Raw genomic sequence first — 60,948 nt, 5'->3', positions numbered from 1 at the left:
TTTACTCAGCGGTAAAAAACAATGACATCTTGAATTTTGCATGCAAATGGATGGAAATAGAAAACGCTTTATTGAGTGAGGTAACCCAGACCCGAAAAGAAGAATATGTTATGTACTCACTCATAAGTAGACTCTAGCCATAGTTAAAGGTCTTTGAGCCTATAATTCGTGATCTTAGAGAAGTTAAATAAGAAGGTGAACCTGAAGAAAATCATATAGTTATCCTCCTGGATATTGGAAGTAGACGAGATTGCCAGGCAAACTTGGGTGCATGGGGGGGGGTAGGGGCTGGAAGTAAGGGGAGATGGTTAGAGGGAAGGGAGAAAGGGAGAATGGGGGATAGCTTGGGGGAATGGGATGGGAGGAAGGGAGGAAAGATGGATATGGGAGCAGGGAAGAATATATCTCAACTAAGGGAGCCATTTTAGGGTTTGCAAGAGACTTGATTCTAGAGGGGTTCCCATGTTCAAGGAGAGTTCCCCAGATAGTTTCCTGGGAAGCAGAGGAGTGGGTGCCTAAACTGGCCTTGGCCCATAACCATACTGATGAATATTTTTGCATATCACCATAGAACCTTCATCTGGCGATGAATGGGGATAGAGACAGAGACCCACATTGGAACACAGGACTTAACTCCCTAGGTCCAAATGAGAAGCAGAAGGAGAGAGAACCCGTGAGTAATGAAGTAAGAATCAGAGGAAACCTTCATCCGATGATGGATGGAGATAGAGACAGAGACCCACATTAGAACACTGGACTTAACTCCCTAGGTCCAAATGAAAAGCAGAAGGAGAGAGAACGTGAGCAAGGAAGTCAGGATCAGAGGGAACCTTCATCTGACGAAGGATGGAGATAGAGACAGAGACCCACACTGGAGCACTGGACTGAGCCCCCAAGGTGCAAATGAGGAGCAGAAAGAGGGAGAACATGAAGAAGTAAGTCAGGACTGCGAGGGGGGCATTCACCCACTGATACAAGGGGACTGATCTAATGAGAGCTCACCAAGGCTGGCTGGACTGGAACTGAAAGAGCATTTGATCAAACCGGATTCTCTGAATGTAGTTGACATGGGGGCTGACTGAGAAGCCATTGATAATGGCACTGGGACTTGTTTCATCTGCATGTACTGGCCTTTTGGGATCCTAGTCTGTTTGGATGCTCACCTTCCTAGACCTGGAGGGAAGGGGGAGGAACTTGAATTTCCCACAGGGCAGTAAACCCTGACTGCTCTTAGGACTGGAAAGGGAGGAGGAGAGGGAGTGGGGGGAGTGGGAGGGTATTGGGAGGAGGGGAGAAAGTGGAAATTTTTATAAATTAATAATAACAAAAAAATAAAATAAAATAAAAAAATATGGTATCTTCAACAAATGGTGCTGGCCTTACCAGATATCTACATATAGAAGAAAATAAATAGATGCATACTGATCATCCTGCACAAAACTCAAGCCCAGATTTATCAAAGACCTTAGTATAAAACCAGATACATGCCATTTTTCCCTGGCTGGGTGCAAGGGAGCATGCCTGTGTTTACTTTCGTCAGCTAAGAGCTCAGGCGAGGGCTGTGGAGCTGCCTTCCTCTTGGCAGCATGCTCCCCTAACCTGCTAGGTGGCTTGGCACCCTGTGGTAGGGTAGGGTATGTCCCAGAGCTCTGGCCCAGGACCCGTGGTCCCAAGCGTCTGTCAGTGAAAGATGCTTTGCTCTTTCTGACCTCTTTTTTCCCTTCTGACCAGCACCATGGGATTTAATATGTGTGTGGTCCAGGAACCGGAGGAGCAGTATAAAGTGATGCTTCAGGAGGTGGAGCGGTGTAAAAACAGTCACCAAGACAAGCTGGGCCTGATGGTGGCTACCGCACAGATGATGAGGAGGACCTGGGCATCTCCGTTGGAGAGATTAATGGAATGGATGTCCAGAACCAAGAGGAGGCAGTGGCCATCCTGAGCCAGGAAGAAAACATCAACATCTCCCTGCTTGTGGCCCAGCCTGAGAGCCAGCTAGCAAAATCGTGGAAAGACAGTGACAGAGATGACTTCTAGATGACATTGGGTCTGAGAATGAAGGGGACCTTTGTGTCAGGAAGCTGAAGTCACCCCCTTCCCAGCAGACTGGAAATGATGACAAGGGTGGTCCTGATGGGGGCCCAGGCTTGAGCAAGAGCCAGGAGCTGGACAGCGGGGTTGGCCGTTCTGATGAGAGTATCTGGAATGAAGAAAGCTCAGAACAGGACCTGCTGGGGAATGAGCCCCCCAGCACCACCAGCACCCCAGGATGCCAGCTCAAGTTTGGCTTGCAAGGGGAAGCCCTGCAGAGCAGGGACATCCACTTCATCATGGATTCTCTGCTGGTTGAGGGGTCAGGACTGGGAGGGGCTGACCTGCCTGGACTCACTGATGAGGAATATGAACACTAACGGGAGCTGCTGGAGATCAAGTGCCACCTGGAGAATGGTAACCAGCTAGGCTTCTTCTTCTCCCCGGCCTCCAGTGGCAACTAGGCCATGAGATGTCCATGCTGGAGGAGAAGCTTCGGCACCTAGAGTTCAAATGCCATAACGTTTTGCGGGCCCAGAAGATGCAGCAGTTGTGGGAATGCTGTATGAAGGCTTGGCTGCTAGAGGAAGTGAGTCTCTATGTCCTGGCAGCCAGTGAGCCCAAAAAGCATGAGCTGATATCTTTGAACTGCCAGAGAGATCAGACGAGGATAGCACAACACTGGGGAGAGCTGCCGGAGCACTTGGCTGCTTATGAAGCCTTTGCCCGAGATCCCCCTGAAGAGATCTGCTGCTGGCAATTCCAATTTGATCCTGACCCTTTCTGGTCCTCCTGTCACCACCCACCCCAAAGGACTCCTTCACCTGGAAGCCCTGCCAAGTTCTGATCACTCCCTCGGATCCGGAGGTGGGCCGGAGACAGTACACAGAGGAGCATGTCTGACTCAGCACCACAAAAGGTGTTACTCTGGAGCGTGTAGGCCCCGAAAGCAGTCCTTACCTTTCCAGAGCTGTGTGCAGTTGACCCCGCCACATACCCTGGAGGATCTGAGCCATGGCTCCTTGAGCTTTGCTAGTGGTCCTCAGATGGGTGGGGTGGTGGTAGCAGCTGTTGAAGTACCCCATATGGAATGGAAAGTGAAGGTGTGAAGTGGGGGAGCCTGTTATGTGGCCAAGCGGCCTGTGCAAGATTGGCTGCTGAAGGCTAGGGCCCTGACCATCTGGGAAGAGAGCAGCAGAGTGAGCACTGATGATGATGCAGTGAGTGAGATGAAGATGGGCCACTATTGGACCAAGGAAGAGAGGAAGCAGCACCTGATCTCAGAACTGGAACAATGGAAGAGGCGTGAGTTCATGATGCAGAGCAGCCTGAAGTGTCTGAGGGGGCATCACAATGGCAACAGCAAGCCTGAGTTCAACATTATTGCTCTGAGCATATAATATAATAAGACCATGAAGAAGCAAAACAAGAAGATCCTGGACGACAGTATCACCCTCCAAGAGATGCTGGCTGACAGTGCCCACTCAGCTGATGGAAAAAGTATCTACAAGCTTCTTCTCTATGTCACCAATGTCTGAGCTGCTCCAGCAAAAGCCTAGTACAGGCCTAGAGATCCTGAACCTCATCCTCCCTTAGAATCTACCGTGTGTCTATGTGTGTGCTTGCACGCTGTGCTCATGCACATGCATGTATTTGTATGTGTGCACAAGACTTTGGAAATAGAAAGAGCCCTAGAACAGACACTACTCTTCCACCACCTATTTCCTTCTCCCCAAGAGGCTATGTCAACAGCCAACAGAGGGCATACCCATAAAGACTACCTGTGTGTGCCTGCATGTTTGTGTACATACGCAGTGCTCTTGTTATGTTCTTGAAGACAGGTGAGTTCATGCATAGAGAAATGAGGTGGAGTATCTTAAGCACAAGAGAATGTCCAGCTTCTGGCTGAGCAGGGCTTCTCCCCACCCCTGGAAGCCGCAGTTACTTGTAGACAAAGGCAACCCTGAATTTTGAGGTTTTCTTATTTTCGGTGCTGGCCAATAGTTGTTTTCTTTTTTGTGGACCTGCTCTGGGGGTTGGCAGATCCTTCAGGCTACCTGATAAAAGTGGAGCCCACTGAATGCTGGCTGGAAAGGAGGTTGGGGGGAGGAAAAAAGGGAGGGTTGGTTGGGAGGGAAAGGAAGAGGATAGGGAATAATAGGAAACAACTGTCCTGGTGGTCTCTACTCTGAGGAATAGCAGGGAGGATCTGAGTTGGCTTTCAGGGAGCACCCATGGGCCCACCTCTTTCCCAGTGAGTGAGATTGAAATCACAGGAATTGTGGGCACAGTATCCATCCAAAAAGAATTTGTTGACACATGGCTTATGCCACCTGGAGCAGAGACACTTTTAGTGACATGAGCAAGGAGCTTAGATGTTCAGGGTTTTGTGAAGCCAAACCCAATGGGCAGCAGGGTAGACCTCACCTAGAGATCTGGTAGGAGTTGGGAGGCCTGGACCCAGTGAGAAAGGAAGATGGGCTTGGTGAGAGATGCCTAGACTCTCTTTCAGTGATGCAACTTTCAAAATGTGCCACTTGTATGGTTTCTCAGTCTTGGAGAAGCTCACACAGGGAGGCTACAGGAAATCCCTGTTCCCCACCTACATTCCAAGAATAAAGCAAGCTGCCTGTTTATTACGTTGAATAAAAAAACCCAGATACACTTATCATAGTAGTATAAAAGTGGAAAAGATTCTCAAAATCATTGGACTGGGAGAAAAATTTCTGAAAAGAATATTGGAAGTGTACAGACTAAGACTGACAATTAATAAATAGAGACTCACAATATGGAAAAGCTGCAATAAGGCAGACTAAAGAATGAGAAATTGTTTTTCCCAACTGCAAATGTGACAGAGGAAAAATATCCAAAACAATATGAAGAAACCAAGAGACTATGTATCAAGAAACAAATAATACAATTATAAAATTTGGCCAAGAAATAAACTTAGAATCCTCTAAAGGAAAATTTCAAATGACTGAGAAACACTTAATGAGATGTCCTATTTCCTTGTCTCACTCTATAATTTTCTCTGTGTGCTGGTTGTCTCTTGGAGACCTGCACTTTTCTAAAGGGAAATAGGAGCATTACCTCTATTACTTGGGAGAAAGTGTAGTGATGGAGCATTTGAGTCTTTAATCTCAGCACTCAATGGCTGACAATGTCACACATTCACTCTGATATCAATTAAAGGATTATGAGTTTATTTCAAACCTTATTGTATATTAGAGAAAGAAAAAGTATTGACTTGGCAGTAATGTCCAATAGCCAGGAGTTGAACTTAATTGGTTGAGTAGAAGTTTACAAGAGAAGTTTACAAGGTACATAAAAGTAGTGTATATGTCACTTCTAGGCATCCTTATTAGAAGAAACAGTGAAAGTCACTAGTTCATGAATACATCTCTCAATGCATCATAACAGGTGGTTTTGAACCAAAACTACAGCTGTCACTTTTAACTTCAGAAACGGTACTTCAGTAAGATGTTTTCTTATTTAACTTTTGAATAGAATTTCTCTCTGGTCTTAACAAAATTATGTAGCACTTGGGGATAAAGATACAGCCCAGCAAGCCTGCACTGGAGGCCAAGATGGAGAAGACCTCCACAGCCACCATGACCTTGCCCTTGGTGCTATGGTAGACAGGAAGAAAGGTGACCCAGACACTGCAGAACACCAGCATGCTGAATGTCAAAAACTTGGCTTCATTGAATGTGTCAGGGAGATTCCTGGCCAAAAAAGCCACAATGAAGCTCCCTAATGCAAGGGAGCAATGGTATCCCAAGACACAGTAGAATGCAGTAATTGAGCCCTTGTCACACACAACAATTATGTGGCCATGGTAATTCTTGTCATCGAGGTCAATTGATGGAGGAGCAACTCCCAGCCAAATTGCACAGAGGATAATTTGGATGAGGGTGCAGATGGCAATGATGAAGTTGGGTGCCCCTGAAATCAGATAGTATCTCATCCTTCTTCCAGGTGTTGTGACTTTGAAAGCCATAAGGACAGTAACTGTTTTGGCCAACACAGTGGAAACAGCCACAGTGAATACCACTCCAAATGTGATTTGCTGCAGGATGCACATAGCTGTGTTTGGATAGCCAATAAAAAGAAAGGGACAAAGAAAACAAAAAATGAGTGAGACGAGCAAGGTGTAGCTGAGATTCCGGTTATTGGCCTTCACAAGTGGTGTGTCATGGTTCTTCATGAAGACCCCAAGAACCACAGATGTGAGTGCAGAGAAGCCCAATGCTATCAAGGTCAGAGCCATCCCCAAGGGGTCTTCATAGCTCAAAAAGCTCACAGTTTTGTCAATGCAATGGATCTGTTCTGCATTGGCATACTGGTCCTCTGGACACTTTACACACTGATCCACATCTGATGGAGAAAAAGGGTATGATTAGTGCAGCTTGAGAATTTTCTTGACTGGAAATTTTAAATATGCTTGTTGAGAAACATTGCAATGACTGCACCTTTCCCCAGGAGGTAGTTGAAAGATATTGCTGCGTTGGAATGCTTCCATTCCATAGTATGCATTCATTGCTCTTAGTGGAATGAAACCAGACAACCATTATATTGTCTAATAAATGCTTGTTAATGATGTCATATTTTATGTTTCAAGGAAAGCACAGACATTTCTAGAAGAAATTTAGGAGATAGAGGATGTGGGAGAAGAGAAAGGAACAAAGGAGAGGAGCACGGGATATTTGTGCAATTGTGCAGGGAGGGTTGAGATCTTCCTATTGACAGAATAGAAACAGACACAAAGTGTATTAAAATGGCAATTTATAAATGTAAAAGGGTTACCCCATTTTATGATGAAGTGTTTAATTTTATTATTAGTTAAACTGGGATGGTCACAAGGTAATTTTTGCTAGTTTGACTTCATTCATTGATAGCTGGACAATGATAATCCATCTCAGGAGAGCGATGTGACTGAATAAGGCAATGGAACTCAGTGGCTAGCTTTAGCAATGTCATGGTCTTAGGTCTTATACTGCTTTGAAGAGAAATGATAGCCATGGCAACTTTTCAATGCAAATCATCTAATTGAGTATCTTATAACTAAGATGTTCAATTCATTATCATTATGGTGGGATGTGGTTGAATGCAGTTGTACCTGGTGCTCTAGAAGGAGATTTGAATTCATATTTTTTGAACCATAGTCAACAGGAAGTAAACAGATACTGCATGTGGTTTGAATATATGAGACCTCAAACTCTCTCCACATGGGCCTTCTTCAGGCAACAAGATGACACCATTTCCAACAAGGCCAATTCTCCTAAGAAGACCACTCCCCATGAACTTATGGTGGCAAATTATAGTCAAGACACCTTAGTAATCTAATGGTTTATATCAAGGCAAGAGAAGGACAGGGTTTGCTAGGAACATGTTTGCCACGCTTGGACTGGCTAGAGTCCCTTCAGAATCCTTAAGTTTTATGTGTGTACAAGTAACCTACTAAAAGAGCTCATGAATATGGGGGTAATATAGTTTTTATGGGGTAAGTTAGAGGGGAAAATTAGGAATGAAAGCTAGATAAAGATAATTTTGATGTTTGAAAATGTAAAGCAATTAATTAAATATGCCTTGGTTTTGTCATCATTGACAGTATTGTTGTTGCTCCCCTGAGTATTATTCAACGAAGCAGAAACCTGGCAGTCCTCAAGACCTGACAAGCAGGTGAGAGACCTGCCTCCAGGCTACATCACCACTCCTGCCACACACTGAGTCCTTTCCCTCCAAGACACACTTCATTACCAAACCCTAAGCACCTGACCATCCTCCCCATATGCAGGCATTTCTCTTAATGCCAGTGGTCTGCTGTGGGACAATAGTGTCGTACCCTGTAAAGACTCGTGTCTTCTATTGGTTTAATAAAATGTTGATTGGCCAATCGCCAGACAGGAAGTATAAGCAGGGTGACCAAAATAGGAGAATTCTGGCAGGAGGATATGCTCAGTCTGTAGTCATCACCCAGCAGAGGGTGCACAGGGAGAATATCTCACTTATAAATGGTAAGAAGCCATGTGGCTAACACAAATAAGAAGTATGGGTTAATATAATTTGGAAGAATTAGCTAATAAGACATTCTGAGTTATTAGGCTAATCAGTTTATAATTCAGGTATATTTCTGTGTGCCTCTTTGGGACCGAACAGCTGTGGGATCAGGCATGACACAAAACCTATGTCAACAACAGTCTACATCAACCTATTTGCAAACCACACCCATCAAAAATAAACAGGTAAGTGACCAGTCTCCAAGTTGGACCATCTCAAAATTCAGAGCCTAATTAAAACTCCAGGCATATATCATGCTTCTCCAAATCCCATTCCAGCACCAGCAAGGCACCTTGGCAATGCTCTAACCACTGGTGGAACTCCACTGCTTTGGTGCCTCCCTACCAGTTGAAAAGCAGATGAGAGACCAGACCCCAGGCTGCACCAAAACTACTGCTACACATTAGATTCTGTCCTTCCAAGACCCACTCCACCACAAAACCCCACATCCCTGAACATCCTCCTTGTGGTCAGCCCTCCTCTGCAAGGCCAGAACATTATATAGGCACAGCTAAAAGCCATATCATTTGGAAAAAACATCAGCAAGATAGCTGGACCCTGTCCCTAACACTGGTGGAGTTTCACTGCTGTGGTGCAGTCCCCATCAGTTGACAAGCAGGTATTTGAACATCTCCTCAATGGCCAGTAGTGTCCTGTATATCTAGAAGACAATAGAGAATCAAATGCAAACCACAGCATCTGGAAGAAGAGTCAGAGACACAAACTATACCAGTTAGAAGCACAGACTATTTAGGCACAGACATAACCCACACATGTTGGAAGAAGAGATGAGCAAATGCCAGAACAAGAATTCATTCAACAACTAAAAAAGCAATATTGGATCACTGGTGATCCTACAACATTAAGACCTGAAAATGTCAGTACAGCTGAAACACTAGAAAACAGCCTTAATATAACACTATGAAGTTGATAAAGGCTCTCAAAGAGAAAATGAAAATTCCCTTTAGAATTTGAAGAAAAGACAAACAAAAAATTAGGAGAAGTCAATAAATTCTAAAAGAGACAAAAATAAAGAAAAAAGCAAATAAACAGGTGAAGGAAACCATTCAAGACTTTAAAATTGAAATAGAAACAATAAAGAAAATACAGAGAAAGGGAATTCAGGAAATGGAAAATCTGGATAAGTGAACAGAAACTACTGATTTAATAATCACCTACAGCATACAAGGAATAGAAGAGAATCACAGACTTAAAGACCCAATAGAAGAAATGGATTCAGAAGTCAAAGAAAATGTAAAATCCAATAAATTCCTAACACAAAATATCCAGGAAATCAGAGACAACATGAAAAGATCAGCCCTAAGAAGAAGGAGAAGAATCACAGCTCAAAGACAGAGAAACATATTCATAGAAATATGGAGAATAAAATTATAGGAGAAAACATTCCCAAACTAAACATGGGCATGACCATAAAAGTACAAGAAGCTTACAGAACATGAAATGAACTAGACCAAGAAAGTCCCCTAACCACATAATAACCAAACAGTACACAAAATAAAGAAGGAATTTTAAACAATGGAAATAAAAAAGGCCAAGAAATATATGAATACAGATCAATCAGAATTACACCTGACTTCTCAATAGAAGCCCTAAAAGCCAGAGGTCCTAAACAGATGTTTAATGGAAATTAATAGACCACAAATTCCAGCCCAAACAGTTAAACCCAGGAAAAATTTCAATCTCCAAAGATGAAGAAAGCAAGATATTTCTTAAGAAAACCAGATTTAAATAATACCTATTTACAACTCCAACACTTCAGAAAGTGCTAGAAGAGAAACTCCAACCCATGAAAGTTAGCTACAAGAAAACACAGGCAATATATATCTCACAATTAATAAAGCTCAAAGAAGGGAAATACACACTCTACCTCCACTACTGCCACCACCAAAGCCAAAATAAAGCAAGAATTAATAAGCACTGGTCATCAACATCTTTTAATATCAATGGACTCAAATTGACAATAAAAAGAAACAGGCTAAGAGAACGGATTTAAAAGTAGGATCCATCCTTTTGCTCCATTCATGAAACACACCTAAACTCCAAAGATAGACATTACCTTGATGTAAAGGGTTAGGGAAAGTTTTTCCAATTAAATGGATGTGAGAAGCAAGCTGATATAAATATCCTAATATCTAACAAAATAGAATTCAAACTAAAATTAATCAAAAGATATGAAGAAGAACATTTCATATTTAATCACAGGAAAAATCTATCATGATGAAGTGTCAAATCTGAACATCTATCCCCTAAATACTAGGGCACAGATATTTGAAAAAGAAACATTCTTAAATCTTAAATCACACATCACATCCCACATGTTAATATTAGAAGACCTAAACACCCCATTCTCACCAATGGACTGTCACACAGAATCTTAACAGGGAAAGAAGGGAACTAACAGATGTTTTGACTCTAAATAACTTAGTAAACTACTATGAAATATTTCACCAAAACACAAAAGAATATCCTTCTCAGAACCCCATGAAATCTTTTCTAAAATTTACACATTGTTGGTTGTGATAAAATCTCAACAGCTACAAAGAAAGTGGAATAAACCTTGTATTATATCATACCACTGTGGGGTAAAGTGAGAATTCAACAGACACACAAACTGAAAAATATATGTAGACACATGGAAATTGAACTACTCTCAACTGAACCACTGCTGGGTCAAGGAAGAAATAAAAAAGTTAAAGACTTTCTAGAATTCAATGAAAATGAATCCACAACATACTCAAACTTATGGAACACTAAGAATGCAGTGCTAAGAGGAAACCTCAGAGCACTTAGTGGCTACATAAAAACTTAAAATAATCCTACACTATTAAATTAATAGTACACCTGAAAATTATAAAACAAAATGAAGCAAACTCAAGCAGAAGGAGTAGATGACAGAAAATAATCAAATGTGGGGCTGAAATCAATAAAATTGAAACAAAGAGAACCATATAAAGAATCCATGAAACAAAGAGTATTTTCTTTGAGAAAATCCACAAGATAGACAAACCCTAATCCATACCAACCAAAAGGTAGAGATAGAATATCTACATTAACAAAGTCAGAAATGAAAATGGAGAATCATTAGATTATACTTCAAAAACCTTTATTGCAAAATAAAGGAAAATCTAAAAGAAATAAAAAACCTTAGTTGATAGGTACCACATACCAAAATTAAATCAAGACCGTAAGAAAATAGCAACAGACATTATAAATCTCCCATAACAAAACACCCCAAGGACAGATGATTTCTATGCACAATTCTTTAAGAAACTCACCAAAGAGCTAATACAAATATTCTTTAAATTGTTATGCACAATACAAACAGAAGGACTTTTGCAAATTCTTTTTTTTTTGCCATAGTTACCCTCATAACCAACCAAAGAAAGAGGCAACAAAGATATTAAATTAGAGATCATGCTTCCTTGTCAATACTGATGCAAAAATACTTAAAAAATTACTGGCAAAATGAGTCCAAGAACACGCAAAAACTCATCCACTGTGATCAAGTAGCCTTCATTCCAGAGATGTAGAGGTGGTTCAACATATGAAACTCTGAGTCGAGCAGTGGTGGTGCACGCCTTTAATCCCAGCACTTGGGAAGCAGAGACAGGCAGATCTTTGTGAGTTTGAGACCAGCCTGGTCTACAAGAGCTAGTTCCAGGACAGGCTCCTAAGCCACAGAGAAACCCTGTCTCAAAAAACCCAAAAAAAAATCCATATGAAAATTTGTCAAAGTAATCTACCATACAAACAGATGTAAAGAAAAAAACCACATTATCACCTCGTTAGATACTAAAAAAGCCCTGTAATGAAATTCAATACTCTGTCATGATACATGATCTGGAGAGATCAGGTGTAGATATGTTTCTGTCCTTCCTGGTTCCACAGGGATTTAAAACACACAGAGGCTTATATGAATATAAATTGGTTGGCGTAGTAACTCATGTTTATTATTAAGTGGCTCTTACAACTTAAATTAATCCATAATTCTTGTCTATGTTTATCCATGTGGCTTGGTGCCTCACTCAGTGAGGCATTCTCATCTTGCTTCTTCCGCTTGTGACTGGTAACGAGAGACTGAGCCTTTCCTCTTCCCAGAATTCTCCTTGTCTAGTAGGCCTGCCTATATATACAGCCTGGCTACTGGTCAATCAGTATTTTATTAAACCAATGCAAATAGCAAATCTTTACAAGGAACATGAGCACACAACAATCAGGGATACAAGGAACATACCTAAATATTAAAAATGCATTAAAATGAAGCTAAAGCCAACATCAAATTAAAAGAAGAGAATCTCAAAGTGATATCACCAAAATAAGGAACAAGACAATACTCTCCACTCTTTCTACATCTCTTCAATATAATCCTTGAGGTTCTAGCTATGGCAATAAGACAAGACAAGGAGATCAAAGGGATAAAAATTGGAAAGGAAGAAGTCAAATTTTTCTATTTGAAGATGATATGTTGGTATACACAAGTGACCACAAAAAATTTTTATCATGGAATTCCTCCATCTGATGAGGCCTTAAGTAATATGACTGAATGCAAGGCTAACTAAAAAAAAATTAGTAGTCTCTCTTTATACAAATGGTAAGTGGGCTGATAAATGAACAGAGAAGACAGACCCTTTACAATAGCCACAAAGAATATAAAGTATCTGGGGGCAGAATGAGAAAAAAATTGAAAGATCTCCCATGTTAATGGATTGGTTGGATTAACATAGTTATATTGGAAATTTTAGAAAGAGGAATCTATAGAATCAATTCAATCTCCATCAAAATTCCCAACAAAATTCTTCACAGATTTTAGAAAAACAATACTAGAATTCATATGGAACAACAGACCCAGGAAAGCTAAAGGAGCTTCTGGAGGTGTGACCATCCCTGATTTCAAAATCTACTTTAGAAATATAGTATCAACTATTTGATATTAGCATAAAAACAGAAATGTGGATAAATGGAATTGAATCAAAAACCATGACATGAATCTACACACCCATAAATACCTGATTTTTGACAAAGAAGCCTAAATCATACAGCATAATAGAAAGCATCATCAATAAGTATCACTGCTATAACTAGATTTTGACACATAGAAAAATGTAAATAGATATGTATCTATTTCACTGTAGAAAACTCAAGTCCAGGTCAATCAAAGACCTCAGCATTAATTCAATTACACTGAAGCTGATAGAAGAGAAAGTGGGATGTAGCCTTGAACACGTGGCACAGGACACTATTTCTTTTTATAACACTAGTAGCACAGACATTGAGATCACCAATTAACAAATGGGACCTCTTGAAACTGAAAAGCTTCTGTAAGCTAAGGATACTTACTATCAATAAGACAAAATTGCAGTGTACAGAATAGGAAAGATCTTTACCAACCCCACATGAAACAGAAGGATAACCTATAAAATATATAAATAGTCAAGAAGCTAAACTTCAAAAGACCAAATAATCTCTTTTAAAAGTAGAATGCAGACACAAAGAGAGGATTTTCAGCAGAAAAATCTTAAATGCAGGAGATACATTTAAGGGATTTTTCAACCTTCTATGGTGATGTGGGATTTTTTTCTCTATTTGTTGTGAATACATTTTATTACCATTGGTTAATAAAAAGGCTGCTTGGGCCTGTGACAGTGCAGAATAGATCAAGGAGTAAATTCCAAGCAGAGATAGAGAAGAAAAGAAGACAGAGTCATAGAGACACCATGTATCTGCTGAAGGAGGCAGATGTCCAAGAACTTTACCAGTAAAATCATGAAACTCGTGGTAAAATATAAAATAGTAGAAATGGGTTAATTTAAGATGGAAGTGTTAGCTAGAAATATGCCTAAGCTATGGGCCAAATGGTATTGCAAATAATACAGTTTCTGTGTGACTATTTCTGTTCTTAGCATCCAGGAAATGAATGAGCAGTCTCCTTCTACAGATTGACGCCCAACATTAGGCTGACTACATTCATATAAAACATGAGCATGCTTTTGAAAGGAGTTCTAGACACAAAATATAAAACGGATTCTTCTAGTCACATTTTTTTAGATGAGCTCTGTTTGTTTCCAGCAGGCAGTAGCACCGTGGTTACTCTAAGAGAGATCTCCCTGACTCAGCAGTTGCAGGGAAGCCTCCATGGCTTCTTTAGAAGTAGGCTTCCTCTTTCACCAGTACAAGCGGCTGTGACTCTTTTGGGAGTTCCAGCTATGGAACATTTAAATGAGGTTTGTGATCAGACTGCTACTTGCTTAATGGCAACATCGACCCTTTGTATGCCTGAAAATAGGGCTATGAGTCATGCTAAACAGACCTCCACCATGGTGGACTGGGAAGAGTTAAAGGCAAAACATCCTTATTCATTGGCATGCTACATAGCATTTTATAATGTGATCCATCAGGATATTATTACAGTTATGCAATAAAGACAAATCCAGAAAACAAAACACCTCTAAATATGTGAAATCATTGGATAAGTGTATGTAGGCAAGAAAGAGGGAGAGCGAGAGAGAGAGAGAGAGAGAGAGAGAGAGAGAGAGAGGAAAGAGTATAGACGATTATAATATATAAGAGTACAGTCATAGATCAAAGGAGTAAGGATAATAAAATAAATAGTAAACTTCTGGAAAAAAGTAATAATGTAAGAAAAATAAGGCACATAAAAATGGAATATACACAGAGAGTACAGATTATGCATATTATTGTATTTTATTTGAATTTTTGATTGTGAATGAGCTAAGTACAGAGACATTTCATTGTATGAGCTGCTATGCCAAGCTAACATATATATTTTAAAGATATTTTGGCTTCAAAATTTTGGTCTAAAGATATATTGCTTTGGAAAAGAGGTTCTGTTTTTGTTTTCACAGAGGATGAGAACCTGTGGAGTCCTTCCAGAATAATGTGGTTTGATGGACCCAGACATTCTCATAGGTCTCCATAAACCATCAAAATTACTTTGCCAAACAAAAAGCAGGCAGGATGAAATTTGGAGAAAACCACACCCTAATTCCCTAAATATTTGTTTACATTTAAAGGGGATATGATATCGAGATGAATACTTTGCATTGGTATGGATCTTGCTTTATTGATACAAATTTAAGGTAAATTTTATTATATTTATTTCTGCTCTTGTTTAGAGTATCATATTTGTGCAGCTTATTTAAAAATGAAATATATAATTTAAAATATACCTTAATATGAGACTTTTTGTCTCCTGGGTCCTGGGAAGACCAGCTAGCCCTGTTGCAGTGCTGAGGAGTTCTTCCCAGAGAGGTGAGTGGGTGCTCGCCTGGACAGCCTGCCTGTCCAGGAAGAGAGCACAGCCCCCCCCCCCCCCAGCTTCTGCAACAGGGTCTTCGGTGTTCCAAGGGACCTCTCCCTCCCCCAACTGCTGCAGGCCCTTTGCCTCCTGGGTCCTAGGAAGACCAGCTAGCCCTGTTGCACAGCTGAGGAGCTCTTCCCAGAGAGGGCTGAGGAGCTCTATCCAGAGAGTGCTGTGAAGTCCTACCCAGGGAGTGCTGAGGAGTTATATCCAGAAAGTGCTGAGGATTTTCATCCAGAGTGGACGAGATGGGCAGGCGCCAATGCAAGAATTCCTCCAACAAGCTGAAAGGCAACATGACATCTCCAGAATCCAGGGAGCTCGAAACTAGAAGAATTGAACACCCTACTCCAGAAGAAATAGAAGAAATCGACTCTAAGCGCTTCTTTATGAAAATAATAGAGGAACTTAAACAGGAGGTGAAAATCTGCCGTAAAGAAATGGAAGATAAGTATAACAAAAAAATTGAGGAATGAATAAGAAATGGAAGAGAAATATACCAAAAAGTTTGAAGAAATGAGTAAATCCGTAAATGAAATTCTGGGAAACCAAGAAAAAACAATCAAACAGGTAATAGAAACAGTTCAAGATTTGAAAACTGAAATGGAGTCAATGAAGAAATCACAAACCGAGGGCCGGCTGGCTATGGAAAATCTAGGTAAACGAACAGAGACTTCAGAAACAAGCATAACCAATAGAATACAAGAGATAGAAGAGAGAATCTCAGACTCTGAGGACACCATAGAGAAATTAAACACTCTGACAAAAGAAAACAGCAAATCCAACAAATTCTCATCACAAAACATTCAGGAAATCTGGAACACAATAAAAAAACCAAATCTAAGAATAATAGGAGTAGAAGAAGGAGAAGAATTGCATTTCAAAGATCCAGGAAATATACTCAACAAAATTATAGAAGAAAACTTTCCCATCCTAAAGAACGATATTCCTATGAAGGTTCAAGAAGCATACAGAACACCGAATAGACTGGATCAGAAAAAAACATCCCCTCGTCATATAATAATCAAAACACAAAGCATTCAGACTAAAGAAAGGATATTGAGAGCTGCAAAGGAAAAAGGTCAAGTAACTTATAAAGGTAAACCTATCAGACTTACACCAGACTTCTCGATGGAAACCATGAAAGCCAGAAGGTCCTGGATAGAGGTACTGCAGAAACTAAGAGACCATGGATGCAAGCCCAGACTACTTTACCCAGCCAAGCTATTGTTCACTATCAACGGAGAAAACAAAATATTCCAGGATAAAAACAAATGTAAACAATACGTAGCTACTAATCCAGCCTTACAGAAAATATTAGAAGAAAAATCACAACCCAAGGAATCCAACATTCCCAACACTGCCTACATTAACTCAGACATCTAGCGACCCTTCACAACCACAACTCAAAGAAGGAAAACACATACACTCTACTACCCCCCACAAAAAATGACCGGAGTCATCAATCACTGGTCATTAATATCACTTAATATCAATGGACTCAACTCACCTATAAAGAGGCACAGACTTAGAGATTGGATACGAAAACTGGATCCAACATTCTGCTGTTTACAAGAAACACACCTCAACCACAAAAACAGACACCTACTCAGAGTAAAGTGTTGGGAAAAGGTTTTCCAAGCAAATGGACCTAAGAAACAAGCGGGTGTGGCCATTCTAATATCTAACAAAATCGACTTCAAACTAAAATCAATCAGAAGAGATGGAGATGGACATTTCATACTCATAACAGGAACAATTCATCAGGAAGAAGTCTCAATCCTGAATATCTATGCCCCTAATATAAAGGCACCCACATATGTAAAAGAAACTCTTCTAGAACTCAAGCCAGTCATCAAACCACACACACTAATAGTAGGAGACTTCAACACTCCTCTCTCACGAATGGACAGGTCAATCAGACAGAAACCTAACAGAGAAATAAGAGATTTATTGGAGGTACTGAATCAAATGGACTTAACAGACATCTATAGAACACTCCACCCAAATAGGAAAGAATATACCTTCTTCTCTGCAGCTCATGGAACCTTCTTGAAAATTGACCACATACTTGGTAACAAAGCAAACTTCCAAAGATACAAAAAAATATTAGTAACCACCTGTGTCTTGTCAGATCACCATGGATTAAAATTAGAATTCAACAACAATGGTACCCCCAGGAAGCCAACAAACTCATGGAAGTTGAACAGTCAACTACTAAATCACCCCTGGGTCAAGGAAGAAATAAAGAAAGAAATTAAAGTCTTCCTTGAAGATAATGAAAACAAAAACACAATGTATTCAAACCTATGGGACACAATGAAAGCAGTGCTAAGAGGAAAGTTCATAGCACTAAGTGCCCACCTAAAGAAAACGGAGAAAGCACACATTGGAGACTTAACAACACACATGAAAGCTGTATTAAAAAAGAAGCTGATTTACCCAGAAGGAGTAGAAGACTGGAAATAATCAAACTGAGGGCTGAAATCAACAAAATAGAAACACAGAAAACGATCCAAAGAATCAATGAAGCAAAAAGCTGGTTCTTGGAGAAAATTAACAAGATTGACAAACCCCTATCCAAACTAATCAAACGGCAGAGAGAGAACTTGCAAATTAATAGGATTAGATATGAAAAGGGGGACATAACCACAGACACAGAGGAAATTCAGAGAATTATTAGATCTTACTACAAAAGTTTATATGCCACAAAGTTGGAAAATGTAAAAGAAATGGACATTTTTTTTAGATAAGCACCATATACCAAAGTTGAACCAAGACCAGGTGAACAATCTAAATAGACCTCTTAGTCATGAAGAATTAGAAGCTGTTATCAAAAATCTCCCGATCAAAAAAAGCCCAGGACCAGATAGTTTCAATGCAGAATTCTACCAGAACTTCCAGGAAGAGCTAATACCTATACTCCTTAATGTATTTCACAATATAGAAACAGAAGAGTCATTGCCAAACTCCTTTTATGAAGCTACCGTCACCCTAATACCAAAACCACACAAAGACACAACCAAGAAAGAGAATTACAGGCCAATCTCACTCATGAACATCGATGCGAAAATTCTCAATAAAATACTAGCAAACCAAATCCAAGAACACATTAGAAAAATTATCCATTATGATCAAGTAGGCTTCATCCCAGAGATGCAGGGATGGTTCAACATACGCAAATCTATCAATGTAATCCATCATATAAATAAACTGAAAGAAAAAAACCATATGATTATTTCATTGGATGCTGAAAAAGCATTTGACAAAATTCAACACCCATTTATGATAAAGGTGTTGGAGAGACTGGGGATACAAGGATCATACCTAAATATAATAAAAGCAATATACAACCAATATACAGCAAGCCGACAGGTAAAATCAAATTGAATGGAGAGAAACTCAAAGCCTTTCCACTAAAATCAGGAACACGACAAGGCTGTCCACTCTCTCCAATCCTCTTCAATATAGTGCTTGAAGTTCTAGCAATAGCAATAAGACAACACAAGGAGATCAAGGGGATTCGAATTGGAAAGGATGAAGTTAAACTTTCGTTATTTGCTGACAATATGATAGTGTACATAAGCGACCCCAAAAACTCTACCAAAGAACTCCTACAGCTGATAAACACCTTTAGTAACGTGTCAGGATACAAGATCAACTCCAAAAAATCAGTGGCACTCCTATACACAAAGGATATAGAAGCGGAGAGGGAAATCAGAGAAACATCACCTTTCACGATAGCCACAAATAGCATAAAATATCTTGGGGTTACTCTAACAAAGGAAGTGAAAGACCTATTTGACAAGAACTTTAAACCTTTGAAAAGAGAAATTGAGGAGGATACCAGAAAATGGAAAGACCTCCCCTGCTCTTGGACTGGGAGAATCAACATGGTAAAAATGGCAATTCTACCAAAAGCAATCTATAGATTCAATGCAATCCCCATCAAAATCCCATCAAACTTCTTCACAGACCTTGAGAGAACAAAAATCAATTTTATATGGAAAAACAAAAAACCCAGGATATCCAAAACAATCTTATACAATAAAGGAACTTCTGGAGGCATTACTATCCCTGACTTCAAACTCTATTACAGAGCCACAATATTGAAAACAGCTTGGTATTGGCATAAGAACAGAGGAGTCGACCTATGGAATCGAATAGAAGACCCAGATACTAACCCTCAAACCTATGAACACCTAATTTTTGACAAGGGAGCTAAAGGTATACAATGGAAGAAGGAAAGCATCTTTAACAAATGGTGCTGGCATAACTGGATGTCAACCTGTAGAAGAATGAAAGTAGATCCATATCTATCACCATGCACAAAACTTAAGTCCAAATGGATTAAAGACATCAACATTAATCTGACCACTTTGAACCTGATAGAAGAGAAAGTGGGAAGTAGTCTACAAGACATAGGCACAGGAGACCACTTCCTAGGTAGAACCCCAGTAGCACAGAATTTGGCCGGATTCTCTGAATGTGGCTGACCCGAAGTCTTTCTGAAAAGCCATTGACTATGACACTGGGACTTGTTTCCTCTGCATATACTGGATTTTGGGGATCCAGTCTGTTTGGATACTCACCTTCCTGGACCTGGAGGGAGGGGGGAGGAACTTGAACTTCCCACAGGGCAGGAAACCCTGACTGACCTAAGGGACGAAGAGGGAGGAGGAGAGGGAGTGGGGAGAGTGGGAGGGTGTTGGGAAGAGTGGCGGAAATGGAAACTTTTATAATTTAATAAAATTACTTTAAAAAAATATATACCTTAATAGATAGTATCTATAATAGTCAAGTTGTAGTCATCTTAGTTAGGTTTTCTACATGTATCAAGATATATTTCATGTGAATAGGTATTCTTCTCAATTTTCAAAGACCTATAGAATATAGCATTTAAATGTTTTAACAAACTTAGGACTTCTTTCAACCATGAGACACATCTGATTCTGGACACACCAGTCTACTTCAAGAAGATTATGTGCATTGAAGAGATTACTAATGGAGTTCGTTTGTCACTTGGGCAAGAAACTACTCTTGCCTGGAATACTTGATGATATGCTGTATGAACTGGCATTGCAAACTCACAGGAAAATGACTGATGAACCAACAAAAGGTGAGACAGTCCTTTAGTGTTCCTGCTTCATAGAAAAGACTGCCAGACATTTTACAGGAAACAGAAAAAAGAAACTGATGAACTTTATCAATACAAGGCATAAGAGACATTTAAATTTTCTGCTTCATGGAAGTCTGCCAGATACTATGAGCCTGTAGGCTGAAAATCGATTTTGCACAATTACTGAAGAACTTGGGTGACTGTCCAGGCAGTCAATTATCTCTGTCAATTTTACAGTTTTGAAAGTTGCTTACAATGCACTTCCTATTAATTTAGGTAATATTACTTCCTTTTGGGGTGATGGATGAAGTTGTACAATAGATAATTATAATTATAGTTTTCCTTAGTTATCATAAAAGATAAGGTAGATATAACTATGGCAACTGTAATTCTTACTTGATACCTGTTTTGTTATATGCAATTTTACTATGTTAAAGTTAAAACCTTTCTTTTTAACTATACAGAAAAGAGGAGGTGATGTAGAATTCTGCTCTGTATACTGTAAATGTTTTATTACCATTGGTTAATAAAGAGGCTTCTTTAGCCTATGACAGGGCAGAATAGAACAATATGTCAATTCCGAGCAGAGATAGTGGAGAAAAGAAGGCAAGGTAAAAATAATGCCATGTAGCTGCCAAAGGAGATATATACCCTGGTACCTGACCAGAAAAATCATTAGCCTTGTGGTAAAATATAAAGTAATGGAAATGGATTAATTTAAGATGTAAGGATTAGCTAGAAATAAGCTTAAGTTATTGCTCAAACAGTGTTGCAATTAATATAGTGTTTGTGTCATTATTTTGGACCTTGGATGCTGAGAAACCAATGAGCACCCTCCCTCTACACTTAGGGATCAGGGAAATGAAAATCAAAACAGCTATGTGATGCCATCTTATATCTGTCAGAATGAATAAGATAAAAATGCTAATGACAATCTATGATGGAGAGAATGTGGAGTAAGGGGTTACACTCCACCACTGCTTGTGTGTGTACAAATATGTACAGTCACTTTGGATATTAGTCTGTTACTTTCTCAGAAAATTGAGAATCAATCTACTTCCTGGCACAATGATACCATCCTTGGGCATATTCTCCAAGGAATCATGCCATAAGGATACTTGATGAACTATTTTCATAGTAGCATTATTAATAATAGCCAGAGCCTGAAAACAACCTAGAAGGTCCTCATATCTGAAATAAGTAAAGAAAATATGGTACATTTACACAGTGGAACATTATTTGGTGGTCAAAAGAAATGACATCATGAAATTTGCAGGCAAATGGAGGGAACTAGAAAAAAAAATCATCCTGAGTAAGTTAACCTAGGTGCAGAAATGTAAGTACAGAATGTTCTCACTCATCAGTGGATAGTAAAAATAAAACAAACAATAATCAAACAACAATTCACAGCCCCATAAAAGCTAGGCAACAAGGAGTACACTAGTAGGAACACAGGGATCTCCATGGGAAGAAGAAGTAAATGGGATAATCTGGGCAAACTGGGGAAGTGGGTAGCAGGGAGAGGATGATGGGATAGGAATATGGGGATCAAGATACTCATATTTAGGGACACAATGGAGAGAGGCTGTCATGAAAGAGATATCTTGTTAGAGGGGGCAACTATGGGGTTAGAGAGAAACCTGGTGTGAGTGAATCTCCCAGGAACCCAAAAAATTGATGCCAACTAAAACTTCTAGAAATACTGGAGAGGATGTCTGAACTGCCTATAATTATAACATTATTAAATGGGTGCTTTATATAAAAATATTGTTGTGGGACTCCTCATATGTTCTATATCATGTGTCAGTACTTATCAATATTTCCCTAGATTACAAATCACATTGCTACTTTGATAAAGGGGTCTCTGGATATTGCTTGAAGTCTTCTTTCTTATATTCAACTATTTCTGATCATTGTGTAAGCAATTATTCTTGTTTTCATTAATTTTGCAGAAAACTTGCAATTAGTTCCTAGCACACCCACAACAGAGTTCAGTGAATCTGATGACTTACTCTGATCCTTCCTGATTCTTACATGAGCATGATACCTATAAATGTCTGTAGGGTCACACACATACATGGAAATAGGTTAAACAATCATTAGAAAAGACCTTGTTTAGAATTTCCTCACTGTTCAGTTTGATTACCAGAACTGTTTCTTTGAAAAACTGATGTATGCCATGAGTTTTCCATGAATCAAAGATATATGTAATAGCATATGGTGTGACTTAAAGGGACATTGATATTGATCACATTCTAATAAATCTAACTTACAAAAGTGATATATTTGATTGAGCAGCAGACTTTTAGACTTTTAGATCATCTCCATGTATGTTAGAGTGGATGATAAAGGTGAAGGATTTATCTTGGCAGCAAATACTCACTTGTCTCATTAGAAACTTCATTTTCTGGGCAGGGAGTGCAATCAAAACAGCATTCTGCCATTCCCTGATGCCTGAACTTTTTAAATCCAGGACCACAATCAGCACTGCACACAGAGGGCGGCATCTGAGGAAAATTAGAAACATGCTGATATCAGGAGTGTTACCTATTTTTTCCATAACTATTTAAAATTACCATGTAAAAATATCAATAAGCTTTTCACTTGGCATTTAATAGAATGACAAAATATATAAATGTGTAGAAACAATTTAATATAAAGTTGAGTAACTTCACAAGGCTGAAAATTTAGGAGGAAGAATGAGTTGTTTACTCTGGACAAAAACTACAGAGCATGCAAGCTGGTTTTTCTATTTAATTTTTGTCATTGAACACACTCTTGTTTAAACATTAGGAGTTGTGCTGCTTTGATGTCTTCATATTTTTTTTTCTCATTTGTTTCTGCATTGAAATTAGCACATTTGGGAGTATGGCACTAGTTGCATAGTTCATAACCTTCTATGTTCCTCCAGTGGATGTTTTCTTGATGCTCAAGTGAGGCTTGCTTCGAGCACATGTGAAATTTCACTGCTTCTCTCTGAATGGCTATGTATCTCAGTAGTTAAACCTACAGAACAAATGTCCCTTTTCCTGAGAATGACTCTCTGCATCACTCTGAGAAAGAATATTAAATGTAAATTTCATACTCCTTTGGCTACCTGAAATGTAACTTCAGATCAAGCTTGAAGTCTCCATTGCACTTAACTCCTTTAAAATTCAAGCCACTTTGAAGTTAGGAAGTTTGAATTAGACACCTTAAACCACCCACAGGAGAATTCTTATCTATTACATTCCTAAAACCCATAATAGAACATATCATTCATAAATTATCAAAACTCATTTTATTTACTAACAATAGCTCCCCTGTGGAGGCCCAAAAATGTGAGTTTATTTCCATTGTCTAAAGGTCAGAAAGCTTGAGGTTGGTCAATATTGCTGGCAACAACCAGGGCTACAGATGCTGGTTTTGACTACACAACATACCAAGGGTATGGATACTTGGGTTTTTTGACTTTAATAAAACTCATACAGTCAGATTCACTCCAGTGTGACCTATGGTAAGGATATTGAAGCATACTTCTGCTCCTTCTTTTGAAATAGAAAGTTTGATCTTAGGAGTGGCTGGCTGCCTTCAGGATACTTGTACTAGGGTGGGTCCACTGCCTAAACAATAGAATGTATTTCTCATGGATTAATTGTGTAATGGTTAAAAGTATTAAAGCAAGCAACTAGTCTAATTGTCATTTGTATCATGTTAAAGAAGCCTTTTTTTCTTTCCTTTGTTGTGTTGGGGTATAAAACTGTAAGTAAAATTATATGCAGGGGGATTTCACTATTCACTGGGACTCCCTCTTGACACTTCTCTCTGTTTTCTGTTTTATTATTTTTACTCATGTGTTCATATTCATTACTTACTTTTCTGATCCCCAAGTTCCTATCTTTTCAAGTTTTATTTTTTGACAAAGCTGGTCTCTGACAAATTTTGCCAAGATTTGGGGCAACATGTGAACCCTGAAATGCACAGAAATGTGGCCAGCATACATGGGAGTACATGAAGGACACTGCATGAAGAAAATTGCACTACAAGGGGAAAGGTGAGTGATGAGCACTCAGAAATAAGTAATAATAGATAATAAAGGAAGGGAAGGTAGGGAAAATATTGGGAGTAAAATTTGTAAGTAATAATTGTATATATGGAACAAGAAAATTGTATTCAACTATCTGTACTTACTTGGTTATATTTTGAAAGCCAGGAAAGCTGGGCTAATGCATAAACAAATGCAGAGATGTTCAGAGTTTGTAGATAGTTTAAACAATGCACTTCCTCTACTAAGCTGGTGGATATCTTCCTCCACCTCTGATTTGCTCTTGGACATGAAGAGGCCAAAGTGTTGGCTCTCACTTACCCTCAGAAAATGACAATGCTGTGGTCAGGAGCACCAGCACCCAGTATTGTTGTGATGAAAGAATCCAAAGCGTGTAGGGCACAAGGCATGCCTTTGCCACCAAGGCAGTGCTGCAAAACTGTGCTTATTGAGGCACAACCTCTGCAGCTGCTGAGCAGTTGGAAAACATGAAGGGAATACATGGCGTGTCCCAACAAAGACCTGGGTTACCCCTGAGATTCGGGCAATCCATTCACAAACACACTATAACCAGCTCAGTCTGACCCACGCTCTTCTGTGTGATGGAGCCAGGATATGCATGAGACAGAAAATTCGAGGGGATATACCTCCCACAGTCAATGCCAGAACCTGGTCAGTCAGCAGAAATGACTAAGGATAATTGATCCATGAGCCAAGGTGCCTAAATGCATAAATCTGTGTCTTTTAAAAGAGGAAAAGATTCAGGACTATTCTCGTAATTTTAAAATAAAAAGGCCGAGGTAATTAAGAAATCTGCATGGATATATCAGCCTAAAAATGTTATCTTCCTTGGCAGTCTCAGAGCTGCTACAATGGCAGGCATCGGAGAACCAGAGCTAAATTTGCCAGCTGGCCACATTCGGTGGCAAGACCACTGAGCATGGACTGTGCCCCACCCAGACACGAAAGCTTATCATATCTATTCTGTTGACTCCGCCTACCTAATTTTCTGTCCTATCAAAGGGCCAAGGCAGTCTCTTTATTGACCAATGAAAATAACACAATAGACAGATAACCCTCCTCCATCATTTCCCCTTTTTCTGTTTAAGCAAAAAAGTAAGGCTTTCATTTTAACATAGTAAAATTACACATAACAAAACAGTTATCAAGCAAGAATTACAGTCACAATATTTATAACTATATCTTTATCATAATAATGGAGAACTATAACTATGACTATCCATTCTTCAGCTCCATCAAAGATTCCAGAAGGATATATTACCTAAGTAAACAAGAAGTAAGCAACTTCCAAAACTTTAGAAATGACAGAGACATCTCGCTGCCTGGACAGTCACCCAAAGTTCCTCTGTATCATTGGGGCATCCATTTTCGGCCTTTAGGCCCATAATATCCAGCAGACATTTCTATGAAGCAGGAAATTTCAAAGGCAGTTCAGTCACTATCTGCTGTGTCCTGCAGAATGTCTCGCAGACTCTTTCATGAATCAGGAACCCCAAAAGATCATCTCACCTTTAGGCAAGTTCAGCAGTCCTCTCTCTGCAGGTTCTCTGTGTCCAGTTTATACAACAGTCCAGGCAAGAGCAGTTTCTTGCCCAAAATGGCTATCAAACTCCATAAGGAGCCTCTTCAATGCCCATCTGCCTCTTGAAGTAGATTGGTGCTGCCAGGAGCAGACATGTCTCATTGTCATGAAAAGTCCTAAGTTATTAAAACATTAAATGCCATGTTCTATAGTCTTTGAAAGATATGAAGAATGCCTATCTGAAATATACCTTGACTTCAGAATTTGTATCTAAGAATATGATACTTTAGAAAGGAGGTTCTTCTTTTGTTTTCACAGAGGATGAGACCCTGTGGATTGCGTCTATCCCAATATGGTATGATAGACCACGCCCTCCTGAAAGGTTTCTGTGAACACCCTCAAAAAATTTCTTCACTCAACTGCCGACTGAGATGAACCTGGCAGACAGGTTATACCATGAAAGACCTGATTAACTGCGCCCCTATACACCAGATACAGTAAAAAGAGGTTCAAAGATGAAGAAAACCTGTAAAGAGTTTACAGCGTATTAAAAATATATGCAGGCTAAAGGTTAAAGTCATTAAAAATAAAAAAGAAAGAAAGGGAGAAATAGGGTGTGGTGGTAAACACCTTTAATCCTAGCACTGGGGAAGCAGAGACACGTGGATCTCTGTGAGTTCAAGGTGTGGTAGCAAACACCTTTGAGCCCAGTTCTGCGGAGGCAGAGACAATGGGATCTCTGTGAGTTCAAGGACAGCCTGGTCTACAGAGTTATTCCAGGACAAAGATATACAGAGAACCAGTCTCAAAAAGTAAAAGTAAAAATAAAAGAAATAGAGGTTAAAATAAAGCCACATAAAGATGGAAAATACACAGAGAATCTTGATACTATGTGTTATTATGCTCTCTTTGAATTGTTTGAATGCTGAGGAAAGAGCAACAGTTGCTAAAATACTTTTGTTTATAAATGCTGCTGAATTAATTCAAGATAGATATTTTGAAAATACCTTTGCTTCAAAATTGAAGTCAAAAGGTATGCTACTTTGGAGAAGAGATTTTGTTTTTATTTCCACAGAAAATGAGAGGCTCTGGATTTATTCAGAGTTAAGAAAAATCACCTTTGACCAAGGGAGGCCACCTGAAAAATCTCCGACAGGAATAGATGGCCCAGATGTCTGAGTTCTACATCCAAAACGGATTCAAGGCGCTGCCTGAGATGATCAAGACTCACAGGATACTTCAGTCAGGACTTGATTATAACTCTAAATTTTCTTTAGGTCCCCATAAGATTATCAGCGCCCCCAACCAGCAGGAAGTAGCCTGAAATACTACGCCCACATTTCCAACAAATGGACTATGGGTATTTTCCTTTGTTTAAAAAAAAAAAAGAGGGAAATGGTGCGGGAGAATTATCTGTATTCTGTCAATCATGTATTTTAATAAAACGCTGATTGGCCAGGCAGGAAGTATAGGCAGGTCAACCAGACAGGAAGTAGAGGCGGAGTAATGAGAATAGGATAAGGCTAGGGAGGAGAAAGGTTCCTCTGCCATTCCTGCACAGATCACTGAAGAGACAACATGTAACTTGCCCAGCTGAGAAAGGTACGGAGCCATGTGCTAACATAGATAATGATAATGGATTAATGTAAGTTACAAGGACTAATAAGGAGCCTGACCTGATGGGCCAATCAGTTCATACTCTTATGGAGTCTTGTGCGTGATTTTTTGGGCTTGCCAGTTGTGGGGTACTGGGCAGGACAGAAACCCCAACAAGCCGGCTGTCATGTTACAATCATAACCCAGAACCTGCTGGTCACAAGTCCAACGTGGGACACAGCCAAGCAGTGGAGAGCATGCCTTGTACTCTGCCACGCAGCCCAGCTTCATCAGAACTCAGAATCTGGTGCCCACCCTGATAGCATAGCTACATCAAAAGTAGCTTCTGGGAGCTGCAGCTTCAGGTCAGTCAAGTGTCTGTGAAAATGTAAATGGGAAAGTTAAGCCTGTCAGATAGGCAGACTTGGAATTTGGAGTAGAAAGAAAGTTTACTACCCCTCGACCAAAGAATGGATAAGGAAAATGTGGTACATTTACACAATGGAGTACTACACAGTAGAGACAATGAATGACATTTTTGAAATTTGCAGGAAAATGGCTGGAGCTAGAAAACATCATATTGAGTGAGGTAACCCAGACCCAGAAAGGCAGTTATCACATGCACTCACTCATAAGTCATTGTAAAACATAAAGCAAAGGAAACCAGCTCACAAATCACAATCCCAGAGAACCTAGACAATAATGAGGACTCTAAGAGAGACATTGCATAGATATAATCTACAAGGGAAGTAGAAAAGGACAAGATCTCCTTAGTAAATAGGGAGCATGGGGACCCTGGGTGGGGGTTGAAGGAGAGTAGAGAAGCAGGGAGGGGAGCAGAGAAAAAGTGTACCGCTCAATAATATCAATAAAAAGTAAAGTGCCTCCATAATAAAAGAAAGACAGTTTACAAAATTTTAGGAAAACTTCTGATGTCTGAGACCTTAGTTAAAATATCCTATGGAAGACCTTGAATCACTTAGTGAAATTATGAAAGGGAACAGTGATCCAAATTCTACTAAATAGCTTACAGAACCTGCCAGAGAGGTCCACAAGCAGATAGAGTGTGCTATACAGAAACAGCAAGTATGTTGTGTTAATTATGCTAATCCTTGGCAAGACTGTTTTTTACCTACAAACTTACCCAACAGAAGAATTATGGCAAGACAATCTGCTTTTATGAATAAACATTCTCATTTCACCAGTTAAGGTATTAACCGCCACTTTTTTTTGAAGCAGTTGCTTGGTTAGCATAGAAGAGCAGGATAAGATCTAAGAGATATCTTAGCAGAGAACCTGCTGTGATCAAGTTCCTTATACTGAGAAACAGATTGATTGGTTATTCCAAAGTAGTGATGCTTGAACAATTTTGTAAGGTCAATTTGAATGCCAGATTAATCATATTTTCCCAGCTGATCCATTGCTGCAATTCACACAACTATATTCCTTTCTTTTCCCTAATATTGTAGCAAAAGATCCCTTAAAGGATGCTATGTTAATTTGTACAGATGGTTCTTCCAATGGCAAAGTAGCATATGTTGCTTATGGAGAAGAACATGTAGTATGAGAAGAACTGACCTTTACTCAAACACTTGAGCTGGGAGTTGTTTTTATAGTGTTTTAGCTATTTGGAGATAAGGCATTTAGTCTATAGACTGACAGTCAATATATATTAATGGTCTTCAAGTCCTAGAAACCATACTATGCATTGGTACTAGCAACAAGCAAGTTAAAATATTAATCCAGCAAATTCAAAATTCCGTACAGCAAAGAAAATGGCCATGTTTTATAAGGTATATTAGAGTGCATTTATATCTTCCTGGTTCACTCCTTGAAGGTAATTCTTTAGATGATAAATTTCCAAAAACAAAATCAATTTATCTCAGGTTGATCTTGCTGAGCAATCATATGCTCTGCATTTTCAAAATAATTGAAGCTAAGGAAAACAATTTAGATTAACAAGTAAAGCTGCTTGCCAAATTGTTAAGTAATGTGATATATGTTCGCAGAATTTCCCTGTATCCCTCACCAGGATGTAAATCTCTGAGTACTACTTCCTAATCATTTATGGCAAATGAATGTTATTCACATTGCATAATTTAGCAAATTAAGGTATGTGCTTGTGCAGACACTGAGAGAAACAATTAATAAATGGGACCTCCTGAAACTGAAAAGCTTTTGTAATGCAAAGGATATGGCAAACAATGTAACATGTAGGGTCGACTTTTCGGGGGTTTCTGTCCTGCCCGGTACCCACAGCCGGCAACTCCCAAGGAAAATCACACATAGGACTCCATAAGGTTATAAAATGATTGGCCCATTATTTTCCAAAGAAAATAACACAGAGTCTACATTAGGTTATAAACTGATTGGCCCATTAGATCAGGCTTCTTGTTAACCCTTGTAACTTATATTAACCCATTATTATTATCTATGTTAGCCACACAGCTCAGTACCTTTCTCAGCATGGCAGCTCACATGTTCTTTCTCCAGTGGTCTGGGCAGGAATGGTGGAGGGAGCTTCCTGCTTCCCAGAATTTTCCTGTTCTCATTGCATCATCTCTACTTCCTGTCTGGTTTTCCCACCTATACTTCCTGCCTGGCCAATCAGAGTTTTATTAAAATACATGATTGACAGAATACAGATAATTCTCCCACACCAAAACAAGACAAAATAAAAGCCTACAGAATGGGAAACGATCTTCTTCACTAACCCCACATCAGACAGAGATGGGTCTGATCCTCTGCCTACATCAGGCATCTAAGACATGGGAATGCATGATTATAACCATGTACCGAAGATGGGTAAGTTTGGAAAAAGGGAAAGCATTCACCTAAGGTAGACACAGTCATTTGTCCAATACCAGAAGCTTTGGCTTTATTAAAATTATTAAATTGGGAGAAATTGTAGAGGCCCAGACATGTGAGCTTATTTCCACCTTGTCTGAATGTCAATGTCAGAGAGTTTGAAGGTCAAAATGGTTGACAACAACCAGAGCAACACAGCCTGACCTAGGTTGTGGTTCCTTGGTACTTTGTCATTAAAATGGCTGATAGAGTTGGATCCATTCCACTCTGACCAGTGATCAGGATATTCAAGCATACTTCTTCTCCCTCTTTTGAAATAGGAGGTTTGGACCTTGGGAGTGACTGCCATCAGTATATTTGGGTGAATCTAGGATGGATTCACTGCTTAAACAGCAGAATATTTTTCTCATGGATCAATTGGTTGATGGTTCAAAATATTGAAGCCAGTAACTGTCCTACCTGTCCTGTCCTTTGTATCATGTTAAAGCAGTCTTTCCGCTTCTTCCCTTTATTGTACTCAGGTATAAAATTGTATAGAAAATTAAATGCAGGAGAATTTCAGTACTCACTAGAACTCCCTTTCAATACTATCCTCTTTTTTCTGCTCTATTACTTTTACTCAAGTCTTCATATTTTTTGCTAACTCTTTTGATCCTCAAACCCCTACCCTGGAAGTGGTATCATTGTTGCAGCTGGTCTCTGACACCCTACCCACACAGATAAGGAAACCAGATACACACTTGTTTGCATGAATGAACTGTGAAACAATTAATGGGACCAAGCAATGTTCCTCTAGTGAGCAATTTCTTACACAAGGTAAACATCAGGGCTAGAAGAAATGACACAGTCGTCCATAAAAATTTCTCTTCGTGAATAGGCTCAAGCATGACTTCTAGTTCTCCTGTGTGGCACTATGCTGTGTCCAGTATTCCAAATCATTGTTCTGACATGCATATGCATCACACATTCCAGTACTACATGGAAATACATGAGGACAAACACTCATACCCACAGAAAAGAAAAATGAAAGAAAGAAAAAACAAGGTTACAGTTCATAAGGTTTTTAAATGGGTCAAAAATGTTATGTCAATGCATTGGCAATTTAGAACCCATTGGCAAAAATGCTTAAAGCAAATTAAATAGTAAAAATGAATGATTTGTATATGTTTACTTTACTCCTGCCTTACAATTAGTCTCAGTCTTTCAGCATCTGTATCAATGGATCAGCAGAAAAGAGGAAAACCTCTGTGTAGTAATTAGAAATGGACCAACAGAAAATTTCTGAATTGCAGGAAAGAAGATTAAATAGTGATAACCACCAGTTGTATATTTATTTTAAAAGCTACAAACACGTTCTATCATGATAAAAATCACAGTATTCATGTCTAAAATCCTGAAACAATTAATAAATGTCACTTCAAAAAAATGAAAAGAAGAAACATTATAGGAGTCTAGAAAATGGCTCCTAAAGTGACAATCTACTTTTACTAAATTACATGGAAGCACAGGTGGACCCACGTGACAGGGTTACTGCTATGTAATGTAAATCAGTTCATCAGGTCAGACCTACCTGTCTACTTCCTGTGGCCCACTCTAGAACGTCTTCATATAAATGGAGCTGTTGACCAAGTGGAAAATATGGGCTAAACATTCCTATCTTCACCTTAAGCCCAAGACCATTTGGGAAATTCCAAATCTGGAAAATGTCATACTCTGGCTGCAGTTTTTCTTTCTGGTTCATAGTCACTCTGTCCCCAACTAGATTAGTGAAGTGGGTCTTCCTAAGTAAGGACTTCACCTGAAAGACAGGCAGCATTCTTTAGTGAATGTGCCTTTCCTTGAAGTCAGAAAATATATCTGATTTCATCTTAAATGCAACTTCTTTGAAGGTGCTCAGATGAGAAATCTCAATGAAAGCAAATAGAAAAATGAAAATATAATAACGGTCCTAGAATTTTACTTCTATCAGAGGAACTATCAAACATAAGCACAGACATACATGAAAACACCAATTGTAACTATTAAATATTCACAAACACATACACACAGACTCATATGCATACATAGATACATACATAAAACAGGCACATACTATTTACACATGCATACACCTGAAGCCAAGAAGGAATATGAACATACAGACTCACAGAGACAGGCTTACGTACTCAGACACAGAGAAAGAGAAACCCACAGAAATGTATACAAGCACACGCACATGCTAACAAACTCATGAATGAATATGCACAAGGAGACATATACAGATATGAACAGCCATGCAGGGAGACATTGACACAGACTAATTTATCCTCAAATGCAAAGACAGATACACATACAGAGGAACAGAAACACATATATACATATGTACAACACATTTACTAAAACACTCACATACACAGAGCACAGATATGCATAAGAGCAAGCACAACCACAAAACAGACAAATCAAACACGTGGGAACATAGACATATGCACTGACAAATACACATAGGGAGAGACGCACAGAAGCACACCCATAGAGAAAGATATTGACACAAGACCAATTTATTCTCACTAATACAGACAGGAAGATATGCAGATAGATAGAAACACATATTTAGCAGCAAAACAGATATACCCAGAAATATAGAGAAACACACAAATATTTACCCTTACACAATAAGAACCATTCATTCAAACATATATAAGTTTTCTGGAACCAAGAGTTGGAACAGAATCAGTTTATAACACCTGTGCAAACCATCCCTTACACTGATTACCACATATTTGACAATTAAGGAACAAAAGTTCATCTTTTTATCACGCAAAGGATTAATGAAGAAGACACTTACATTTCCAGCATTAGAGCAGAGGTGATGATATTCAGGTCTCTGTAACAGAATCACAGATTTTCATTGATAAGTTGTGTCTCCCACTCCACAACCTTTGCATATGAGATCTTTACAAATTTCTAAATTTATTTCCTCAAAGGAAAAATGATCAAAAATCTTCCTATTTGGAGAAATGAATCTTAACCCACAACAATGGGACAACTTAGACTCTAGTAAAGACTGATATAGAAACAATGAATATCATCAAATAAAAATATCACCTTTAAGCAGTTAGAATGGGGTACTTCCTGATTGCCCAATGGCTTAAAAAATGTCTCATGGAAGACATGGGCTGTAATATACACAGCATTGTATAAGTCATAAAGGTCATCACTAAAAGCCATGTCCAATGTCTGTGCAATTAGCCATTCCAATGAGTGGTTGAATGAGCAGTTCCTCAGTGACTTACACATAGAAGCCAAGACTCCACAGTTAAAGTTCATCCATTCCAGCCCTGCCAGGTGTTCATCCGAGTATTTGAGAGGGTTCACACTCTGGACAAGATTTTTAAAACCAGAAATATCAGCATGGTGGTGTGCAAATGCCAGAGTCCCATGGAACAATTCAGGTGAGACATCGCTCTTACTTATAATGACATCCCACTGTGAGGTTGTGACCCACATTCTCTGTATGCCTCGAGATTCCCACATTCTATAGCTGATAGATAGAGTACTATCTGTATCACCATAAATGATAACAACATTTGAGGATGATGTCAAGATTTGATTATAATACAGTTCAGCTCTTGACGTATACAAATGCATGTTGAGCGGAATCATGTTCACAAAGGCAAAGCAGAATACGTTTTTTTCCATCTCTGTTCTCAAATATGAGAGAAATTGGATACCCTGATCATTGTCTGAGATGGTCAGCCCAATCCAGTTCCAGCTGAAGTGAAGTATGAGGGAGACCATGGCCAGGGGTAGAGATGTGTCCTCAGGGGCCATTTGATACAGAAAAGGAAATTGTTCATGATCACTCAGGGTAGGATTGAAGGGTCCAAATGTAAAATGAAGTAACTAGGAAACAGGGAGCAGTGTGAGGTAGCATGCACTCCTCAGGACTTTTTAAACACCCTCTTTCTGCAAAGAGTTCTGAAACACCCTCTTCCTGTTACTCCTTTCCTCATCTCTATTTCAAAAAAAAAATAAATACAGAAGGCCCCTAAAGTATCTGAATAATACCCCTGGACAACACAGTTTGACATAAGTGTAAGTCCAGTCTCATCCTCACACTTTTCTTAGCACTGAGAATGGCACGAATGGAGACAGGATTTCTTGCAAACCCACAACCACACAAAACCTCACCTGCTGATAAGCGAAGAAGTCCAGTTGTTTTGAATGTTTAGACGATACTACCCAGCTTGGTCCTGAAATCACATATACACATCCCTTCAATTCTTCACAGTTATAATTAGGATAAATATCATGAGTGTCGCTAATAATTGGAAGGCAATTTTCTGATTGTGACATACAATGATTTGTCTCAGTGAAGAATATTAATGAATTATTTGTTAAAAGATTAAGGTCCCTGTTGACTTCATCCAAGGAAAAACATAAGGCCAATACAAACTGATAATTTCCCATTGGTTGTCTGCAAAAATGATAAAGTTTTTAATAGGACAGAGATCTACAGAAAATCATGTACAATCAATACAGGACTATCTGTACTGAATGGTATTCCCAACCACTGCCACCCCAATGTTTGAAAGGTATCTTCTGCGTTGTGATGTTCAGATGACAAGAGAAGATGGAAGCTTGAAAAAACTGTAAAATTTTATGATAGTGCATCTCCAAAAAAGAACTTGTGCCATAGTCATCTTTTACAAAGACTCTTATGCATCTCTGGTTTTTGAGTGCTTGCTCAGAAGGTAAAGATAAGGCCACAGGCTTTGACCAAAGAGTAAACCTGGTCATGATTTCATTCTTAAATTATTGAACAATAAAAAATGCATGTGATGTGTGAACCATTGAATTTCCTGAATTTTCTGTGAAATTAACTGTATTGGCAAAGGCAGTCAAAATGTCTGATGTGTGTAAAATAGTATGGGCAATATTTGGCTCTTCTACTTATAATTATTTATAATCATTGGGCATTATACTTAACATATCACATCCTATACATCTTCATCTTTTTATTTTTTGTTTCTTGATTATCTTTTTTCAGGCATTGAATCATTTTTAAGATATATATTTAAATGTATTCAAATACCAGAGATGTATTTTGTAAATATGTATGTCTGTATGCATCTGTGTACATAGAGAGTATTAATGCACATTTAGGCCATAAATAATAAATGGATTCCATGGTTTTGAATGATTTTTTTTGTTGTAGACTAGACTCACCTCAAAGGCATGGGGCTATACCTGCTCCAGGTCCTGAGTGAAGAAATTCAGGGCATGTAATTCCTCCCTAATATTGCTTACCTATTTTATGTTTATACCGGTATACCATATATTCACACTGAGTGTATCCCACCAGCATAAATTATCTTCTGGAAAATATCCTTCCAGATATCTTTCCAGTTAACGTAACACAACATTGGTATCCTACTGGGATTTGTATGTGCCAGTATTAGATGTTTGTCAAATAGAAGACCTTAGTTGTAAACTGTATGGAAAATATTTTTGGAGCTTTATGGGATAAAATGGGGTAACGAGTCATTTGGAAGAGAATGATACCAATTTGTGTTTCTGTGTATGGGAAGAATAAAAATGGCTGTTTCCTCCTAACTCTTTGCCTATCATCTGACTACTAAACATCAAACATACGTTTTTATTTTGAATAATTCATTCAAAATTAAATATTATCACTTTACCACTTAGAAACTGTACCACTGTGGTGTTTTTATGTATGAAAATAGACATTTATCTATATATTTTCAAAATAAATATTTTAGAATATTCTTTATTACCACACCGAAATTATATCATTGAAAATTTCAGTAACATGCAACAAGAATCTGAGATTAGAACCTGTGAATCTCAAACACTAACTATCTTTAGATTAGGCATCACCTGCTACTGTGCTGTGGAAACAGCAAAGAGACAGGTTATATGTGATGGAATAGGTATAGAGTACTTCTTCACACAGCACCCAGTCTGGTAATTTGGAGGATAACCTGGAGAAAAATAGAACATTTTCAAATGAAAATTGGAAAAATATCATGTAGTCTCTAAAAGATTGTAGTGTTGTTTATTGGTGTGTAGGTTGGGAGAACAGGGCAGATGATTCAAGGCATTGTTCAGATGTTCACCCTCTTGACCCCTCATGGAATATCCATGATGACATTTACATAGAAAATACAAAGGCACTTACATTTCATGCAAAGTCTCTCGGCAATACTCAGAAGTATCTGTTATATTTGTTGGGAAAATTAAAAAGGTATAATGTGGTCGTGATTCTCTATCATACTCTTCTTTCTGCTTCATTCTCCAAAAGCACCTGGGATGGATGAAACTGGCCTCCTGAGATAAAATGTTCTGGAGAAAGAAGAAGAAAACCAAAGTCAGCATTTTTTTCTGCTCTAAGCCTGGGAAGTTGAGTTATGACAGGCCATGTGGATCAGCACATCAAATCAGCACCTGGGTATGGCCACCTGCTTTTATTTCTGTGGCCAAATGAGAAGCTACTAAAGCATTCACGAATCCTTTTTTTTAAAAAACGTGGGCAGATGTTTTCTTATCCATTGAGAAAACATTGACTCTTTCTTCCCTGGGGCTCTGCATCTGATTTCCAAAAAACATGGATGAAATTTTGTTTCTAAATATATACAAGGACAATTAAGCTAGTATTTATGACATCACTCATTTTTGTGCCAGGTTTGAAAATTAGGTCCCATGATTGCCTTACCAATGTGTTTAAGTCAACACCTTTGGAAATGATGTCAGTGATTGGAAAAAAAAGAAGTCAAATTCTCACTGCTTGCTGATGATATGATAATTTTCATAAGCAGTCCCATAAATTTTACTAAGGAACTTCTACAACTTATAAAAACTTTCATTAATGTAGCAGGATAGAAGATTACTAAAAAAAATCAGTAGCCCTCTTGTAAATATGTGATAAAAAGGCTGGAGAATGAATCAGAAAATCAGCACCCTTCACAATAGCTGCAAATAACATAAAATATCTCAGAGTAACTAACCAAACAAGTGGAAGACTTGTATGACAAGAAATTTTAATATTTGAAGAAGAAATTTTAGAAGACACCAGAAAGTGGAAAGTTCTCCCATGCTCTTCGGTAGGCAGAATTAACATAGGAAAAATTCCAATCTTACCAATAACAATCTACAGATGCAATGCAATACCCATCAAAATCTAGCAAAATTCTTCACAGTCCTCTGGTGTAGGAAGTCCTTCTGTATTTGTGTTGCTTTCTTTGGTTATTAAAAAAACTGCCTTGGCCTAGTTGATGGTATGGAACTCAGGTAGTGTGGGAGATAGAACAGAATTCTGGGAAGAATGGCAGAGTGGCAGATGCCATGTTTCTCCTGCCAGAGATGAATGCTGGCTAGACTCACACCAATAAGTCACAGTCAAGTGGTGATACACATTAATGGAGAATGGTAAACTAATATGTGGGAGTTAACCAATAAGAGGCTTGAGAAACTGGCCAGGCAGTGATTTAATTAATACAATTTCTGTGTGGGTATTTCAGGGTTAAGCCAGCTTGATAGGACAGAACAAAGAGCCCTCTCTCCTTCAACAGATCTTGAAAGAACATTACTCAATTTCATATGGAAAAAAAACAGGTAAGCCAAAGCAATACTGTACAATAGAAGAACTTCTGGAAGCATCACAATCCCTGACTTCAAATTCTACAACAGAACTACGGTACTGAAAACAGCCTGGTACTGGCATAAGAGCAGAGAGGAGGACCAATGGAACTGAATAGAAGACCCGATTAGGAATCCACACATCTTTGAACACCTGATTTTTTACTATGAAGCAAAAATATCAAAAGGAAAAAAGAAAGCATATTTAACCAGTGGTGAAGCCATAACTGGATTTCAACATGTAGAAGAATGAAAATAGACCCATATCTATCACCATGCACAAAACTCATGTACAAATGGATCAAAGACCTCAACATAAAGCCAGCCACACTGAACCTAATAAAAGAGAAAGTGAGAAGTACACTTGAACACATTGTCACAGGAAACCACTTTCTAAATATCACACCAGTAGCCTAGACACTGAGAAAAACAATTAATAACTGGGACCTCATGAAACTGAAAAGCTTCTGGATAGCAAAGGGCACTGTCAACAAGACAAAACAACAGCCTACAGAATGGGAAAAGATCTTCACTAACCCCACAACAGACAGAGGTCTAATCTCCAAAATATACAAAGAACTCAAGAAATTGGTCACCAAAAAAAAAAAAACCACATAATCCAATAAAAAATGGAGTACAGACCTAAACAGAGAACTCACAACTGAAGAATTTAAAATGACTGAAAGTCACTTAAGGAAATGCTTAAAATCCTTAGTCATCAGAAAAATGCAAATCAAAACAACTCTGAGATTTCATCTTGCACTTATAAGAATGGCCAAGATCAAAAACACTGATGACAACTTATGCTGGAGAGGTTGTGGGGAAAGGGGAAAACTTCTGCATTGCTGGTGGGAATGCAAGCTGTTATAAACCCTTTGGATGTCAGTGTGGCAATTTCTCAGAAAATTAGAAAACAACCTTCCTGAAGACTGAATAATACCACTTTTGGGTATTTATCCAAAAGATGCTCAATCATAACACAAGGGCATGTGCTCCACTATGTTCATAGCAGCTTTGTTTGTCATAGCTAGAATCTGGAAACAACCTAAATGCCCCTTGACTGAAGAATCAATAAGGAAAATGTGGTACATTTACACAGTAGATGTAGTACTACACAGTAGATAAAAATAACGACATCTTGAATTTTGCTGGCAAGTGGATTGAGCTAGAAAACGTTATTTGAGTGAGACAACCCAGACACAGAAAGACAATTATCACATGTATAAACTCATAGGTGGTTTTTAAACATAAAGCAAAGAAAAGCAGCCTACAAACCACAATCCCAGAGAACTCAGACAACAATAAGGACACCAAGAGAGACTTACATAGATCTAATATACATGGAATGTAGAAAAAGACAAGATCTCCTGAGTAAATTGGGAGCATGGGAACCTTGGGGGAGGACTGAAGGGGAGAGGGAAGAGGCAGGGAGGGGAGCAGAAAAATATATAGAGCTCAATAAAAACAAATAAACAAATAAACAAATAAATGATGTTGGTTTAATTCGTTAGATGATTCACAGTGAAACATGCATCATTGATTCAGGAGGATTCAGAAAGTCAGAATTCATGGTTCCACACTGGGCACTGTATCATAAAGTCCATGTCAGGGAAAAGCAGTTTCATGTTTAGAGAAATTGAGCAACATAGAGCACACACAGTTTTGATAGGGGAGTTCAGCTAATCATAGTCTGTTTTCGGGGTGTGCAGCCCTCAGGCAAAAACCTGCCTATAAACCTAGCAAAAGTGCTCCGCTAGCTCTCTTTTTGCCTGGCTCCTGCGTCCAGACGGATTGGTTGGATTCTGGTGTAAGCTGTTGTAAGTCTTACTTCTGTTTATTAAAGCTGTATATTTTGTATCAAGATAGTCTGGGGACTTTTCTTTACCAATTGCCCTGCAGCTTCACAGTTTGGCCTGTTCTACACAAGTGACAGGTCCAAAATATCTAGCCAAAGCTTGTACTTCCATTGTCTTGAAAACGAATATTAAAGCCAATCTCAGAAATTTTCTGAATTCTACTGCTCCAAAACACCCACCTCATCATAGAACCACAGTTCATTTCCATACTGAATGTTGAGTTTTGTGTATTCAAAAGATCAGAGAGAAAACCACACCTGTATGCCTCTTTACTAATACTACACAAGACCTATCACTCTTCTTCCTAACCAATCATTATTAATAAGAAGCTGAGTATTAGATTTCTAAACATGATCTCCCTTCATGATCCCCAGTTCAAGCAGACCAATACTGTGTTTTGACCCACTTTTTCTGATTTTTCTCTGATTTCCTGCATTATTTTACTCATTATGTAATCCAGTAGTGCCTATAAAGAAGTCTTGTTTAGTGTATTTGAAGCAAAGAGAAACTGGGAAGTGATGCTATCTTTATGTGTAAATTCTTCTTGTACCATTTTCCTAGTATTCTACTTAATTTTCATTTTAACAATGTGAGAGTGTTCTGCTGAGTGTGGGCTGGAGAGCCTCTTTTAGTGGAAATGGACTACAGAGAAAGAGGACAAACTTACGACAAGTGTTTTGCTGTGGGTGGTGATATGACTTATTTAGTATTTGAGAGGAGGCAAACAGGACTAGTGTTCTCCTCAGATCTTTTTGTATATTTAAAAATAAACATGGGCCAGGAGTGGTGGTACACACTTTTAATCTCAGTTCTTGGGAGGTAGAGGCCAGTGGATCTCTGTAGGTTTGAGGCCAGCCTGGTCTACAAGAGCTAGTTCTATGACAGTCCCCAAGCTATAGAGAAATCTTGCCTTGAAACACCAAAAACAAATAAATAAATAAAAGTAAAAGTTAAAAATAAACATAACCCTCCTATACACAAAGAACAAAGAAGCAGAGAGGGAAATCTGAGAAACATCACCTTTCACAATGGTCACAAACAGAATAAAAGAATCTTGGGGTAACTCTATCCAAGGAAGTGAAAGATCTATTTGATTTGCATTTCCCTGATTGCTAAGGAGGTTGAGCATGACCTTAAGTGTCTTTTGGCCATTCGAAGTTCTTCTGTTGTGAATTCTCTGTTCAGTTCAGTACCCCATTTTTTAGTTGGGTTAATTAGAGTTTTAGTGTCTTGTTTCTTGAGTTCTTTGTATATTTTGGAGATCAGACCTTTGTCTGTTGATGGGTTGGTGAACATCCTCTCCCAGTCAGAAGGTAGCCTTTTTGTCTTAGTGACAGTGTCCTTTGCTTTACAGAAGCTTCTCAGTTTCAGGAGGTCCGATTTATTCACTGTTTCTCTTATTGTCTGTGTTACTGGGGTTCTCCCTAGGAAGTGGTCTCTTGTGCCCATGTCTTGTAGGAATAGGGAAATAAATATCTCAACTAAGGGAGTCATTTTAGGGTTTGTAAGAGACTTGATTCTAGAGGGGGTCCCAGGTCCAAGGAGAGATCCCCAGATTGTTCCCTGGGCAGCAGAGGAGAGGGTGCATGAACTGGCCTGGTCCCATAACCATACTGATGAATATATCACCATAGAACCTTCATCTGGTGATGAATGGATATAGAGACAGAGTCCCTCATTGGAGCACTGGACTTAGCTCCCTAGGTCCAAATGAGGAGCAGAAGGAGGGAGAATGTGAGCAAGGAAGTCAGGATCACAAGGTGTGTGTCCACCCACTGAGACGGTGGGACTGATCTAATAGGAGCTCACCAAGGCCAGCTGGACTGGGAGTGATGGAGCATGTGATCAAAATGGACACTCTGAACGTGGCTGGCAATGAAGGATGACTGAGAAGCCAAGAACAATGGCATTGAGATTTAATTCTACTGCATGGACTAACTTTGTGGGAGCCTGGTTTGTTTGGATATTCACCTTTAAAGTCCTGTATCGATGGGGGAGGACCTTGGACTTCCCATGGGGTAGGGAACCCTGATTGCTCTTAAGACTAGAGAGGGAGGGGGAGGTGGGGAGGGGGAGGTAGGGAGGGGGAGGTGGGAAGGGGGAGGGAAAAGGGAGGCAGGGAAGAGGTGGAAATTTTTAATGAAAAAATAAATAAAAAGACTTTATCCTTTTTTACTCTCCCAAGCATAAATATATTTTTAAACACACTGTACACCATTTAGGAGGGTTTTTTTTGTCCAAATCTGCCTTTACTGTACATATCCATCTTTTTCTGACCACGTTAGTTTTTAATCTGCTAAAAGGTATGGCTGAGGTTAAAGCTGAAGCTATAGCAGCTGGCTCCACCCCATTCCTTAGTTTCCTGGGAGTCTGACTTCATGGCAGAAGTACAGACAGAAGCCATATTTATTACCACAACCCTGTGGAGTTTCTGGGTCCATGCTACCACTAAGAAGCTTGATGATGGCTGCTTATAAACATGAACTCTGCTAAGACTCCTAGCAACAGTGGACAGGGTGTCTGAACTGGTCTTCCCTAGTATTGAGGTTGGTAAACACCCTAATTAGCATCATAGAGCCTTCATCCAGTAACTGATGGAACCAGATGCAGAGATCTATAACCAAGCACCAGGCCAAGCTCCAAAAATTCAAGCACTTAGGAGGCAGAGGTAGGAAGATCATTGTGAGATCAAGGTCATCCTGGCCTATAGAGTGAGTTCCCGGATAGGCTAGACAGATAAACCCTGTTCAAAACACAAAACAAAACAGACTCAACACAGAAATCTACAGAGACAGCTGAACCAAACTTGTGGAAACTCGTGAACTCTAGGCCAACAGGTGTGGAGCCTCCATGGGACTGAACTAGGCCTTCCCTTTGTGGGATACAGTAGTGAAGCTTGAACTATCTGAGGGGCCCCTGACAGTGAGACCAGGATTGAGCCCTGGTGCCTGAGCTAGCTTGTTGGAGCCCTTTCCGTATGTTGGGACGCCACTCTTAACCTTGATGCAGCTGGGAGGGTCTTGGTCCTGCCTCAACTTGCTGTGCTGAACTTTATTGAATTCTCATGGAAGCCCTCACCCATAGGAAGTGGACGGTAAAGGGGCAGGAGGGGAAGGGAGAGGGGATGAGAACAGTGGTGGAAATGAGACCTGTGATGAAAATGTAAAATGAAACAAAAATATTTTCAAAAAATAACCTAAAAAGAGAAGAATAGATGTTCGATAAAATATTAAAATATTGGGAATAAAAGAAAGAAATAAAGACCTACAGCCAGGCAAGGTGGCACAAGAATTTCGTTTCTGCACTGGGGAGGTAGAGGCAGGTGTGTCTCTCAGTTCAAGGTTGGCCTTGCCTCAGAACTCAGAACCAGTTCAAGCAAAAAGAAACCTCAGACAGGTTTGGCCACTCTCACACCTTCACACAAGGGAGGATGAGGCAGGACTATTGTTGAGAGTTGAAAGGCACATTGGGCAAAATGATGAGTGCCAACTAACCTTTGGTTCATGGTGAAATCCCATCTCAAAAAATTCAAATGCTACATCTATAGATGCAAAGTTAACAATTCAGTATTTCCGTACTAGATCAAATAAATAAAATTTATTTATTTATTTGTTAATGTTGTTCAATGAACAAATTCTCAGCTGGGCGGTGGTCCCACATACCTTTAATCTCAACATTTGGGAGGCAGAGGCAAGCAAATCTTTGTGAGTTTGAAGCCAGCATGGTCTACAAGAGCTAGTTCCTGGACAGGCTCCAAAGCTGCATAGAAACACTGTTCCAGAAAAGAAGAAAAGAGGGAAGGAAGGAAGGAAGGAAGGAAGGAAGGAAGGAAGGAAGGAAGGAAGGAAGGAAGGAAGGATTTCTTTGTAGCCCTGACTATGCCAGAACTCACTCTGTGAGCCAGGCTGGCCTTGAATTTAGAGATTTGCCTGCTTCTGCAACCTAAGGGTTGGGATTAAAGACCTGTACCACTTCTGACTGGCTTCAATGAATAAATTAATCACAGTTATTATCTAAGTTTTTCCTGGTTTTAGATCTGATTGTACAGCAACTAAATCCTTAATGGAGTAAAAAGATTAGACTCAGTTGTAGAATCAGACTACAGGCTTAGTCTGGGAGGGCGTGGCTACAAAGGGGCGGGTTCAGTGGAAAGGGTTTAAAGAGTCAAAGCCGCCAGAGAAGCCCACAGAGTCTCAGGTCCTGGAGCTACAATGTTTCCCTGCCTTGAAATGGAGGCCTCTCACCAGTGTCCAGCTCCGGTAAATTCATCAACTCTATAATCTCATGCAGCCTCATCTAGCCTTGTCTGTGCTTCAAATACTGTGTGTGTTCTTGTAGTTTGCAGGGAATTTTGATGCTTTTACTTTTGGGGATTTTTTTGGGATTTTGTTCTGTTTTTAAAGTCGGTTCTCACATAGATTCTCTTACCTCAGAGATCTTTGGACTGGATAACCTGAATATGTCAGTGTGTTCTTATTTGTATATGATAATTAATTGGGTGATTTTTGATTTCTCTGTTGATTCAGAGACTACTAAAAGATAAAATAAAATAAAAAAATTTAAAAAGAGACTACTAAGATTGTCAGGGTGACCTTGAATTCAAGGTTGTTCAGTCTGAAAGATAAAGGGGAGGCACTCATGCCTTGCTTGTGTTCCTTTTTGTCAATTTAAGCCAGGCATGCCTTAAATCCCATCACGAGGAAGGTAGAGGAAGGCTGATCTCTTAGTTTGAGTTGACTCAGCAGTGAGTTCCCTTCCAGGAGGTGTTGCATGTAGCCGCCAGAGCCAGGTGGACCTGGAGGTTAACCTGGCCTCCAGAGGGATCTCCGTGAAAGCCAGGATTCACAGTGAGTTCCACAATGGCAGGGTTACTACCTTGTATCTAAATAGAAAATGAAACAAAGTTAGTTGCATCTGCTGATTGCTGCAGGGGCTCCTTCCCTGGAGCCTATACTGTCTTCAGACTTGAGGAAAGCAGCCTGCTTTCATTTATTCAGTGTCCAGTTGACATTTAATTAAAAACTCTGCCCCCCTGCAGTCTTACTAGCTTCAGAAGAACTCAGAAAGCTGTTCTGGTGCTCTAAATGTGTAAACAGCTGTGGCATTGTTCTCCTGAGTTTCCTTCCTCCATCATGTGAACAATCATTTTCATCTCTAGTCTTCTCTGTAGTGGAATTTCAATTTTATTTAATAAAGTTTGCCTGGGGATCGTGAAAGTTAAATAGCCACATTGGTCAGTCTTACAGCCAAGTCATGGTAACACAGCCCTTTAATTACAGTAGCATCACTAGTTGCCATAAAAGGCAGGAGGTGCATGCCTTTAACACCAGTGGTACCGGTTTTTAATCCCAGCCCTAGAGAGGATTATAAAATGGAATGAGACAGCTCTCCCAATCACATTCTGAGATTCCTGGAGGCAGGATCACTGTTTTCAGATTGAGGTCCAGGTAAGAACCAGTGGCTAACTGCTTTTCTATTTGGATCTTCAGGTTGAACCCCAATTTCTCTGAGGTTTTACTAATCATGTATCATTTGGCACCCAATTTTTTGGTACATGAATTTACAAAAAAGCCATTTGCCTGTGGCTTTTTAGCCACCAACCCTTGCCAAAGTTGGGACTGGAATTCCAGCTCTAGGAATTGAAACCCAAACCTAGCCACCACCTGGGTTCAGAGAGCTCCCAGCTCCCATCTTCCCTGTCTTAGTTTCTTCTCCAGCTGTGCCTATCCTTGCTGCCGCTGTCCTGCATCCACATGAGAAAACCACCATTAACAAAAAGCTGGTAAACTGGAAGATATAATTGAGTGAGGGGGGGCATCTTCTAGCCCCAGGAAGCAGCAGAAGCTAGAAGCTTTGACCACCTTGTTCTGTAGTGAAGAACAGAGTCAAGTGCAGCTGTTTGGTATGTTTGGTAACTGTATTTTTTTCAGGTAGGCTGGGTTTGCTGCTTTTTAGAGACACTTCCTAGCAGCAAAAAACTCCAGCTCCAGCTCCTTTTTTTTTTTTTTTTTCTTTTTTTTTTTTTTTTTTTTTGACAGGGTTTTTCTGTGTCTTTGGCTGTCCTAAAACTCACTCTGTAGACCAGGCTTGCTTTGAACTCACAGAAATTTACCTGACTCTGCCTCCTGTGTGCTGGGATTAAAGCCATGCCACTGTTATGCCCAAATCCACAAAGTCCCCCAAAAGCCAACAAGACCAAGTCCCATACGTAAAAGCAAAAGAGCCTTTATTTTATACAAGTTTTCAAATCGGTCTCTCCACATGACCGATGATTTGGAATAAACAGAAAGCCCCCAGCTCAGTTAGAACAGGGTTTTATAGTAGTAAAGTTGTGGGTGAGGGGTTTCTGAGGTTCAGGACCTCTAATTGACTGATGTTTATCTAGGGTTGTTCTGGTGAGTGTGTGCTGGCAGGTGGTCCTAGCTACAGCAATTGGAATGTCAGGCATTTCCTTTGGATGGTCTGTTTTTGGGTGGTGCTCAGGTAATCTCAGCTTGTGGTTCTTTCTGCAACCAGGTACTGCTTCAGGGTTAAATACTGAGACTCAGAACTCTATTAAATTTATGGATGACTCAGCCCTACTCTTCCAGGTGATAATGATTGGAAGTAAAGAACATCCTTTGGGTGATCTGTTCATTTTTAGCGTATCATGGCTGGCACCTACATTTCTCCTTTCACAAGCACCGATGACAGGACCCAATTTGGGGTCCTGCTTGTCCCTGGTTTTAAGGAGGTGTGGAACTATTTAAATTAATAAATCCATTAATTGACAACTCTGGAGCAATTTTTTTTTTAGTATATCAACAGGCACTAGAGGTCTTGTCTCCCATGCCAGGGAGTTCTCCCTTGTCTTAGCCTTTTAACCTATTATGGGCTGACATTGCAGTGTTGTTAACCAGACCCAAGTAGGTTGAAAGGCGAGCCAAAGGTGGGGGGAGATTTAAACAATGGGGCACTCACCAGACTCTGAAGAAGAGACAGGGAGTGTTTATATCAGCTGCACTGGTCTGCATCAGCAAGTCCAGGACTCGCCACCATTCAGAGCAGGTTGTTGTCAGAAACTGATGCTTAGATGTGTCTGCTCCCAAGTGGAAGCCTATTGAGAGAAGTTTAAAATAGAAATAGAAATTAAAATTTACAAAAAGCAGATAACAGGTACTGGGATTAAAGGCATATGCCACCAAGCCTGGCTTCTTCCCAGCTCTTTTAAGAGTCTCTGTCACCTAACACTTAAATGGCATTAATGAGCCATAGGTATCATGATTGTTTGTGGTAGAATGGACTTTGAAACTCCACAGAGTTATAACAAAAACATGGCTATCACTAGTGCATTCACAATAAGCTAAAGTATTATTAGGAAGCCACGGAATGGGGCAGAACCAGCTGCCAAAGTGGCAACTTTAATCCTAGCCATGCTGTTTAGCAGATTGTAGGCTCATGCGGTCAGAATAAGATAGAAATACAGTGAAGACAGATTGAGACGGGGGAAAGGCTTTAAATGGTTTACAATGTTTTCTAAAATGTAAGAAAAAGGATAAAGTCCTTTAAATCAAAAGAGAGTAGTTGGGCATAATGGTACACACCTTTAATCCCAGCACTTGGGAGGCAGAGGCAGGCAGATCTAAGTGCAAGGCCAGGCAAGTCTAGAGTGAAATCCACGATAGCCACAGAAACACAGAAAATCTATCTTAACAATCCAAAAATTTAAAATAAAAATAAAAGAAAGTAAAAACCCCGTAGAGATGGAAAATACATGGAGAATCTAGATAATGTTTGTTACTGTTTTGTCTTTGAATTGTTTCACTGCTAAGAATAGGGGATCAGCTGCTAAAAGATGTTTGAGTAGAAGCCTGCTGGATCAATCAAACCTATATATATATATATATATATACATATATATATATATATATATAGCCTTGACTTCAAAGTTTTTAATTCAAAGGATGTGTTACTTTGGAAAAGTTTTGTTTTTGTTTCCACATGAAGTGAGAGGTTAAAAAAATATGAATTGTTCAAGAGAGACCCCCTGAAATATCTCATAGGGGCAGATGGCCCAGATGACTGCTGTTGAGAAGATCCAGCCTCATAGAACACTCCAGTCAGGACTTGACCATAATCCTAAATTTTCCTTGAGTCCCAATAAGATTAACATTACCTCCAATCAGAAGGAAGCAGCCTAGAAAAATATGTGAGGGATTCGTGAGACAGAGGTGATCGACTTTTTAGGAGAGTTTAGGATCAGTTTTCAGGCCAGGTACATGTTGTACACCCATGGTACCAGCCTAGCCTCATGCCAGCCTTTGCTTCCTATCTTGAGGTGTGTTCTCATGATGCTGGCCAGACTGGTCAGTACCTAGTGGGCTCTGCTGCCACCATAGTCTTGCCCTCATCTTCCCAGTTACCTGGGACCACACTTAGACACCCCACACCTGAATTTGACCATTAAAAGACACAAAACATTGGAATCATCTTTGACATGACTCCGCAGGTGAAGTCAATGTGTGTATCTTTGTTGTGACCTCACCTCAAGTTGTCTCCTGATGCTTATGGAGTGCCATGAGATTTTTAAATGTAAACACAGACAAGAGTAATAAACAAAACCTAATTTATATTTACTTTTTAAAAATCTGGATTTAGGAGTTGAAGATATGGCTCAGTGGCTATGAGAACTTTTTCCAGAGGATCCAGATTCAGTTCCCAGTCATCAACCTTCTCTATCACTAGTCCAGAGTATCCAATGCCTTCTTCTGGCCTCCATGGGTACTCCATGGTTACTTCTGGTACTCCATGGGTCCCCAACACCTTTTCCTGGTTCCCACTATTAATTTTGTTTATTGATTTACTTATTACTTTTATTTTTGTTTTTTTGATACAGGGTTTCTCTACAGCTTTGGAGTCTGTCCTGGAACTAGCTCTTTTAGAACAGGCTGGTCTCAAACTCACAGAGCTCCACCTGTCTCTACCTCTAGAATGCTGGGATTAAAGGACTGCCCCACCACTGTTAGGCCCCATTATTTATTTTACATCCTCCAGGCTCTGTGCTGAGCTGATCCCATCGGAATCACCTTCCACTGATTGAGAAGCTAAGACTGTAGCTCTGTGCTCACCCATCCCCCACAACCCTTTCCCTTCCTGCCCTTCCACCACAAGCCCCTCCCTGTCTGCACACAATATCTTTGATATGTTTCAGATTCCACTTTTGATTACACAACACACACGCGTGTGCGTGCACACACACACACGCACACACACGTTTAGGGTTTTTGAGACACACTTTCTCAGTGTAGTTCTCACCATTCTGGAACTCATTCTGTAGACCAGTCTGGCCTTGAACATAAGAGTTTGGGGGGATTAATGGCATGAACCACCAATTCCCAGCTAGTTTTATGCTTTTAAAGCCTTACAGTTGTTCAGACATGGTGATAAACACCTTTAATCACAGTACTCCAAAGCCAGAGACTGGAGGGTCTCAAAGAGTTCAAGTCTGCCTGGTACATACATGTTGGGTCTAGAGCAGTCACGCAAAGATGAGGACAGACCACCAAAGTCTAATTAACCAGAAACAAACTTTATTCCAGAAACTGAAATCCAGAAAAAAATAAAATAAAAAATCTCCGTGGGTCACAAAAAGCTTATCAACTAGCTGAGACCACAGCCACAGATGAATTTTATGGCTGTGGCAGAGGCTGAACCCATCTTCTTATCGTAGGGGCACCAATCATTAGGTCTGAACAAAGGAATTTTTACATTCTCAAGGAAAAATTCAGATACAGATTGTGTTTCTGTACAATTCCCATTAACAGTTTTTCAGTTAAACCAGTAACCTCTTGTCTTTCTTGATACTTATGGGCAGTGTTTACTGAAGCCCCGTGCTCTCCCCTTTGATGCTGCCAGTTTCACATAGCAGGGATAATGTATAACCCAGAGGTCATATATCCTAACCTATAACCTAACATATAACCTAAAAGTTGACTCAGTTCATATCCATAGCCTAGCTCTCAGTTTGCAGAGAGATTATTTGGCCTTGTAAATAGTTATGGGTTGTAAAGCCAAATAATCCGCTGTTAATAGTTAATCCTCAAGCTGCTGAGGAAGCTACTGATGGTTTGTTCTCATTCTTCTAGACTTATAACTTTCTATTTCTTTATTTTAATAATCTTATTTTTGGATCTACGTTTTTATTTTCTTATTCTTGGACTCTTCAGCACATAGTGAGCTCCAGGACAACCAGAGCTACATAATGACATCCTTCTCAAAACATAACAAAAAAAACAAATTAGATGAGCAGGTAACTATGGCAGTAGTTTTAGTTCTTTTCATTGGTCAATCTGATCCAATCCATCTAGACACCATCTAAATCCCAAAAGAAGTGGGCAGAGCCTCAGTTGTTCAGACTGCAGATTTTGGCTGGGAAGGTGTGGCTACAAAGGGGAGGGTTCTGTGGAAGGTGTATGAGGGACAGAGCTGGCAGAGAAGGCCTGAGGCTTGGAGGCTGGAGTTCTTTGGAGTCACTGCCTACCCCTTTGGAACTGGAGATCTGTTATCAGTGTTTAGATCAGGGAAGTCCCTTAGCTCCATCAAGAGACCCTATCTTACCCAGAAGAGTCTAGAGTTGGGTTCACCTCCAGGTATCATTTATTTCTCTTTTAGTTTGCTGATTTTTTTGTGATTAACAGGACTTTTATTGGTTGTAAACTAGAGCAAACAATCAGAATAATACATATGTAGTATTCAGTATACACAATAAAAGTTAAAGAAATTCAAAACTTGTATAAAACAAAAGCGAGCGAAAGAGAAATCATACAGCTTAAGAGATACAGGGGTAAAGGTCCTCTCCATCCTTTGATCACACTTGTCTCTGTACCCAATAGAACTTACTGCACTTAATAAGACATACAGATATTTTAGTACTGAGTGTATTAAAAGAATTAAACACATTTTCTAAGAATCTTTCAATGACAAGTTGGTACCCTTTAGCTAACTAAAGCCAAAGGAAGGTGGGAAAAGGGAATTAACTAGTACTTTGTAACCATTTTTAATAATTTCTTATTTTCAAAACACTGCTTTTATAACAGAAGTGTTTTATACTTGCACGGTATTAATTACTTTACTATACATGGAAGCCTGTGGTAGACTGATTACACAATAAGACTGCAAACAACCAGTGGTACTTTTCTGACGTCAGAGAGTTCATAAGACTGAAACATCACCAAAAGTACATAAAAAACTCATCAACATAAACATCAAAGTACATTAAAAAATATAACCAGGAAAAAAAATACAATTGCTAAAACGTGGTTTAGAGCAGAGCCACTGCCTATCAGTAGCTTAGTTTGCTGATTTTTTGAGATTAGGATTTCCTACTTAACCCTGCTGGATAAAAATGGCCAAGGAGTTTTGTTTATATCAAAGTCATTATTTGAGTCTCTTTGTATATTCTGTTCATAGTGACTTTGAACTCAGGGAAGATTTGGGGGCTGGAAATTGTAGGTGTGAATCATTCAAATGCTTTGACTTTGACTGTGCTGATCTCTGCCTCTTTTTCTTCCTCCTCCTCCTTTGTTTTTTCAACACAAGACAGATTTCTCTGTAGTCCTGGCTGTCCTGGAACTGTCTCTGTAGACTAGGCAGTGTTGATCGCACAGGAATTCTCTTTGAGTGCTGGAGTTACCACACCCAGTTTGTGCTGATCTTAAATCAATTTAAACCAGGCATGGTTCTGTACATTTTTAATCCCAGCACTTGGAAGGCAGAAGCAATCTCTGTGAATTCACAGTCAACCTGGTCTACAGAGTGAGTTCCAGGACTGTCAAGGCTGACATCCTGTAATAAAACAATGATAACAAGTTCTTTTTCTCTGCTGGTTGATTCATGGTCCCATTATGGAGACTAGGGTGTCCTCATTATTGCAGGAAGCATCCTGCTCCCCAGGTCTCAGTGTTCAAATAGGAATTTTAAACTATGATTTTACTCTTTGAGATTTTATGCTTTTTGTTGTTGTTGTTGTCTTCCATTAGTTTCTGGAGATGTCAGGTAGGATGTTCTAAAACTCTAGAAGTAACCAACCATTTCATTGAACTAGTGAGTTTCTTGACTGTAGCATGTGAATTATCATCTCCATTCCATAGCCCTGTTTTTCCCAATGCTTTACACTTGCAGACCACACCAAGGATACTGAAACTTTATTGCTTCTATTGAGCGTTTCTTTCCTACCCTGTTCATCTCTGGAGCACAGAGTATAATGGTAAAAGGAAAATGCTGTGAATCCCTGAGTGGCTACAGCAGCACAAATGCTGCAAGTCCCTGAGCGGTGGCAGTGGGCCATGTGGTGGAAGGTGTCCCCAAGAGCAGTCAGTCCCAGGCAGGTATGGTGCAGTTCCCCGAGTGACTGCAGCAGCCCACAAGGAGAGACAGACAGATGGGCATGCCACAAGACCATGCTGCAGGTCTCCAAAGGCAAATGGTCCCAGGCAGGGAGCCACACTGCATGTGAGAGACAGAGACATGGATTGGAATGCCATGAAGAGTGACCTTAGATATTTATTTAGATATTTATTTATGGAAAGGAAGAAGGGGGAGAAGGAGAAGAACAGAGAAGATGGAGAGACAGAGATGGAAAAGGGAAAGGAACTCAGTGGATGGGGAGGGAGTCGGAGTGGCTGTCTCTTAAAGAGACAGGACAGACCATTACACAGAGTACAAGCTGCAGCCCTCCTGCCTCCTTCTCTGAAACTGGCAATCAAAGTCAATAACTAATGATGTCCTTTTCACAGATGCTCTCAATTGTTTCAGGAAGGGTCAGCTAGGTGAGTGGAGACTTGGAAGATGAGAAATTGGGAGTTTCCTTTGCTTTATTTGAGGTCATGGAGAACCAACCACCTGGGCTGTTTCCTTGCTTCCTGTAGACTGCTTCTCAGTGTGAACGGATTCACCTGTACTATGGTTGGAATTGGATAGGGTATTTGGGAAAGAACATGCCTTTGACAGGTTTCACACCTCAGACAGAAGAATGGCTTTAAAACCAACAGACAGTGATCAAAATGTAAAGACTGAGGCCTCCACCATCACCTGTCAGGAACATTCATCATGAGCTATTGTGGCCATGATGAAATTACAGCTTATGGCAGTTGATGATTTGGATGTCAACCCACCTGAGAAATGACTCTCAGATGGTGGAATCCTGCCTGGCAAAGCTGGCAGCACCACTGACTCTAAAACTCTGAATTGCTTTCATATGTAATATCACTTTGTAATAACAGCTCTGATATCTCCCCATTAGGATGCATTTTCATGTAATTTGTACATGTAATCTCATGATTATATCTCAAAATTATGGCTACACATACATTTCTAGATGATCAAAAGTATGACTTCTATCTGCTATTGTTGACTGAGGTTTTCTGTCCTGCCCAGTCCTTGTTCTGCCTGGTTCCCACAGTCATTAAGTCACAAAAAAAATCACACAGAAAGTCTACATTAGTTATAAACTTATTGGCCCATTAGCTCAGGCTTCTTATTAACTCTTATGAATTATATTAACCCATTATTCTTATCTATGTTAGCCACATGGCTCGGTACCTTTTTCGGTGGGGCAGGTCACATCTTCCTTCTCAGGATAAGACAGTTTTGAAAAAATTTCCTGCCTCTGAAAATGGTCTGTCAATTACGCTAGGCCATAGCTAAAGTTTGTTGGATGATTGCTCAGGTAGCTAATTGTCTCTGTCATATATTGCTCACTTTGGAAGCTACTTGAATGTACTTCCTACCTGCTCAAGTAATATTATCTTCCTTCTCAAGTCTTTGATGGGATTGAAGATTAGATAGTCATAGTTACTGCCTTCTTATGATCTAGCCAAGCCATTTCCAATACAAGACTTAGACTCCTTAGAATAGAATGTTTATTAAAACATTTAGCATATGTTCCTTGCTTAATATTGTTTATGCTGATTGTAATTCTAATCTTATACTTGATATCTGTTCCTAGTGTATATTGTTTTGTATAGGTATGGAACTCTTTTACTTAAACAAAAGGGGAAGATGCTGCAGGAGCTCCTTCCACTCCTTCAGCCAATAGCCTTTAAGATACCAGCCCACTTGGGCATGGTCTCTTTTATTTTAAAAAGCAGGTAGCCCTGCACTATATCTCTCTTGCTTCCAGTTACTAGACTCTGTTCCTGGCCACGCAGAGAACTGTTATCTAAGACAGTGATCTGTAAGTTTTCCCCTTAAATAAATAACCCTTTTATTAATCATAATTCCAAACTGGCGTGAGATTGTTTTGTGACTTACATCTGCATACTATATCCTCTACATTATGGTGAAAAACTTGGAAGTCTGTTTTCTATCATTAGCCTTACAGAACAAGTTGGTCAGACATGCATCCTTCTGGAAAGATCTCAAAGGAAGTTCACAGGTTTTACTTATGAAATTGCAGGTCTATGGCTTTGTAGGATCTCAGACCTTCAAAGGATTTATTTTTTTCCTTGCTTTCTTCCTTTCCTCCTTTCTTCCTCCCTCCCTCCCTTCCTTCCTTCCTTCCTTCCTTCCTTCCTTCCTTCCTTCCTTTCTTTTTGGTTTTTCAAGACAGGGTTTCTCTGACTATAGGAGCCTGTCATTAACTAGCTCTTGTAGACCAGGTTGGCCTTAAACTCACAGAGATCTGCCTGCCTGTAGCTCTTGAGTTCTGGGATTAAAGGTGTGTGCTACCATCACCTGGCTTCCTTCAGAGGATTTATGATGAGTTAGAGAGTATTGCAAGTGTCTGTCCTTGTTCTCTTGTTGTCTTTAAAGAGGCCAGTAGCACCCAAATGACTAAACATGTCCAGATATTATTAATCACACTTAAGAATTGTAAAATAACGCACATAACCTTTGCCTTTTTCCTTAGATCTCTCAATGGTTTAGTTTTCTCCCTTTAAAAGACAGCCAGAACCTCATCACAGTTAACAGCTATGCTTAACTACAAATGAGGTGATAAGTTTTGCTACATATCTTCAAAGAATGCCTGTGTCCCTGAGAATTTTCCTTGTAGTATTTTTTATTACTAACAAGTTGCTAGTGAATGGATATATATGTCCATTCACTATATATATTCATATATATATATATATATATACATATATATATATATATATATATGCATGCTTGGGAATTTCTAACGGCAGAAGACATAGATTGAGATGATAAGATGTAGAAGAAGAAAGAATGTAGAGTAATTAGAACAAGAATGAATTGGAACTGAGTATTGTAATAGAGAACTGGAATTAGAAATGAGACAGAATTAGAGGAAAGAAATTGTAAATGTTTAGGAAGAAAAAAGATAAAGATCACATGAATGAAAAGACCTTGTGAGAGAAGATTTTTTTTCTACAGGCATCAGACTTTACTTCCTATGCTATTGTGGTTTCTCCTTTTGAATCCTGACTGAAAATCTTCAAGGCAGACCCTTGAATGTTTTCAGTAATCACCATAGCAGTGATCTTGCCCAGAGAGTTCCTCTCATGGAAAAAAGAAAGACTTCCTAAGTTTTCTAAATGGTGTCTTTGCTTCCATGCTTCCTCAGGATCACTATCCCTGAAAACCAGTCGGGATGGGTGACCAGGCCCCACCCACACTCCTACAGCTGGCAGCACAGAAGCTGTGGATGGAGGAGGCCTTGCTCATTTCTAATCTGGAGGACATTCCTGTGGGGCTGCTTCCAACAATGTTTGAGGATGCTGTAACTGACAAACGTACAAACATCATGAAAGCCTTGATGCCTGTCTGGCCTTTCCCATGCCTTCCTGCCGGAGCCCTGATAAGGGACCTGGAGACTTTGAAAGTTCTGCTTGATGGACTAGATGCATTGATTACAGAGAATGTTCATCCCAGGTAAGCAAAGCAGGACTCAGATTGGATGAGGAAGGCTCTGCAGGTGCAGAGAAGGAACAACTGGCTACAGGGAGTACTCCATCTAGTTATACAATGGCAAATGTGGAGGACCCAAGAGTAGACATTGCCACTGAGGAATAGGCCTCTCCCTGTCAGGCCCATAGACACAGGTGGAATGAGACAGGGGTTGATGGGAATGGAATGGAGGGAAGTGAAACTGGGCTATAGATGCCTCACTGGCAAAGACCCATTTTCCCTGAGTCTGAGACCCTGGGCTTGATCCTAGGCAAAGGGAAAAAGCAAAGATTTGGAAGGAAAAGCAAAAATGAGATGTGGATCAGAAGTAGACTATACCATGTATCTTGTCTTATCTTCTGGGATTTTTTTTTTCCAGTTTTACAAAGAGGACACGGAAACTCAGAGTGCTAGATTTGACGAATGTGTGCCAAGACTTCCAGAGCTTTAGAGCTGTAATGCGGTCAGTGAAGATCTGCCCTCAATCTGGGGTGAAGAAGCGATTTGTGGTAGTAACTGATCTTGAGGTCGAGAAGGCCAGTTTCAGTGAATGGCATACATACTTGTTGCAGTGGGCCCAGCAGCGAAGCGATTCCATTCATCTATGCTGCCAAAAGCTGAAGAGTTTGAATTCACCTGTCTTCACTGCCGAACGGATCTTCAAAATGGTAGATGCAGACTGTATCCAGGAGCTGCAACTGAATTCGTGGCAGCTTGAATTCATGGCACACCTTTTTCCTTACCTGGGGCAGATGAGAAATCTCCACACACTTGTGTTGGAAAGAATTCAGAAGCCCTTCAGGTTGGCTGCTTCTGCAGAGCAGAAATTGATAAACCTGTTGCTTTCTCAGTTCACCAAACTCCCCTGTCTCCAGAATCTCTCCATAAGTTATTGCTACTTCTTAGAAGGCTGCCTTGAAGAGTGGCCCAGGTAAGGAAGGATGGAGAGGGTTCTCCAAAGAATAGGAAACAAATCCTTTTCTTTACAGGTTAGTATGTTCTTGATGGCCTGACCACTGTGAATATAGCAGTGGGAGAGATGTAGAATAACCCAACAAATGAGCTCTCTGCTCAGACAGCTGTGAACAGGCCCCAGCACACCTGCAATTGCTCATGTGTGAAAGGTTGTTAAGTCCAAAATGATTGACTACATGCTAAATATATGATACTAGGTTTGAAGTTAGAGGAATGGGACCTGGCTGTGGTGGGAAAGATAACATGTCAGGGGACCCTTAGGGACACTGCTGGTCTGAAGCTTAATCTGTCATGGACAGACTAAATTTGGGGTGTAGCCGCAGGGCAACTGGTAATGAAAATCCCCAGACTATCTTGATACAAAATATACAGCTTTAATAAACAGAAGTAAGACTTACAACAGCTTACACCAGAATCCAAACAATCTGTCCGGATGCAGGAGCCAGGTGGAAAAAAGAGAGCTAGTGGAGCATGCTTGCTAGGTGTATGGCAGGCTTTAGCCTGAGGGCGGCACACCCCCAAAACAGAATGTGATTGTCTGAACTCCCCTATCATTGGGGAAAGCCTCATCTACCTTGCTTTCAGTGCTATCAATCCTCTTCAATACTATTTGGCATAACTAATCCCTTGATCTTTCCCTAGGAGACTGAAGACCCCCTTGGAGACCCTGTCCATCACTGGCTGCTGGTTCTCACAGTCAGACTTGGGTTACCTGAGCCAGAGCCTGTACATCTGTGAGCTCAGACATCTGAAATTGAGTGGTGTAGAGCTGTCTCATTTATGCCTTAAGCCCCTTGCGGTTCTCTTTGAGAGAACCACAAGTACCCTGCAAATCCTGGAATTGGAGGAGTGTGGCATGAGGGACCGCCATTTCGATGCCATTGGGCCTGCCCTAAGCCAATGCTCCCAGCTCACCAGGGTCAATTTTTATCACAATTATATCTCTCTGCTGGCCTTGAAGAACCTTCTACATCACACAGCCACGTTGAGCAAGCTGACCCATGAGATGTATCCTGCCCCCCTGGAATGCCGTGGCTTCGTGACAAACCTTAGAGATAGATTCAAGCAACTTTGTCCTGAGGTGCTAGATATACTCAGGGCCAAAAGGCCACCAACAAATGTTTTCTTTGCTACAAGAACCCACTGTGTCTGTTTTCAACCCTGATCCTATGACCTGGAGGCCAGACATTACTTTTTTCTATGAGCAGGATAAAGTGGCTTCTGGTAATGGGAATGGAAGCCCTAGTGTAGGGAGGGTATGTTTACTGTGTACATCCTTGATTGCATAGAATAAATGTGCTGAGTTTGTGGGGTTGCTAGTGTGTTTCCATCAGCACATAGCCCGCTTTTCCCCAGTATTTCAATACCCATTTCTTTCCCCATCACCCTAATAAGGTCAGTGTTAAAACAGTACATGTCATGGAACCTTCTGCACAGGTATCTCATCTAGAGGATCTCGAGCACGTGGCTCATAATGTTCAATATATTGGACTGGCAATGGTGTGCAAATGGTTCATGGTCAGATGAAGGGACTGTGGATGACGTGGAGAACATTGGGATGAGGGAACAGGAGACTGGTAGAATAAGAGACAACTGTGATTTCTAAATGATTTGACATCAGAGAGACAATTATACAATTCTAAATGTTGCTCTGGTGACTCCTAAAGTGTAGTGGGATCCTGGAGGAGTACTCTCTGGTTTGTTTCATAATTGAGTGTTGGGGATGCAGAAAAGATGTTTTGTGTTCACAGAGCATTAGTAATGTCAGGAATTTAGATGGTCAGTTGTGGCACAGGCCTTGGCAGAAGCAGGAAGGTCTCTGAGTTCAGGGCCAGCCTGGTCTACAGAGTTCCAGGACTGTTGGGACAGTTACACTGAGAAACACTGTCTCAAAAACCAAAGGAATGCCAAGAATCTTAATCATGCAGAGGTGTCTCCTCATTGGAGATAAAAATCAATGCCTACATTCCATCTAGAAAACTCAGAGTGAAGTTTCTTAAGGACCTGGTGAGTTTTTGCTATCTGTGGATGCAGATGTGCTGGGATCAAAATAAGCTTTAAGTGGTTTTTCCTTACAACACTGAGGACATGCTTTTAGAGTAATTATAATTTTAAATCCACTACTCATGGGGAAGCTCTTCAAATCTGTTTTTCTATTTACATTTCAAATAGAGGCCAACACCATTTTCAATTATTTTTGGTGTATTTAATGCTCAAACCAAAGATGTGTATGAGAATGAATCATTCTATGGTTGGCAGGAGCTCAAGAAGCAAGTTTGTCCTGAATGTTCACACAACTTGGGGATCCCATTCTGTTGTTTTATTTGTTTTTTTTAAGACAGTGTCTCCCTGTGTTGCTATGGACAGTGGATTACTTCCAAAATCAAAGGCAGAGGGTCGTCATTAGACACTCAGTTAAGATGCAGCTCGTACCTTCTTCTTGCTGTATGTAATTCTCCCCCAGGTATACCTGCGCTCAGAAGGTGTTAGAGAATGTGGGTGATGGATCTATGGAGGACCCTGTCTTTGTCACAGTAGGGAATTCTACATGATGCTCTGTCTATAAAAATGCTCAATATACACAGTGATTCAACGAGCTATACATGGAAGAATCATTACTTTGTTCATTTTCTGAGGTTAACAGACTTCTTTTGTATCTGATAAATTACTACTAATCTAAATAGTCAAAATAGTGTGTTAATTAAAGTACGCTTACGTGACAATTTACCACAACCTGAGTAAATGTGGTTTTCAAAGCAGATTTAACTAGTGTCTGACCTCATAGCTCCCTACAAACCCAGGTCAGAGGCTTCCAACAGATCACATGTGCACTCAGATGAGATGTTCTGCTCCATGGAAGCTAGGTTGCAGGTTGCCATCTGGCCCAGATCTGGTAAATCACTCGTCTCCTTCAGGATGTCCCATCTGACTCCGTTCAGCAGATGAGACTGGGAAAATTAGTCCCTGTATGACCCAGAAAATTCTTTATTTTAAAAATTTTATTTATGAGTGTGTGTGATGGGGATAGGCACTCATTGCGGTGTACAAATTTGTGGATTTGGTTCTCAGCTTGTAACTTAACATGGTTCCTGGGACTTGAACCAAAGTCTCCATGTATGCAGAGTAAGTGGCTTTACTGGCATAGTCATCTTGATGACCTAATAACGAGGGAGACACAGTAAAGGACAGTTTTCACTCTGCAAGACACATTACATGACTCCTTTATCAAATGTCATAAAACTTGTTTAAAACAAGAATTCAAAACATTTCTTTTACCTACCCTGCAAATGTTTATGTGAATGCCCCAGCCAACATTACCTACAGAGCTCCTTTACAAAGACCACCGTGCCCCAGAGTGAACTACTCCAAGAATATAGTCTCAGTGAAATTACTTGAGAAATCAACCTCATGACTTTAGGTCCCTCAATTCCTGTCTCAACTTAGAACACACCTGGAGAAATCACTCAGGGTCTAGAAAATAGTGGCAACCATCATTAACTCTCTACTGTGGCTTGTGGTACCATCCTTATCCGAGATTTCTTAGTCTGGCAGTGCGGTGGTACAGCAGCTACTCCATAAAGCACAAAGCTAACTAGTTTCTATTCTAACTGTGAACTATAAGCTGGAAGCAGATGTCCAGGGCAGGTAGAATGGCTTAGAACTGGGACTCAATGGTGCTACAGCTCTCTATGACCAGGGTCTGTAGACTGCCCAGCACATTATCTGGGAGAGCTCTGGGAAGGTTGGGACTGAATCCCTCCCTGAGGATGTGGATGTGAAACAGGTGCTTGAGTTGACTGGTGCTCAGACACTCAGAAGGATGCTTCAATTCTGCTTCCATCAGTGGACTGGACTTCAACCACTTCAGCTTTTCACACAACTGCTAATTCTCTGGCAGTTGGTAACTAAATATGCTTAGCTGTTAGTTCTCTTGTTTCTCTGTTCATTTTCTTTCTGATTGACCTGTCCAATGGTGAGAGGAGAGTGTTGAAGACTCCAACTATTAGTGTGTGATTTAATGTAAGTTTTAAGTTTTCAAAGTGTTTCTTTGACATATGAAAGTGCCCTTGT

General features: G+C 39.9%; 2 protein-coding genes and 1 pseudogene across 2 annotated transcripts; 2 read left to right on the top strand and 1 right to left on the bottom strand.

The window, feature by feature from the left end:
* The first annotated feature begins 1,735 nt into the window (after positions 1 to 1,735).
* LOC146889304 (PDZ domain-containing protein 4 pseudogene) lies at positions 1,736 to 3,569 on the top strand (annotated as a pseudogene).
* Positions 3,570 to 5,503: 1,934 nt separating this feature from the next.
* On the bottom strand, positions 5,504 to 36,901 carry LOC148121630 (vomeronasal type-2 receptor 116-like). The gene is made up of 6 exons (XM_087906756.1): positions 36,705 to 36,901; positions 34,742 to 34,979; positions 33,608 to 34,405; positions 32,091 to 32,318; positions 22,933 to 23,056; positions 5,504 to 6,408 (listed from the first exon to the last, which is right to left on the bottom strand). Exons 1-6 carry the CDS (start codon positions 36,899 to 36,901, stop codon positions 5,504 to 5,506), a joined length of 2,490 nt encoding a protein of 829 aa, XP_087762882.1.
* Positions 36,902 to 44,180: 7,279 nt separating this feature from the next.
* Positions 44,181 to 58,188, top strand: LOC148121629 (oogenesin-3-like). The gene is made up of 4 exons (XM_087906685.1): positions 44,181 to 44,276; positions 55,580 to 55,887; positions 56,282 to 56,833; positions 57,520 to 58,188. Exons 2-4 carry the CDS (start codon positions 55,607 to 55,609, stop codon positions 58,040 to 58,042), a joined length of 1,356 nt encoding a protein of 451 aa, XP_087762811.1. The 5' UTR covers positions 44,181 to 44,276; positions 55,580 to 55,606; the 3' UTR covers positions 58,043 to 58,188.
* Positions 58,189 to 60,948: the final 2,760 nt, after the last annotated feature.

The sequence above is a fragment of the Myodes glareolus genome, chromosome 6 (assembly GCF_982192425.1).
Source record: "Myodes glareolus chromosome 6, mMyoGla1.1, whole genome shotgun sequence".
NCBI lineage: Eukaryota > Metazoa > Chordata > Mammalia > Rodentia > Cricetidae > Myodes > Myodes glareolus.
The sequence above is the reverse complement of the archived record's forward strand: the minus strand, read 5'-3'. Positions and strand labels throughout refer to the sequence as shown.

Coding starts and splice junctions, on each gene's coding strand:
- LOC148121630 (XM_087906756.1), bottom strand. CDS start 36,901: ATGCTGACTTTGGTTTTCTTCTTCTTTCTCCAGAACATTTTATCTCAG. Junction 34,406..34,741: donor TTTCAGGACCAAGCTGGGTA/GTATCGTCTAAA, acceptor CCTGTTTCCTAG/TTACTTCATTTTACATTTGG. Junction 6,409..22,932: donor TGAAGTTTCTAATGAGACAA/GTGAGTATTTGC, acceptor TTTCTCCATCAG/ATGTGGATCAGTGTGTAAAG.
- LOC148121629 (XM_087906685.1), top strand. CDS start 55,607: ATGGGTGACCAGGCCCCACCCACACTCCTACAGCTGGCAGCACAGAAG. Junction 55,888..56,281: donor ACAGAGAATGTTCATCCCAG/GTAAGCAAAGCA, acceptor TTTTTTTTCCAG/TTTTACAAAGAGGACACGGA. Junction 56,834..57,519: donor TGCCTTGAAGAGTGGCCCAG/GTAAGGAAGGAT, acceptor ATCTTTCCCTAG/GAGACTGAAGACCCCCTTGG.